This window comes from Aegilops tauschii, chromosome 4 (genome assembly GCF_002575655.3).
Source record: "Aegilops tauschii subsp. strangulata cultivar AL8/78 chromosome 4, Aet v6.0, whole genome shotgun sequence".
NCBI classification, from domain to species: Eukaryota; Viridiplantae; Streptophyta; class Magnoliopsida; order Poales; family Poaceae; genus Aegilops; species Aegilops tauschii.
In genome coordinates this window covers 387,913,945-387,985,723 of record NC_053038.3, presented here as the reverse complement: position 1 = coordinate 387,985,723, position 71,779 = coordinate 387,913,945, and the positions used below count along the sequence as shown (strand labels likewise).

At 48.7% G+C, this 71,779-nt stretch overlaps 2 protein-coding genes and 1 long non-coding RNA gene across 3 annotated transcripts; all 3 read right to left on the bottom strand.

Annotated features, from left to right (window-relative positions):
* Positions 1-51,185: 51,185 nt before the first annotated feature.
* LOC109740347 (uncharacterized) lies at positions 51,186-52,947 on the bottom strand. The gene is made up of 2 exons (XM_020299391.3): positions 52,920-52,947; positions 51,186-52,024 (listed from the first exon to the last, which is right to left on the bottom strand). The coding sequence occupies exons 1-2, from the start codon at positions 52,945-52,947 to the stop codon at positions 51,399-51,401; spliced, it is 654 nt and encodes a 217-aa protein (XP_020154980.1). The 3' UTR covers positions 51,186-51,398.
* LOC109740362 (anthocyanin regulatory R-S protein-like) lies at positions 52,811-62,233 on the bottom strand. The gene is made up of 9 exons (XM_020299413.3): positions 62,121-62,233; positions 60,545-60,619; positions 57,908-58,099; positions 56,566-56,662; positions 56,392-56,406; positions 56,249-56,305; positions 54,557-55,219; positions 54,097-54,477; positions 52,811-53,982 (listed from the first exon to the last, which is right to left on the bottom strand). Exons 1-9 carry the CDS (start codon positions 62,231-62,233, stop codon positions 53,917-53,919), a joined length of 1,659 nt encoding a protein of 552 aa, XP_020155002.1. The 3' UTR covers positions 52,811-53,916.
* An 87-nt stretch (positions 62,234-62,320) lies between these two features.
* Positions 62,321-64,968, bottom strand: LOC120962548 (uncharacterized). The gene is made up of 5 exons (XR_012182286.1): positions 64,390-64,968; positions 64,136-64,247; positions 63,612-63,876; positions 62,787-62,913; positions 62,321-62,696 (listed from the first exon to the last, which is right to left on the bottom strand). It is a non-coding gene; the product is annotated as an uncharacterized lncRNA (long non-coding RNA).
* Between the last annotated feature and the right edge of the window lie 6,811 nt (positions 64,969-71,779).

Genomic DNA, 71,779 nt, shown 5'->3' with positions numbered 1-71,779 from the left:
GGTGTTGGCTATCCTGGCGATGGTGCGGCTGTTCACGAGTGGCTCCTTCGGCAAGGTGCTGCGGCAGTACCAATGTGAATCAACTTGTATGGTGCAGCCCCATTCCGATGGGTTGGATTGTAGGTGTGCGGCGATACGGATGAAAATCCAGCCCGGCTTTGGTCGGTGACAGCGGCGACGACACCTGTGGATGTCGTTCACCTTCCTGAAGGCGTCGCTGTGGTGCGTCGACACCTCGCTCCCTCTCATTTGGTATGTTGTCTCCGGGCGAAAGCCTTGATTCGGTTGTGAATCGGCGCTGACGGCGTCATTGGCGTCATTCCTCCGTTGGGAGCATCGTTTGTTGGAGGAGGACTTGGAGGTTCCTTGTTGTGTTTCTTCGGTGCTCGCCGCTGCTCTTGATTGTTCTTCAAGGGCGCTATGTACGCCATCGCGGGTGTTTCCAAGACGATGGCTTTCACGGAGTTGCCGAGTCCCGCCACCCACCTGCCAACTCTCTTTACGCGCACATGGGTGGAGGGTGCGTTGGCAAGGAGAGTTCTTTCGAGTTATTTCTCTTTGGAAGTGCTCGATGTTGGTCGAGACGCGGCCTTGTTAGACTTCTTAGGGCAGGCTCTTTTACGTTGTGGTTGCTTTGTGATCGTTGAGTTGGAGTGGTTCTTGCTTCTCACCGGGATGTGGTGGGAGCTTCTTGTATTTTATTCTCTATCTTCTATAAAGGTAAGGCACACAATTTGTGTGCTCTCGGAAAAAAAACACTTACATGTGGGCTACACCCTCCTCATTTGACCAGTCAAATTGACTTGGTCAACTCGAACTATTATTAGTTCCAGGAAATTTTAGAAAATCTTTTAAACTTTAGAAAATCATATAAAATAAACTGTAACTCCGATGAAAATACTTTGTACATGAAAGTTGCTCAGAACGAGGAGAGGAATCCGAATACGCGGTCGGCTCGTCCGTCACACGTCCCTAGAATAGCGAACATGCAACCTTTCCCCTTCGTTTCATTTTTCCGAAAATGCCAAACTCCAGGAAAACTTTCCCGGATGTTTTCCTCCTTCGCCAGTATCGTGTAGCACCGCGTTAGAACACGTCTAGCTCTGCCTGTTGTCTTGTTATGCACTTATTTGCCCTGTATTTACTGTTTCTTCCCCCTCTTCTCCCCGGTAGACCCTCAGACCGCTGCCGATGCCGCTGTGATCGACTACGTCGACGACGACCCCTTCTTCCCTTTCAACGGAGCTTCCAGGCAAGCCCCCCCTTTGATCATCCCGATATCGCCCATTCCATTCTCTCATGCTTGCATTCGATTATGCTACTATTATTGTTTGCTCCTATTCTGATGCATAGCCTGTTTTTGTAACCTGCTGTTGTACCCTACCTGCTTCTCCTAAACTGCTTAGTATAGGTTGGTTAGTGATCCATCAGTGACCCCCACTTGTCCTTGTTGCCCCTGCTTCATCATCGACGACTCGATCGACGTGATCGACGACCAGAGCCTGACACCTCACATCACATCACGCCCCTTTTGTTGCTTGACTCTGCAGAGCTACTATCGAGTGCCGAGGGTGATCCCTCTAATGCACTCATGATGATAATTCTGTAGTGTAGCTGTTCGGTCGTGGTCATCGAGGGTGATTTCCTCTTTCACCATTCCCGATACGGCTCTGTCGTTCAACACCTCAAGTGTGAACCTCGAGGGTGGTCCCTCTTACGTTCACCTTGATGATTACATTGAGTGGAATCCACCGGGGGTGATTCCTCGGGTTTTCTTCCTTGATGTTTTGGACACACGGTTACCTTGACTTTACTTGAGACCATTGTTGAAGTCGGGTCGGCCCTGAGGGGTACCTGCGAGTTGATGTGAAAGCCGGGCGGGCCCGGAGAGCACCCGTGCGATGTGACAGTGGTGGCTGGCTGTTTAGCGGTATCACCCAAGAGGGGGTGGTAGCTCCGGACTTGTCCCACAGCCGTCACTACTTTAATTGTTAATGCACTAACAGGTTTGGGTATTTGTTCTGAGTTGGCCTTTGGCCTTTATGCACTAACCACCACGCGAGAATAGTTATGGGCCTCGACGTCGCAGTATCAGCCGAAGCTTTGTCAGATGTCCAGTTCAGCATAGCGGCACGGTCGGATCATGCTGGCCATCCGAGGCGGTGCTGGTATCCACCCTGCGCGCAACGACCCGGAGTGCAACAGGCGATGGGCCCAAGACCCCGGGGCGCTTAGGATGTAGAACAGCGGGGACCTCTCTGCTGAGCCTAGGTAGGGCTGTGACGTGTTGATCTTCCGAGGCCGGGCATGACCCAGGAAAGTGTGTCCGGCCAGAGTGATCGAGCGTGTTGGGTAACGTGGTGCACCCCTGCAGGGAAGATATATATTCGAATACCATGTCCACGGTAATGAACGTTCAGACTTATATCCTGATCTTATACAACTAGAAATGGATACTTGATATGTGATGGATATGTGGCTCCGAGATTGCTTTCTCGCAGGGAGTCGAGGAAGGATCTCTGGGCGTTATTGTTACAACATGCTTGTTAATTATAAACTGCTATTCTTTACTCTTCTACATGCTACAAGATGCTTGGAGCTGCTTGAAGATGCTAGTCTTCGATAGGCTAGGCCTTCCCCTCTATTCTGGCATTCTGCAGTTCAGTTCATAGATACAACCCTTCCATTTGATACCAATGCATACTTAGTATAGATCTGATGCTTGCGAGTACTTTGGATGAGTACTCGCGGTTGCTTTGCTTCCCCTTTTCCCCCTTCCTTCTTCTTTCCGGTTGATGCAACCAGATGGTGGATCCCTGGAGCCAGATGCCACCGCCGACGGATACTACTACATGGAGGCCGCCGACGACCAGGAGTAGTTAGGAGGTCCCAGGCAGGAGGCCTTGCCTCTTCGATCGTTGTTGCTTTTGTGTTTGCCTTCTTAAGGCAGTCTTGTTTAACTAATGTTTGTACTCAGATATTGTTGCTTCCGCTGACTCTTGTGTATCGAGCTTGTATTCGAGCCCTCGAGGCCCCTGGCTTGTAATATGAAGCTTGTATTATTTCTATTTGTGTCTAGAGTTGTGTTGTGATATCTTCCCGTGAGTCCCTGATCTTGATCGTACATATTTGCGTGTATGATTAGTGTACGGTCGAGTCGGGGGCGTCACAAGTTGGTATCAGAGCCGACTGCATGTAGGATCCCCCTTTCCAACTCCTTGTCCGAAGTTGGGTCTAGCCTTTGAAAAACTGATTTACTAACATGGCTGTGTGGCTTACGGGCCCACGTAGCCTTTGGGTGGTATTAGGATCTTTTACTCCTCAACCTTTACTTTGGGACTCCAATCTCTCTTCTATTCGGGTTAAATGATTTTGCAAAATCTAACATTAGGTTCTCGTGATCACATCCACCCGGAGGTTTGTATTACGCCTTTCTTGAATTAAGGGCCAAGATCTACTTCACAATGCTCACTGGTCGCAAGATCCTCTTATCGAGGGCACCCTGCGTCGTCACTTGCAAATCCCTCGCTCCAAGGGTTTTCCCTGACGTTGATGTAGCCTTCGCTATGTCCCGTTGATGTATCCCTCCATCGCGTGAATGCGTGCCGCCTAGTATGTCTATGATGTTTCTCTTGTCCAAACTCATACGAACAACGTGTAATTGGCTCCGTATATGTATCGATATGTCTCCAATGACTACTGCTTTGTACATACTGCGCCTTTACTCACTGTTCAGGTTACCTCATGAATGACTCCATACACTGGCTCCAACCTTTGTTGAACTACCCCCTGTTGCATTTAAGCAGGATGGTTAGACCCACTAGTTGTGGCCGTGGTGGCGATAATCCACCATCTCCCGAATACATGGTCGGAATGATACAACACTTGAGCTGAATTGCGAGTTCATGGAAGTAGTCAAGGCTCAGTTCCCGCGTCCCAATATGAATCAGCAACCCGCCCCAGTAACTCTGCAAGACTTTGCGCGTCTCAACCCTGTCATCTACCGCAACTCAAATCAGCCCCCTGATGCTGATGAGTGGCTCCGTGACATCACTTTCGAGTTAGAGTCTGCTGATGTAGCCCCTGCCAACTATGTCACCTTCGCAGCTTACGACCTGAAAAGTCCCGTTGCACTACCTGTTGGAACCGCCATCACTTGGCCGGAATTTCAAGCTACATTCTGCGGGCCAATGTCGAACCACTATGGTTAGTCACAACGTCCCCGTTGAACTTGAAGGGTTGGAATTCCATTTCCCCATTGTTTTGAAGTCTTCCAATATTGACCTCATTCTGGGAATGGAATGATTGAAAACTTATACCACTTCTATCAATTGCGCCATTAAGACCTTCCATCTACTACATCCCTCAAGTGAGATAGTAAGCTACCATGCTCATCTTGTTCGAAATGCCGAAGCACGGATTTATCCTTTGAATGCGTTAAACGCTTCTCCTTTGGTGAGAATTGAAAACACTCCAATCGGTTGTGAATTCCAGGATATCTTTCCGGAAGAACTACCCAGTCCATGACCTTGGACTTGCTGCAGTTAAGCTTGCACTGAAGTTGTGGCAACATTTCCTTCTTGGTAATCGTTGCTAGATGTTTGCCGGTCGTCAAAGTCTGAAGTAGTGGTTTACTCAGCTAGATCTGGATCTCCGTCAACAGCGATGTATGAAAACAATCACAGACTATGACTACGTATTTCTTATACCCTTGCAAGGCTAACGTCATGGCTGATGCCCTGTGTCGCAAGTCCTTTTATTACAACCACATGGTTTATAAAGCTCAACCCCTGCAAGATGGTCCAACTTACAGAGAGCATCCGATCCGCGTTCTCGTTCAAGTTTAACGTCACACCCGTCAGAGGGCTATGAAATTTCTGAAAGTCAGTGGTCAAATCATTTTGAAGATGAAGCCACTCGTGAACTCGAGGATCGTCTTTGAGATGAATACCCCGTTTTGTTTCCGTCTACCTCCTAAAATCTCGGGACGAGATTTCTTGTAGTGGAGGAGAATTGTGACGCCCGGATAATTAAGCTACATTAATCCCCCCCGTTAATGGTTGTTGCTAATCCTCGGTTGATCCAAATCGTGATCCAAGTTCAATTTCAAATTTGTCAAACATGCAAGTAAAAATGTTCCAGGTGTGGCAAATAATCCCTGGATATTTTTCATGTTGGAACCAACCTCTTTTGAATACCCAAAATGCCCCTGGAATTAATTTTTGGTCCAGCAGCAATTAAATTGGCCTTTTCAATTTTTAAAAATGGTTAGACAACTCCTTTTGACCCCATAATTTTTATTCCATCTCAATATATTGTGTTAGAGTTATGTGCCAAGTTTTGTTTATAACAAAACTCATTTGGTACAAAAAGGAAATGCAAAACGAAAAGAACAAGTGAAAAACAGAAAAGTTTTTTTTGAAAGAAAAGAAAAGGCCCATTGCCCCCCGGGCCTTAGCCACCTAGGCGGCCCAACCCAGCCTTTCCCCCTCACCGGTCGCTTTTCCTCTGCCTCCGACCCCGTCGCTATAGGGGCGAGCCCTCGCCGGACCACCTCGCCGGCGTCGACGGGTGGATAAGGCTCCACCACGCCGCTGAGGGGCTAAGTCTCCCCCTCAGCCTCGTCCTCATCAGCCCCCGATATTTCGCCACTCTCTCGCCTCCTCACCTGTCCTCTCTATCGAGGGGGAGAAATAGTCGAGCCCCCTGACGCCGCCCGCCGTCGCTCACCGCGGTGACCGCCTCCCCCGTGCTCCTCCGATTGGTTCAACACCTCCGCCGTCTTCTGCTACTACCTCTACGTCGACGCGCGCGAGCCGGGAGGCACCACAGCACCGGATCGACAGCGCGCCACGGCTTGCCGGGTCACACGGCGAGACCCTTGCCGGGCCACCCGGCAAGGCCCTCACCAAGGACGCCAGCAAGGCCACCGCCAGGCCTGCCGATGACCAAGCTTCCACCACCGTTCCATGCAGCTGCCAGCCCAACCAACTGGGCGGGCACCTGCGTGGCAACATGCAGCTCCCAGGCCAACTCATCGAGCGCCTGCGTGGCGGCATGCAGATCTTCGTGAAGGCTCCACCACCGCGCCACCTCAGCTGCCTGCCTGCCTACATGGCACCGCACGCATCACTGGCAGAGGCGCGTGTCGAAGCGAGGAGGAGCGGCGACGGACGGGACGGGTCTCGCCCCTGTCCCCGATAATGCAAGGGGACACCTAAGCTATGCATTAAATGCGTCTTGTCCTGTAATACGAGCGATAAGCCCAGGGCAGTGTACGCCTTTCCACCTCGTGTGTGTCACTGTGGCTGCCCCTTTCAACTATAAAAGGAGGCCCAAGGCATACTGGAGAAGGATTCGGCTCTTTGGAACCACGCGCCGACCACAGCTAGTTCGAGAGCTCAAGAACTCTCAGAAATACACCCACCAAAGCAGGACTAGGGTTTTACGCATCTTCGCGGCCCGAACCTGGGTAAACGATTCATGTGCTGTCTACTAGCCCTGGTATCCTCGCAACCCTGCGCCCCGGCAACCGTAGTAGGGATTCTTGTGATCCCATAGGTGTCGTTCCACACCAATATCTTTGGTGCGCTAGGTAGGGGGAGCAATTGTGAGAATCTGGTCTGGTAGTTAGCCTAGCAGTTCTTCGTCGCCATGGCCCCCAAGAAGAAGACGGCCACGGCGATCGGCTCGTTGGGAGCCGAACGGCCCGTGCCCGTGCGGACGAGCAGCGGACCGGACGCAGACAGGACCCGGGCCGTGGCCCGCGAGCACCAGCATCTCCCAGGCAGTCGGAGCCTGGCGAGCAGCGTCGTTCGCGCGCCAGACGACCGGCTACACATCATCGGATCCAAAGACGAAGCTGGGCCCCCCGTAGGCGGCGCGGGGCCCTCCGGGGGTGTCGTTGTGCCGACTCCGGGCGGCGCGGCGACCTCCAGGACGCCTACACCGGCGACCACCGCGCGTTCTTCCCATGGTGTGCGCGCCGAACAGCGTCACCGCGTTGGTGACCCTGGGCACCACCGTGGGAAGAGCCCTGTGCGTCATCGGCAAGATGAAGGGGTTCAGCACGCTCGCCGAAGTGCTGGCGAAAATGGCACGCAGCCGCTGGGTCGTGACGGAGCTCCTTCTAACGTAGTTAGAAGTTGAAGCGCACCGCGATTCACGTAGCTGTCGCCGCCGCCCACACCAGCGGAAGCTTTGGCGCGCGTGCAGCTGCTCCTCGATTTCCCTCCTGCTGCGGAGAAGCTCGACGAGTGGAGGGCCACCATCCGGAGCCTCGTCGCCGTCGCCAACAAAGACGATCCGCGACCAGCGGGGCCCTCGGGTCGGCGCCCCACCGAGCCACCACATGCTGACGCTGGGAGGACCGAGGAAGCTGCGGCCACGGTGCACTCTCCTCCTCCTCGCCAGCCGCCGCGGGCGTCGGCCCGTCATGACGACGCTTGTGATAACATCTCCATAGCGTCGTCCGACCCACGGACCCTCCGCGACCAGCGCCAGGTCCTTCGAGAACGAGCTCACGAAGACGCTCGAACCACCGTCGAGCATCGGCGCGAAACGCGCCGCCAGTCGGACAAGCGAGCGGGACCCGCTATGGACCACCCGGCACCGGGGGGCTCCGGCGGCCTACCTTACGAGGTGGGCTTCCCGGCCTTTACCCGTGAGCTACGGCAGTTCCAGTGGCCGTCCCACCGCACGTTCAAGCCCGACGTCGGCGAGAAGTACACTGGCAAAACCCATCCGTCCGAGTTCCTCAGCATCTACACCATCGTGATGCAGGCTGCTAGGGCTCGCGACGACAAGGTGCTTGCCAACTATTTCCCGCTGGCGCTCAAGCCCAATGTGATGTCTTGGTGGATGCACTTGCCGGTGGATTCCATTTCTTCTTGGTCGGATCTGTGCCATGAGTTTGTTGGCGCCTTCACAGGAGGCCACCAAGCTCATGGCCAGGCCAGTGATCTGCACATCATTCCCCAGAAGGAAGGGGAGACCCTGCGCAAGTACATCCAGAGATTCAGCCGGGTGCAGTACAACATCCCCGACGTTCATCCCGCCGCTGTGATTAGCGCGTTCCATCGGAACATGCGCAATCGCAAGATGCGTGAAGAGCTGGCGATGACCAAAGTTAAGGACGTGGCCGAGCTCTACGTCCTGGCTGATAGGTGCGCCCGGGCTGAAGAGGGAAGGAAGCACCCCGGCGAAGACGCCGACGCGGAAACCGACTCTACAGATGAAGACGCCGCTACCCCGACGAGGAAGGGCCGGCGTCGCAACAGGAAACGCAAAGGCAAGACCGTGCTTGCCGTTGAGGGATCTGACGACACCGGTGCCGGTAAGAAGGTCAAGGCAGACGCCCCCGGCAAGGTGATTGCCGGGTGCGCCGCCTGCCGAGCCTTGGATGCTACCGACAAGCCAGGAAGCTCCGGCAAGCAATACTGCAAGATCCACCGCACCAAGGGCCACGACCTCCAGAACTGCTGGCAAGTCGAGCTGCTTGCTGAGAAGCAAAAGGCTGAGTATGAGAGGCGGGACAAGGAGAAGGACCAGGATGGTGCGGAGGGGTCCGGCAAGAAGCGTGGCGGCCAAGGAGGCCACCCCGGCAAGGACAACCAGCAAGAGAGGCCCGCCCAGGGCCGCGACAAGAAACAAGAAGACGATGATCACGACGAGGACGACGAGTCTGGTGGGCAAGGGTTCCAGAAGGCTACGGAGGTCATGTGCATCGATGGCGGCGCCTCGCTGTATACCTCTCATCGCCAGCTCAAGCAGTGGGCGCGTGAGATTACAGCAGCAGAGCCGTCGTTCGACGCTCAGAAGCCGCTGAAGTGGTCCAGCACGCCCCTCATCTTTGACGCCAAGGACCACCCTAACCGCACTACCGCGGTCGGGTGTTTGCCATTGTTGGTCTCACCAACGATACGCAACCTCAGAGTGAACAAGATGTTGGTTGACGGCGGGGCCGGCCTGAACCTGATCTCGCCTGTCGTGATCAAAAAGTTGCAAATCCCTGATGGAGACCTCGAGGAAACGGGCACGTTTCAAGGGGTCAGTCCGGGGAAGAGTCAGCCGAAGGGAAAGGTCACACTGCCCGTGACATTTGGAGGAGAGTTGAACTACAGGACGGAGAGGATCGTCTTCGACGTAGCCGAGATCCCCTTGCCCTACAACGGGATCCTCGGCCGCCCGGCACTAGCCAAGTTCATGGCGGCGTCACACTACGCCTACAACATGCTAAAGATGCCCGGGCTGTTGACCATCATCTCCGTCCCCTCCGACAAGAAGGACGCGCTGATCTGCGCCGACCAGCTCTACCGGGAAGCAGTTGCAGCGGCTGCCGCCAAGGCACCTGCTCCTGCCGCTGATGCCCCGGGAGGGAAGAAGAAGCCCGGCAAGACCTCTCGCGCCCACTCCGGCAAGCGCACCTCCTTGGAGTGTTGTGCTACCATCGAGGACGTGCCAGAGAGCTCTACCGACAAGAGCAAGAGACCCAGGGCCGAGCCGCCACAGACCAAGAAGGTGCCCGTCAAGGAGGATGGCACGGGAGGGGCCTTCACCATAGGCTCCACCCTCGACAGCAAATAGGAAGGTGCGCTCATCACCTTCCTGTGGGTGAATGTCGACGTGTTTGCATGGCAAGCATCCGACATCCCCGGTGTTCCCAGGGAGGTGATTGAGCACCACCTAGCTGTGTGCCCCCACGCGCGGCCCGTCAAGTAGAAGGTCAGAAAGCAGGCTCTGGAGAGGCAGGAGTTCATCACAGAGGAGATCAGGAAGTTGGAAGTGGCGGGTTTGGTGAGAGGAGTGCTCCACCCGACATGGTTGGCCAATCCGGTAGTGGTGCGCAAGGCGAATGGGAAGTGGAGACTGTGTATTGATTACACAGATATCAACAAGGCTTGCCCTAAGGACCCCTTCCGTTGCCACGCATCGACCAGATTGTTGACTCCACGGCCGGGTGTGATCTGCTATCATTCCTCGATGCCTACTCAGGCAACCACCAGATCTTCATGACGAAGGAGGATGAAGAGAAGACAGCATTCATCACCCCATGTGGTACGTATTGCTTTTTATGGATGCCTTTCTGGTTGAAGAGTGCTGGCTCAACGTTCGCAAGAGCAGTCCAAATTGGTTTTGAACCTCAGCTCCATAGAAATATGGAGGCCTACATGCATGACATAGTGGTCAAAACCAAGGACGGGCCAACTCTTGTGCAAGATCTGGAAGAGACATTTGCTAACCTGCGCAAGATCAACCTCAAGCTGAACCCTGAGAAGTGTGTCTTCGGCGCTCCGTCTGGCAAGCTTCTCGGGTTCTTTGTGTCACAGCGCGGGATCGAGGCAAACACAGACAAGATCAAGGCTATTTAGCAGATCGAGGCGCCCAAACGGATCAAGGATGTGCGTTGGCTCACTGGCTGCGTTGCGCCATGAGCCAATTCATGTCCAAGTCCGCCGAGCGCGCCCTTCCCTTCTTCAAAATCTTGAAAAAGGCAGGCCCAATAGAGTGGACCCCAGAAGCCGAGGCAGCACTGTAGGATCTAAAGAAATACCTTTCCTCCACGCCAATACTGGTTGCGCCTAAACCACAAGAGCCGTTGCTGCTGTATCTAGCGACGACGAATCAAGTGGTCAGCGCCGCACTAGTGGCACAGAGGGAGGTCGACGAGGAGGCAGCAATGGCGGCAGAACCAGCGGATGGCAAGCCAAAGATTCCCCCGGCAGGGCCTGGTGCCGACAAGGCGCGGCCCCCGGCAGAGTCTGGTGCCACCAAGATAGTGCCCGCGCAGTCGAGTGAGGTGGTGCCGAAGAAGAAGATGATGCAGCACCCAGTTTACTTTGTTAGCTCCCTCTTGCAGGGGGCTAGGTCGAGGTATTCCGGCATGCAAAAATTGCTCTTCGGCCTCCTTATGGCCTCGAGGAAGCCGCGTCACTACTTCCAAGCCCACGAGATCACTGTCGTCACCCGCCTCCCGTTGCAACGGATACTGCACAACCTAGACGCAGCCGGAAGGATTGTGGAATGGGCCTTGGAGCTGTCAAGCTTCGGTTTAAAGTTTGAAAGTACCTCGACAATTCAGAGCAGAGTCTTGGCGGAGTTCATCGCAGAATGGACCTCGACGCCTGATGAAGAAATCCAGGAGACCACTCTCTCCGGCGAGGAAGCAGACCGCGACTGGATCATGTACTTTGATGGGGCTTTCTCGCTGCAAGGCTCCAGTGCCGGTGTGCTGCTCGTCGCACCCATCGGAGAACACCTCAAATACATGATCCAGATGCACTTCCCCAGGGAGATGTCCACCAACAACACTGCTGAGTACGAGGGATTGCATGTCGGTCTCAGGATCGCGGCAGACCTCGGGGTTAAGAAGCTCATCGTCAGGGGTGGCTCGCAGCTCGTTGTCAGGCAGGTCAACAAGGATTATCAAAGCCCATTGATGGAAGCTTACGTAGATGAGGTGAGGAAGCTGGAGGAACGCTTTGACGGTGTCCAGGCGGAGCACGTCCCCCGAGCGGAGAACAACATCGCTGATTACTTGTCAAAGCGTGCCGCATTCAAGCTACCTGTGGAACCAGGTACCTTTTTGCTCCGGTTAACTCAACCATCTGTCGAACCATCAGCGGGGCAGAACAATCGGAGGAAATCAGGTCCCGGCAAGTACTTTCCTACCGAGCCCCCTGGGGCTGCTGGCAAGGGTGCTGCCGCGGACGCTGAGCCTGCCCAAGAGCAACTGGCTCCGGCAGGGTGTCAAGCCCTGGCCGTAGAGACAGCCGCTCCCATGGCGGAAGAGATGCCTTTGGTCCTTGCCGTCGAGCCCCAGGCTCTGGCATGGGCGCAGCATACCGTCCAATTCCTCCAAACAGGGGAGCTTCCTAAGGAGCAGGAAGAAGCGGAGAAAGTAGCCCGTCGGCCCGCCCTGTACCAGTTCGTCGATGATGTCCTGTACCGGAGAAGGCCGAACGGTGTGAAACTCAAGTGCATCCCCCGGGAGGAAGGACTGGAGCTGTTGGCAGAGATACATGGAGGCATATGTGGCTCCCACATAGGGTCAAGGGCCCTTGCCGGGAAGGCGTTCCGGCAAGGTTTCTTCTGGCCCACCGCCCTCCAGGATGCGACGACACTAGTAACCAAGTGTGAAGCATGCCAGCTCCATTCAAAGAAGCTTCATCAACCAGCTCAAGCCCTTCAAACAATCCCTCTCTCCTGGCCATTCTCGGTCTGGGGGCTCGATATACTGGTCCCTTTCCCACGCGCTGTCGGGGGCTTTGAGTACTTGTACGTTGCAATCGACAAGTTCACAAAGTGGCCGGAGGTGGAAGCAGTGAGGAAGGTGACTGCTCAGTCAGCCGTCAAGTTCTTCAAAGGACTGGTCTGCCGTTTTGGTGTGCCAAACAGAGTCATCACCGACAACGGCACGCAGTTCACAAGCCACACCTTCATGCAGTACATCCAAGAACTCGGCAGCAAGGTCTGTTTTGCTTCCGTGGCACACCCACGGAGCAACGGCCAAGCGGAGAGGGAAAATGCTGAAGTGTTGCGAGGCCTGAGAACGAAGACCTTTGACAAGCTGCACAAGAGTGGAAGGCGCTGGATTGATGAGTTGCCGGCGGTTCTTTGGTCGATCAGGACGACGCCAAATCGAGCCACCGGCCAAACACCTTTTGCCCTGGTATACGGGGCAAAAGCAGTTCTCCCCACGGAACTCATATACGGGTCACCTCGAGTGCTCTCTTATGATGAGCTTGAGCAAGAGCTGTTGCGCCAAGATGACGCGACGCTCCTTGAGGAAGATCGTCTTTGGGCGGCTGTCAGAGCGGCACGCTACCAGCAAGCCTTGCGCCGCTACCATAGCCGCAAGGTTCATGCCCGAAGCTTTGAGGAAGGCGACCTTTTTCTTCGGCGCGTTCAGTCGGCCAAGAATTCCAACAAGTTGACGCCGAAGTGGGAAGGCCCTTATCGGGTAATACGAGTCACCAGGCCTGGCGCAGTCCGCCTGGAGACCGAGGATGCCGTCCCAATGAGCAACTCCTGGAACATTGAGCATCTTCGCAAGTTTTACCCGTAAGGCGTGGCTTGCCGGGCCTCCCGGCAAGCCACCTTTTGTACAAGCTTTGCCGGCAAGGCATGTGACCCTTTGTACAAAGCCAGGCGCAGACCCTGAGCATAAATAAATGAAGCGCTGGCGCCCTAAGTCATAGCATGCATGCTAGGTCGAGTCTCTTCCTCGGTTAGGGTTGATAGTGCTCAGCAGCGACTAACCCTAGCTTAGAGGTCGAGTGCGCGTCTATCTGTTCCTCTTCTGTCCTTTTTTGGTTCGCAGGGCACATGAGCACTTCTACTGAGCTACTTGGAAGAAAGGAAACGGACCGGCGTCCCGACCCCGGCAAACCAGAGTTGCCGGGGGCTACAAACTTGAGGATCCAACCGTGGCAAGATAAGACATGCCGGGGGCTGCAGATCCAGATAAGTCTTTTTATCCCCTGTCATGCATTTTGAAACAGGACTGGGGCATGTGAAGCCTCGTTTTTATCCCTAGGCTGTCGTGCTCCCTTTTTTCCTATACCTAAGGATTATTTCCTGGGTCCAGATTTGGTTGTAGCCGTGGCGGCAAGGAGGTAGAACGAGGAGCCTGAAGCCCACTTCATCCCTGCCTCCGCCAAGAGCGCGAGAACGGTCGAATGGAGTGGGGGGAACGGCAAGGCCTGTTGCCGGGCGAAAAACGTTTATCTTAAACAATAACGAGGATTCGCTCCTTGTCGCGAGATTTACCAACGAACGAAAAGCCCGGCAAGCATCCCTTTTTCATTAAAAACATCCCATACATGTACAGTTCGTACGAAATGAAAGACATGGACAAAGGGGATTACAAGCTTAAATTTAACAAGGCCCGCGGGCTTACAGATTAAAAAAAGAGATAAGGTGCCAGTGATCCTTTTCTTGTCCCTCTTCTTAGGAGGCAGGTCAAGGAAGCGAGAGGGAAAAAGGGGCGCCTAGGCGAGCTACGAGCAGAAGAAAGCACCAAGAGAACACCTCGGTGGCTGCCCACGGGCGGGCTGCTGGTGGCGGTGCCGGAAAGGAGCTGGAAGACGAGGCGGCAGGACCGGCAGTACGCGATGAAGGCGTCGGTGTCCGCGTACTCCGAGTTGACGGCCTTGCCGCCCGCCCTCTTCCTCTTCCGCAACCTCCCGACGCCAGCCGCCCAAGGAGACGGCCCCGAGAAGTTCAAGGAGCTGGCCCCGCCCCGGCAAAACCCTGCCAGAGGAGCGGCCAGGTGCAGATGCTGCTGCTGCACCCGCCCAGGCGCGGGGCGTTTGGCGCCTAGTCGGACTCGTCCCCGCTGTCCTCCTCGTCACTTTCGCTCGAGGAAGAGCTTCCACCGTCGGAATCTCCATTAGAGGAGCTCTCCACGCAGCATTTTAGGCGAGTTCCAAACTCTCCGAAGACCTTGACGGAGAGCAGGTCGTCCTCCATTAATTTGAAGTAGAGGACGAGCCCCGCCGTCAGGCTGTGGATGCGGGCGAACATCTTGCATCCACGGCGGAGGTACATAACCCGAGGAGCCGGGAAGTCGACGTCAACCCGCGTGCCCCCATGCCCACAGCCCCTCATGCGCAACCTGAGGGTTTGGGGCGGGTCACGCTCCATCACCCGAGCAAACAGGGCGGGGAGACGAAGACGACGACGCGGAGGCCGGCGCAGCCTGATGAAGAACTCGCAAGGTTGGTCTTTAACGTGGCCCTCCATCGGGAAGGGCATCGTTGGCAGGGACAAGGCCGGCGTGCCGCCCCATCCTCCTCTTCCCCGAGCGCTACGGCCTCTGCCCCGGCCTCGCCCCCTCCCACTTCTCCTCGCGGCCGATTCCACCACCGCGGGCTCAGGAGGAGGAGGGACGCGCTGTCGAGCGGCGACCCTCGCTGCCACCGTCGAGGGACCAGGATTCCCCTTCTCCATGGCGGGTGAGAGGAAGAAGTAGAAGCAGGAGGAGATAGAAGATGGAAGAATGCGGGATGCCATCCCCCATTCCCCCTCTTTATAAAGGAACGGGGTTGAGGCTCGGCCGCCCCGCTCGGCCAATCCAGACACCGGAGGCGCAGGGAATCAGGACCGACCCGCTGCCCCAACCAGCGACGGCCTGGTTTCCCGCCTCCACCGTTTGCCACCCCGAGCGCATGAAAGACGCGTGGCAGACATGCAGAACTGAGGGGACGGGTGAGGCGACCTCTCCCCACCCCGTGATCGTGGGGAGTGGACGCCTTGAAGACCGCACCCCGGCCCCGCTCAATAAATGAGCCGCGCCTCCACGCCTCCCTCTTTTTACGAGGAGGGCGCGAGCCGCCTCTTTACTGCGATGTGACGCATGCGTGCAGGAACTGCCCCACGCATGCCGCCCACATCACGCACGCCCCTCCACTCCGTGACGACCCGCACGCGCGAAAAGTCCTACCGCGGTAAAAACCGCCCCGCCTGCCCGCACACCGTTTTGGGCTTGGCCCAACAACGTGTCGCGCTTATGTGTGGCCCAGGCTCGGGGGCTCCTGCCGGTGTACAAAAAGAGGGGTGCGTTTTTGTACCCCTATACCTGTGCACGGGCAGTCGGAGCCGCGCCTACGGTCACGCCATGTAGAACAGGGGAGGTGAGCCAAGGTAGGACCAGAGCCCAAGATAACGAGAGCAACGCCAAGGCCAAGACCACAAAGAGCAGAGGGACGAAGCAGGTTCCCCCGGCAAAACCCTTGCCGGGGCGGCCTCAGCAGCCCCGGCAAGACCCTTGCCGGGGCAGCTCGCCCCACACCAACAGAGCGAGCCACCCTTGAGCCCACGGCCCCCAACGCCATCATCCACGTGGGGCCAGAGCTCGGGAAGGCACCTCTGTGGTGGCATGCAGATCTTTGTGAAGACATATTCAAGATCATATGAGGATTAGAAGACGACGACCCTCGGCAAGATCCTTGCCGAGGAAGGCCACCAGACCCCTGGCAAGGCCCTTGCCGGGGAAGACAGCGCGCCACGGCAAGACCCTTGCCGGGCCACACGGCGAGACCCTTGCCAGGCCACCCGGCAAGGCCCTCACCAAGGACGCCAACAGGGCCACCGCCAGGCCCGCCGACGACCAAGCTTCCACCACCGTTCACATGCAACTGCCAGCCCAACCAGCTGGGCGGGCACCTGCGTGGCAACATGCAGCTCCCAGGCCAACTCATCGAGCGGCTGCGTGGCGGCATGCAGATCTTCGTGAAGGCTCCACCACCGCGCCACCTCAGCTGCCTGCCTGCCTACATGGCACCGCACGCATCGCTGGCCGAGGCGCGTGTCGAAGGGAGGAGGAGCGGCGACGGACGGGACGGGCCTCGCCCCCGTCCCCGATAAAGCAAGGGGACACCTAAGCTATGCATTAAATGCGTCTTGTCCTGTAATACGAGCGATAAGCTCAGGGCACTGTACGCCTTTCCACCTCCTGTGTGTCACTGTGGCTGCCCCTTTCAACTATAAAAGGAGGCCCAAGGCATACTGGAGAAGGATTCGGCTCTTTGGAACCCCGCGCCGACCACAGCTAGTTCGAGAGCTCAAGAACTCTCAGAAATACACCCACCAAAGCAGGACTAGGGTTTTACGCATCTTCGCGGCCCGAACCTAGGTAAACAATCCCTGTGCTGTCTACTAGCCCTGCTCTCCTCGCAACCCTGCGCCCCGGCTACCGTAGTAGGGATTCTTGTGATCCCATAGATATCGTTCCACACCGACACTCGGTGTCGATGTCGTCATTCAAGACCTTCTCCTCCGCTCCAACCCATCAACAGGGCGATGCGCCGCACTGTGCTTGACTAGTTGGAGTCCTCCGCCACTGATTTGGTCGCCGGGGCGGCGATCTCAACCGGCGCTGCCGCGCTTTGTCGGCGACGTCCGCGAGCCCTGCCTCGCTCCCCACACCCCGCGCCACGCGCGTACGCCCGCAGCCGCTAGCCGCCTGTTGTCGCGGCTGCTGCCGCTTCCGGTCGTCTCCGGCCGTCGCTGGCCGCCGCCTCGCCGCTGCAGTCCACCCCCACCTGGTTGCGCTGCCGCCTAGCGTGGCCCTGCCTCGCCTCGCGCTCGACCGCGCCACGCCGCTGCCCGATGCTGCTTTGCTGAATCTACTGATGCTGCTGAATGCTACTGTAGTAGTAGCTAGCTTTGCTACTACTACACTGACTACCCCTATGTACTGCAGCAAAAAAATAGCAAAAAAAACTTTAATGTGGATAAAAATTATGTGGACATAATGTACACTTGACAAACATCATATTACTCCACTGGACCAAATTCATTTGATGCATGGATTAAATACTATGAAAATCACAAAATGCTATCTTCTATTAACAGAAAGCAGAATTAACCCCTAGCAATGTGTGTTGCGTGCTGTGTGCCGCTGTGTGTTGTGTGTGTGCGCCGCGTGTGAGTTGAGTGTGTGGCCGCCCCTGTTAGTGCTAGTTTAGGTTAGTAGTAGTTAATTAGTAGTCTATGTACAGATGGCATGTGGCCCCACTAGTTTTACTTAGTTTAGACTAATTAAATTGCACCTATTACACTTACATGTGGGCCACACCCTCCTCATTTGACCATTCAAATTGACTTGGTCAACTCGAATTATTATTAGTTCCAGGAAATTTTAGAAAATCTTTTAACTTTAGAAAATCATATAAAATAAACCGTAACTCCGATGAAAATACTTTGTACATGAAAGTTGCTCAGAACGACGAGAGAAATCCGAATACGCGGTTGGCTCATCCATCACACGTCCCTAGCATAGCGAACATGCAACCTTTCCCCTTCTTTTCATTTGTCCGAAAATGCCAAACTTCGGGAAAACTTCCCCGGATGTTTTCCTCCTTCGCCAGTATCGTGTAGCACCGCGTTAGAACACGTCTAGCTCTGCCTGTTGTCTTGTTATGCACTTATTTGCCCTGTATTTACTGTTTCTTCCCCCTCTTCTCCCCGGTAGACCCTCAGACCGCTGCCGATGCCGCTGTGATCGACTACGTCGATGACGACCCCTTCTTCCCTTTCAACGGAGCTTCCAGGCAAGCCCCCCCTTTGATCATCCCGATATCGCCCATTCCATTCTCTCATGCTTGCATTAGATTATGCTACTATTATTGTTTGCTCCTATTCTGATGCATAGCCTGTTTTTGTAACTTGCTGTTGTACCCTACCTGCTTCTCCTAAACTGCTTAGTATAGGTTTGTTAGTGATCCATCAGTGACCCCCACTTGTCCTTGTTGCCCCTGCTTCATCATCGATGACTCGATCGACGTGATCGACGACCAGAGCCCGACACCTCACATCACATCACGCCCCTTTTGTTGCTTGACTCTGCAGAGCTACTATCAAGTGCCGAGGGTGATCCCTCTAACGCACTCCTGATGATAATTCTGTAGTGTAGCTATTCGGTCATGGTCATCGAGGGTGATTTCTTCTTTCACCATTCCCGATACGGCTCTATCGTTCAACACCTCAAGTGTGAACCTCGAGGGTGGTCCCTTTTACGTTCACCTTGATGATTACATTGAGTGGAATTCACCGGGGGTGATTCCTCGGGCTTTCTTCCTTGATGTTTTGGACACACGGTTACCTTGACTTGACTTGAGACCATTGTTGAAGTCGGGTCGTGTAACACCCCGGATGTAATTTTCCATATTTGTAACTCCAACTCTTGCCATTTTCGGCTATGTGTTATGATATTCCCTTCGTGGTCGGGTTTTGTTTTTCGTTTTGCATTTTTTTCATGTCATGCATCTCATATCATGTCATCATGTGCATCTCATTTGCATACGTGTTCGTCTCATGCATCCGAGCATTTTCCCCGTTGTCCGTTTTGCAATCCGGCACTCCCACCTCCCCCGTCGCACCCGTCTTGTTTCTTTTCGTGAGCGGGTGTTGAACGTTCTCGGAATAGACCGAGGTTTGTCAAGTGGCCTTGGTATACCACCGGTAGACCACCTGTCAAGTTTCGTTCCATTTGGAGGTCGTTTGATACTCCAACGGTTAACCGGGTAACCGCAAAGTCCTTTTGTGTGTTGCAGCAAAACCCCCTTCTAACAGTCCTTTAAACCCTCTAAGTCACTTCCATGCTCTAGGTCGTTCGATCACGATCGTGTGGGTGAAAACCGTGCTCCATTTGGAGTCTCCTAGCTCCCTCTACCTATAAAAATACCTCCCCCTCCAAAATCTCGGGCAAAAACCACCCTAACCCTAGATCAAATCGCCCCTCCGCGCGCCGGGCGTGTCCGTACAGCGCCAGACGAAGCCGCCGCCGCCCCGCGCCAATCAGGCGCTGCCACGTCACCCGACCCGCCGCCCGTACGTCCGCGGCCCGGCGAGCCCACGCGCGGCCCCCGCGGCCTACATCGCCGCCGCCCGGGTCGCCCGCTCCCCCGCCGCCATCCGCCTCCTCCCGCGGATCCGACCGCCGCCGCCTCCGCCGTTCGCCGGCGAGCCCTGCCACCGACGCCGGCGTGCTTCCCGCGCCCGAGCGCCGCCTTCTCCTGCTCGGGTCGCCGCGCCCGCGCGCCCCTCCGCCGGAGCCCGCCCCGCCCCTCTCCTCCGGCCGGCCTCCTCCCCCGACGGCCCCGAGGCCACGCCGACCGCCGCCTCCTCCCTCACCCGCAAGCTCTGGCGAGCTCGAGCTCGAGCCCGAGCCGGATCCCGATCCGATCTGCTAGGGTTGACTTTCTCCTCTCCCCGATTTTCTCCAAGTCCCGTGTTTTTCATATTCTGTTGCATACTTCATCGCATCATAACTCTCTGCATATAGCTCCGTTTCGTGCGTGTAATATATCGAAATGTTCGTCTCTAGAGCTCTTCATTTTTTCCATTATGCCATGTTCATTTGAGTCCATCTTGATGCCCAAATCTCTGGTGCAAGAGTGTTATATGTTGTTAACTGCTGTTACTTATCAGATCTTGGTGATTTGTTATTTTCGTTGCTATTGATGTGTCCATCTTGTGGGCATGAGCTCTACATGTGTTTTGATGTATGCCATGCCATCTTTACAGAGGTGTATGCCATGTATTTTTTTTATCTATGTGGTGACTAGCACAAGCATGCAAACTAGGCTTCGTGATGTTTCTGATTTCAGGGACTTAGTAATTTTACCAAGTCTGTGACTGCTGTTATTTTGTTGCTATGTATCCATGTGGCTACAGAGAGATCCATGCTTATTTCGGAGATGTTCAGTAAGGATGTTTTGTAGATATAGTTATGCTCTATCCATTCATGCCCCTGTTTGCAATTATGGAGTGCCATAGCATGTCTTAATCTTACTCTACTTTTGCTATAAAATGTTTCTGGCAGAACGTTAACATGATATTCAATTTTGCCAAGCTTGTTGTAGTTGATCCTTTCATGCTATGTATTTGTTCTTGCCATGGATAGCTTCATAAAAATTCCATATTGCTTTAGGTATGCTTGTTTTGTCATTCATTGCCTTGTGATGAGTGAATCAAGCTCACCAAGATGCCCTCATAATGTCTGTTTTTGCCATGCTCTGTTAACGAAACCTGTTAACGAAACTTGCTATGTTTACATGGGTGCCATCATATCTTCTGATCATTTTTGGCTCATGGTCAGTAAGGAACTTTTGTTCTATGCATTTAGTTTATTCATGCCATGCGTTGTTTTGCTATGTTAAGTTCCTGTAGCATGTTGATTTCGTGCTCTGAACATTGCTACCTGATGCTGTTTCAGCCATGTCCAGTAATTTCACTAAGTCTGTGAACGTGTTATCTTTTGCACTTTTGCCATGCTTGTTTGAACCTGTTATGATGTGATCTAGCCTTAGCTCAGTGGTCATCTTTTGTCAAGCATCTCCTGTCGATTACTTCATATGCTTTGTTGTTATGTTGGAGTGCTGTAGCATAGTTACTTGATGCATTCTAAGTGCTATCTTGCTGTTAATCGCAGATTCATGTCATTCTTGTTTTGCTTGCCATTTGCAAACCGTGCATCCGTTTCCGGTGATCTTTATATCGATTTCGACCGAAATCATCTCATCTTTCCAGTGGCATACTTGGTTTGCCAAGTTACTGCCCTGTTCATCATTTTTCTTCCGGAGCACGCATATGCATCGAATATCATATCCCGCATATCATACACGTTTTGCATCATGTTGCTTGTACATTTCCCGTGATTGATTGTGGTTCCGTTGCTTGTGTTCTTGTTTTGGGTAGAGCCGGGAGACGAGTTCGTGAACGAGGAACCTGTTGAGTACGCTTACGAGGATCAAGCTTTCGACAACTTTGAGAACCTTGTAGGCAAGATGACCATACCTTCGAAATCACTTCTATCTTTGCTTTGCTAGTTATTCGTTCTATTGCCATGCTGCGCTACCATATTGCCATGTCAAGACTCTAGCCATCCTTTCCTAGCAAACCGTTGTTTGGCTAAGTTACCGCTTTTGCTCAGCCCTTCTTATAGCGTTGTTAGTTGCAGGTGAAGTTGAAGTTGGTTCCAGGTTGGAACATGGATATTTTGGAATATCACAATATCTCTTATTTAATTAATGCATCTATATATTTGGTAAATGGTGGAAGGCTCGGCCTTATGCCTGGTGTTTTGTTCCACTCTTGCCGCCCTAGTTTCCGTCATACCGGTATTATGTTCCTTGAGTTTGCGTTCCTTACGCGGTTGGGTGATTTATGGGACCCCCTTGACAGTTCGCTTTGAATAAAACTCCTCCAGCAAGGCCCAACCTTGGTTTTACCATTTGACCACCTACCACCTACACTTCCCTTGGGGTTTTGCGAGCCCGAGGGTCATCTTTATTTTAGACCCCCACGGGCCAGTGCTCCTTCGAGTGTTGGTTTGAACCGAGCTGCCTGCGGGGCCACCTTGGGGAAACTTGAGGACTGGTTTTACTCGTAGCTAGTCTCATCCGGTGTTGCCCTGAGAACGAGATATGTGCAGATCCTATCAGGATTTGTCGGCACATCGGGCGGCTTTGCTGGTCTTGTTTTACCATTGTCGAAATGTCTTGTAGACCGGGATTCCGAGACTGATCGGGTCTTTCCGGGAGAAGTTTATCCTTCGTTGACCGTGACAGCTTATAATGGGCTAAGTTGGGACACCCGTGCAGGGTATTATCTTTCGAAAGCCGTGCCCGCGGTTATGAGGCAGATGGGAATTTGTTAATGTCCGGTTGTAGAGAACTTGTCACTTGACCCAATTAAAATACATCAACCGTGTGTGTAGCCGTGATGGTCTCTTCTCGGCGGAGTCCGGGAAGTGAACACGGTTTGAGTTATGCATGAACGTAAGTAGTTTCAGGATCACTTCTTGATCATTTCTAGCTTCGCGACCGTTGCGTTGCTTCTTTTCTCGCTCTCTTTTGCGTATGTTAGCCACCATATATGCTTAGTGCCTGCAGCAGCTCCACCTCATTACACTATCCTTTCCTATAAGCTTAAATAGTCTTGATCTCGCGGGTGTGAGATTGCTGAGTCCTCGTGACTCACAGATTCTACCAAAACAGTTGCAGGTGCCGACGATGCCAGTGCAGATGACGCAACCGAGCTCAAGTGGGAGTTCGACGAGGAACGTGGTCGTTACTATGTGTCTTTTCCTGATGATCAGTAGTGGAGCCCAGTTGGGACGATCGGGGATCTAGCATTTGGGGTTATCTTCATTTGGATTTCACCGTAGTCGGTCTATGTGTGGATTTTGGATGATGTATGAATTAAATTTATGTATTGTGTGAAGTGGCGATTGTAAGCCAACTCTCGTTATCCCATTCTTGTTCATTACATGGGATTGTGTGAAGATAACCCTTCTTGCGACAACCACAATGCGGTTATGCCTCTAAGTCGTGCCTCGACATGTGGGAGATATAGCCGCATCGTGGGCGTTACAGGTCGGCCCTGAGGGGTACCCGCGAGTTGATGTGAAAGCCGGGCGGGCCCGGAGAGCACCCGTGCAATGTGACAGTGGCGGCTGGCTGTTTAGCGGTATCACCCAGGAGGGGGTGGTAGCTCCGGACTTGTCCCGACAGCCGTCACTACTTTAATTGTTAATGCACTAATAGGTTTGGGTATTTGTTCTGAGTTGGCCTTTGGCCTTTACGCACTAATGACCACGCGAGAATAGTTATGGGCCTCGACGTTGCAGTATCAGCCGAAGCTTTGTCAGATGTCCAGTTCAGCATGGCGGCACGGTCGGATCCTGCTGGCCATCCGAGGCGGTGCTGGTATCCACCCTGCGCGCAACGACCCGGAGTGCAACGGGCGATGGGCCCAAGACCCCGGGGCGCTTAGGATGTAGACCGGCGGGGACCTCTCTGCTGAGCCTAGGTAGGGTTGCGACGTGTTGATCTTCCGAGGCCGGGCATGACCCAGGAAAGTGTGTTCGGCCAGAGTGATCGAGCATGTTGGGTAACGTGGTGCACCCCTGCAGGGAAGATATATATTCGAATACCGTGTCCACGGTAATGGACATTCAGACATATATCCTGATCTTATACAACTAGAAATGGATACTTGATATGTGATGGATATGTGGCTCCGAGATTGCTTTCTCACAAGGAGTCGAGGAAGGATCTCTGGGCGTTATTGTTACAACATGCTTGTTAATTATAAACTGCTATTCTTTACTCTTCTACATGCTGGAAGATGCTTGGAGCTGATTGAAGATGCTAGTCTTCGATAGGCTAGGCCTTCCCCTCTATTCTGGCATTCTGCAGTTCAGTCCACAGATACAGCCCTTCCATTTGATACCAATTCATACTTAGTATAGATCTTATGCTTGCGAGTACTTTGGATGAGTACTCACGGTTGCTTTGCTTCCCCTTTTACCCCTTCCTTCTTCTTTCCGGATGATGCAACCAGATGGTGGATCCCTGGAGCCAGATGCCACCCCCGACGGATACTACTACATGGAGGCCGTCGACGACCAGGAGTAGTTAGGAGGTCCCAGGCAGGAGGCCTTGCCTCTTCGATCGTTGTTGCTTTTGTGTTTGCCTTCTTAAGGCAGTCTTGTTTAACTAATGTCTGTACTCAGATATTGTTGCTTCCGCTGACTCTTGTGTATCGAGCTTGTATTCGAGCCCTCGAGGCCCCTGGCTTGTAATATGAAGTTTGTATTATTTCTATTTGTGTCTAGAGTTGTGTTGTGATATCTTCCCGTGAGTCCCTGATCTTGATCGTACACATTTGCGTGTATGATTAGTGTACGGTCGAGTCGGGGGCGTCACAGTTCTTGAGCTTGCATGTCAAATTTATATGGTTCTAAGTAGTTCTAGTGCATGATATAGACTTTAGGCACTTGTAGGAGTAGTTGCTATCAATTTTGCTGAGTTTGGTTCACTTTTATTTGAAGTTACTAAAAAATTTAGAAATTTTTTCAGAGGAAGAAATATGCTTAGGAAAATGTACCAAGGTGGTCCTTCAAGGAAGCAAGGACCCAGGCTCACAATGCGCGATGCCGATGATGAGCCACCAAGGAACGCTCCAGTGCGGCCTTGTGTATGGCCTTCAGAAGACTTTATGAATCGAGCGGGAATCAAGGAAGAATTTAACGCATATTTGCGTAACACTGATCTTGTGAGCTTCGAGGAGGAAAAGTGTTGTCAGTACCACTATCTCACTAGTTCCTTTGTGAGGAGGTTTGAATTTTCATCTTCACGCAATTCTCAAACTTTCCTGTTTGATCTTTATGGAAAATCTTAAACTATGGACTTAGAGGATTTTACCAATGCTTGCAAACTTCCACAATGGGGTAGTACTAGTGAACCTCGCAAATCTGAATTTAGAGAATTTCTTGCTAGTATAACCGTGGGGGAATCTAGAGACATAACACAAGCTACAATAGGGAGCATTCATTTTCCTGCTATACATTATTTTGCTCTCTTCATAGGTAGGTGCATAAATGGTAAAGATGAAGCATGTCATATGTGTGTCCCTGACCTCAGTATTCTTAGAAGTGTTGTGTTAGGAGATAAATGTTATAATTTGGGAGCCATTGTTGCACGTAGGTTGCATCATAATAGATTTAATGGAGATTTCTTTGGTGGAATTTATGCAACCCGCTTAGCTGACTTTCTTGGTGTAACCATACGTGATGATGATATTGAATTGCCTCCTACTTATCTAGACTTTAATGCTATGGTTCACCATCAGTTTGTCGAGAGGAACGAACCACCTCTCCAGTACTGACTAATCTTTGACAGGCGTCACGCTGTCAATATTGTTCTCCCTGCTCCTGCTCTCTTTGACTTTCAGGCAAAGGGGAGACATTTTATAACCAGGGAGGAGGCAAATGAGTACGAAAGGAGGACGAGGGCAGCTCGCCTCCAAGCTACAGCCCATGATGCAATAGCCGCTGCATCTCAGTACGACCCCAACTACCACTTTGGATATCCGCCAGGCCATCCGTGGCAATAAACCAACATAGGCCAAAAGCCTAAGCTTGGGGGAGTTCGTATTTCCCACCGACATTACATTTATGTTCACACACTCATTGCTAGATGTCGGTGCTCATACTTTTTCACTGTAATATCCATGCTTGTTTATTTTCTTTTTCTTGCTTTCTTCTTGTGTGTTTGATAAACCTTAAGAAAAACCAAGAAAACTAGTAATAGCTTTTAGCTAGTTTACTTTCTTGCTGTAGTAATAATTAAAAAGCAAACCCAAAAAGATTTCATGTTCTTCTTTTTCTTGTTGGGAGCTTTCCCGTGTAAATAGTTTTATTTCTTTTTTGGGGGGGTCACTAGGAGAAGACCATGATTAAATTGTTGAAGTGGCTCTTATATGCATTATTGTTGATTTAACCAAGAGTCCATATTGCCTTGTCTTCTCCTGCTTATTGAATGCTCGCAGATTCCAGCTTAGTCCAATGCACGTGCACTCTTATTATTTTCACATCGTTCAGTCGTGCAAGTGAAAGGCAATTATGACGATATATGATGGACTGATTGAGATGAGAGAAGCTGGTATGAACTCGACCTCTCTTGTTTTTGTAAATATGATTAGTTCATCGTTCTCGATTCAGCCTATTATGGATAAACATGTTTGCAATGACAATTAGAGATTATAGTTGCTCGTGCCATGCTTGATTAGCTATGAGTTATAATGGTTTACCTTGCGTGCCAACATGCTATTAAAATGGTTGTGATGTGGTATAGTGGGGTGGTATCCTCCTTTGAATGATTTAAGTGACTCGACTTGGCACATGTTCACGCATGTAGTTGAAACAAATCAACATAGCCTTCACGATATTTATGTTCATGGTGGATTATATCCTACTCATGCTTGTACTCAATGTTTATTAATTTTAATGCATGTTCATGACTGTTGTCGCTCTCTAGCTGGTCGCTTCCCAGTCTTTTGCTAGCCTTCACTTGTACTAAGCGGGAATAATGCTTGTGCATCCAATTCCTTAAACCCCAAAGTTATGCCATATGAGTCCACTATACCTTCCTATATGCGGTATCTACCTGCCGTTCCAAGTAAATTTGTATGTGCCAAACTCTAAACTTTCAAATGAAATTCTGTTTTGTATGCTCGAATAGCTCATGTATCAACTAGGGTTGTCTGTATCTTCCATGTTAGGCGGGTTATTCTCAAGAGGAGTGGACTCCGCCCCTCACTCACAAGAAATGGCTGGTCACCGGGATGCCCAGTCCCATGCTTTATGCAAATTAAATCAAAATAATTGCAAACAAAACTCCCCCGGGGCTGTTGCTAGTTGGAGGTACTCGTTGTTTCGAGCAAGCCATGGATTGATGCTTGTTGGTGGAGGGGGAGTATAAACTTTACCATTCTATTTGGGAACCGCCTATAATGTGTGTAGCATGGAAGATATCGCCATCTCTTGGTTGTTATGTTGACATCCGAGATTTATTATTATTGCTCGCTAGTTGATTATGCCATTGATATGAGTAAACATGAGACCTAAGTGTTATTGTGAATGTGGTTAGTTATAATCTTTGCTGAAAACTTGAATGCTGGCTTTACATATTTACAACAACAAGAGCAAACAGAGTTTGTAAAAGTTTTTCTTTATCACTTTCAGTTTATCAACTGAATTGCTTGAGGACAAGCAAAGGTTTAAGCTTGGGGGAGTTGATACGTCTCTGTCGTATCTACTTATCCAAACACTTTTACCCTTGTTTTGGACTCTAACTTGCATGATTTGAATGGAACTAACCCGGACTGACGCAGTTTTCAGCAGACTTTCCATGGTGTTATTTATGTGTAGAAACAAAAGTTCTCGGAATGACCTGAAACTCCACGGAATTTATTTTTGGAAAATATTAAAAATACTGGAAGAAGAATCCACGTCAGGGGGGCCTCCACCTGTACACGAGGGTGGGGGCGCGCCTGCCCCCCTGGGCGTGCCCCTGCCTCGTGGGCCCCCTGACGCTCCACCGACCTCAACTCCAACTCCATATATTCGTGTTCGGGGAGAGAAAAATCAGAGAGAAGGATTCATCGCGTTTTATGATACGGAGCCGCCGCCAAGCCCTAAAACCTCTCGGGAGGGCTGATCTGGAGTCCGTTCGGGGCTCCGGAGAGGGGAATCCGTCGCCGTCGTCATCATCAACCATCCTCCATCACCAATTTCATGATTCTCACCGCCGTGCGTGAGTAATTCCATCGTAGGCTTGCTGGACGGTGATGGGTTGGATGAGATTTATCATGTAATCGAGTTAGTTTTGTTAGGGTTTGATCCCTAGTATCCACTATGTTCTGAGATTGATGTTGCTATGACTTTTCTATGCTTAATGCTTGTCACTAGGGCCCGAGTGCCATCATTTCAGATCTGAACCTATTATGTTTTCATGAATATATGTGAGTTCTTGATCCTATCTTGCAAGTCTATAGTCACCTACTATCTGTTATGATCCGGCAACCCCGAAGTGACAATAATCGGGACCACTCCCGGTGATGACCATAGTTTGAGGAGTTCATGTATTCACTATGTGTTAATGCTTTGGTCTGGTACTCTATTAAAAGGAGGCCTTAATATCCCTTAGTTTCCGCTAGGACCCCGCTGCCACGGGAGGGTAGGACAAAAGATGTCATGTGTCGGGAATATACCCCGTGGTATGACCCGGCCGAAAATATGACCCCGGCTGGGTCTTGATGTTTCATTGGTGACCAGGCAGACTATAAGCCGGCGGGAACAGTTAAGCATTGTAACCCGGCGGACACAGTCATGTAACCTGGCAGACACAGTCATGTAACCTGGCGGACACAGTCATGTAACCCGGCAGACACAGTCATATAAGCCGGACAGTTAAGCCGGCAGAGGTTAAGCCAGATGGTAAGTCAGATTGTGGGCTGGATTGTAAGAAGCCCAAGACGTTAAGAAGCCCATGGTAAGACGTCAAAATAAGGTTAAGTCTTAAGTCCGAGTTGGACTCTACATGTAACCCGCCCCTTCAGCTTATATAAGGAGGGGCGGGGCACCCCAAGAGGGACAGGAAAAACAATCTCTAGGGCTAGACACCGAGAGCCGGTTCCCGGCGACTCTCTCATGAGCATAATGAGACCTAGCCTCAAACAGCATGTAGGGTTGTTACCGGATGATGTTTCCCGGGGCCCGAAGCTGTCTAAATCCTTGTCTTGCGTATTGCGTCTCTCGATTCCGCTCAACCCCTCTCAAGCTACCGCATAGATGCGTTGGCCTCACGACTAAGTCCTCACACTAGGACATCTGCCGTGACAATTCCACGACAGTTGGCGCCCACCGTGAGGCGAACACACGGTGGTGTTGAGTTCTTGGAGGGATCTCTCTCAGTAATCGAGGAATTCACAATTCTTCGGATAAGAAAGACTTAGTCCCGAGGTCACTGGTTTAGATTTTACAATCCGTAAGGTTCAGGTCGGGAAAGAGGAATTAGGGTTACGGTGTGTTCTGCCGCCGCTGCCGAAGACTGTTGTTAATTGAAAGTCGCCCTGGATGGAGTCAGCTGCCGAGTCCATGTTGTCAATTGTGAGACGCCTCCACGTTAGATTAGAGGAAAAGATATGCTCATATCCGTAAAACTGCAGCTGTTTTCTTCAAAGTCCCGAGGAGATCAATAGCCGATTTGTTTGTTCAAGCAACCTAGACATCATGATGGGCTAGTTGAAAAGTGTTCTGTTTGCACCAGCCTCCAGATGCGAGTGGATGTGATAAAGAATATATATATGAAGAAGAAGGATCACGACGGCGGCTTACGATTTTTACCGCGACCCGCCGGCCTTGTTTTCCACCTCTGATGTGCACGACTGCGGCCTCGAACCCGGATTTGAGGCTTATAAGTTTTTCTGAGAATATGACAAGTGCCACGAGGGAGGCCTGGATACGGATTCGTTAAAGAAAGGTCACGGCCCCGGCTGCGCCTCGTGACTTCTACGGTGTAAAACGTCAAGCTGCCCCCGTATAATCCCGTCTTCTACAGCGGGCCGATTCAGGTCGGACTTACCTCAACCTCGCCGATGCGCCCGTCCGGGGCTAGCCCCGTGCCCTCCGTCGCTGGCCTCTTGCACGCGCCAGAGTCACCGTCGCCCGGGGCAGAGCCGCCGTCGCCCGCGCCATGAGCCGCTGCGCCGTGTGCCGCCGTCGCCGGTTCACAAGTCGCCCGCGGCAGAGCCGCTATCGCCCGGGGCAGAGCCAGCAACGACCCGGACACGGATGGTCCACGGGCTGGGATACTTCAGGCGGGATGCCTTGTTGACTTGACGCACCACCGTCGTCGCCGATTCGCGTTTCAAACTCGCCGACCTTCGCCGTCGCCATGGACCGCCGTCCGCCTCACCGGCTGCTTCTACGGCCTCCGTCGTCTGCTGCCCTGCTCTATTCTCCGTCGGCTGCCTTGCTCTTCTGCGGCCTTCAAAAACCGACTTGACGACTCGGCCTCGTTCGCCCCGCCAAGACGCTGGGTCACTTTGACATGCCACCGCGCCGGGTCTGCTGCTCCGAGCTGCCTTCACCTATGGGCCTAGATCGCCGCTACCCTGCGCAGCCTCGGCCGGAGAGCCGGGTTCACATGTCGACGGGTCCGGGTTATGGCTGCGGCTCGCCTCACCACGGAGGGCACCCGCCTTCGCCGCTCTTCCGAGGCCTCGTCTTCAAAGTCACCGCAAGCTGCCGCGGGCTCCCCCGACTTCAAACCGCCCCTGTAGCACACGCGTTCGCCGTCGCGCCAGTAGGGGCACGAGTTGCCTCCTCTACTGCGTTGTTTCTGCAACAAGTCGTGACGAATCGCTCTCACCTCGAGCGCCTGCGCCTCAAACCGCCACTGCCTCATGGACGCCTCCGCCATGGCTGTGAGCCTCCACCTCTGTGGCCTCACCTGTGCCCGCGCCACAAGCCGTCGGCCTCTGGCTTTGTATCGCCACCGAGTTGCCGCACCGATAACCCGGCGCCGTCGCCGAGCTACAACAGATTTTTACCCCGAGTCATTGCCATGACCCGGATTCGCCTCGGAGCTGTTGACCCGTCGGCCATGACCCGGATTCGCCTCGGAGCTGCTGACCCATCGGCCATGACCCGGATTCGCCTTCACCGATCTAACCCGGATTCGCCTTCGCCGATTCACCACCGTGATCCGCCCGGCTGTGGGCTCCTCACCAACGACTTGACCCGGCCTTCCCGCGCCGCTGCCGAGCCGCCCTGGTCGTGCTCTGTCCCCATTCTAGCCGAGTCGCCTCCGGGAAGTTTTGTTTTCACCGCAAGTCATCTCAAGTTGCTATCGCAAGCCGTCTCGTCGACCTCTGACTTTGACTCGCCACCGGGTTGCCGCGCCGTTCGAGACGACCCGCCTTGTTGAACCGTTGTGCCTCCATCGCCGCCGGCTCATGCCTCCAACTCATCGACTAGCTACCGTTTCTGTCTGCTCCCGGGTCGGGGTGCCGGCCGAGCGCTTCCGTCCCTGCGGTGAGGCCGCCTATATGAGTCGCGCCGTCTCCGTGGATTGCCGGTGCCGCCCTGAATTTGAGTCACCTCGAGTCGGCAGTGATGTAAACCGCCTTCGAGCCGCTACTGTGACCCTCGCCTCCGTGGCCGTCGCGCCGCATCGCTGGGATGCCGCTGATGCGGTCACGGCCGCTGCCTCATCGATCCACCTTCACGACCCGGCCTTGCTGCTTTAAACCGGCGCCGCCCCGCTGAGTCGCCGTAGCCTTCTTGCCCCCGGGCGGGTCTCTCCTGTCGTCGCTGGGCCGCGGGGGCCCCCGCGCGGCGTCCGTGTCAACGCAGCCGCATCACGCCTCACCTCCGGGCTGCTGCGCCTCGAGTTGCCGGCCGCCCTGCCTCCGAGTTGACCCGCCGCCGCGTCTTCGCCGCTGCTTCGGCCTCGTGCATGTCCTAAACCACCGGTCCCTGCCGTGACTCCCTTCACCGCAGCCTCTGCCTGAGCCGCTGCATCCGCCGCCTGCCTACAAGTGATCCCCATGAGGACAGTTTTATGGAAGATGATTCACATGGGAGAGTCGCCGCCGCGTTCTGACTTGGACGGCCAAGACGCCTGTGACAAGCATCTCGCTAAACCGCCGCCCCAGCCTCCGGTTCAAGCGCTTATGTGCCCCGTCGACCATGACTTCGGCGTCTATACTGCTACGAGCCGACCGTCTCCACGGCCATGCTGCCGACCGCTGTTGTTGCCTATGCCACGGTCTCGCCTCCGCTGAGCCGCCGTCATGGCCTTAATCCGTCGTGGTCGATCCGCCGTGGCTAACCCGGACCAGCCCGAACGTTTTCATCAAGTCGCCGTTGCGCCCTGCCGGGCCTCCCGCGCCCTGAGTTGTCTCCGCCTCGCCGTTGTGCCCTGCCGGGTCTCCAGCGTCCTGAGCCCCACGCTCCTCAAACCTCCGCCTCCGGTTAGCTGCTGCGCCGGGTCGCCCCTGCTTCTGCTGCTCTCCGAGCTGTCTGGTGCCCTGTGACGCGCCCCTGCAGTTTCTTTTCACTATGGAATTGACATAGCAAAAGCAGGCCCTTCTTGTTAGAAGCTGGAGAAGTCAAAGGAGCCAGTAAACAAAAAGACTTGGAGGATTTGTTCTGAACCGCCCAGTTCTTGTTCAGCTGCTGTCATGTTTTCAAACCATTGCCTTCACAGGCCGCCGCTGTTGCATACTACTCCTACTACACTGCACGCAGTTCTATCGAGATACAGCTGCTGGATTACATCTCAAAAGACCAAAAGTACAATACTACTGGCTTATCATTACGTCACGACAAAAGGAAAAAACAAAGAGAGGCAATGGGCTGCATGAGTTTTATCGAAAAGTTGGGTAGTCAATTGACTACCCAGCTTGTACGTGGCTTCGCCACTGCCGCCTTGGTATCCGGGTCTGCTCTTATGCAGGAACAAGTCTTATCAGACACCTGGTGGACGTTGCACACAGATTATAAGTCGTCCAGATAAATCAGGTGCTATCTTTTCTATCTATTCTTTGTACGTATTATTCCAAGGGATTACTCTGGTCTGTCATATGTTTTGAACAGGACATAGATTCGTTATGGAGGTGGTGCCATGTGGTGCTGATGGAGTTTGTGTTAGCATCGTCGTGCAACGGCGTCCGTGCCCGCTTCCTGTTCAACGGGTGTGCGCAAGCCGCCGCCCGTACAGTTTGATCTATATTAATTCGCCAGGACAGCGCCCATGGGTGACCCGCCGTCCGCACTGACTTACAACGCCATGGCCGGTTCATCTGTCTGCTCCCGCAGCCGGTTCGGCCGTGATTAATTTCAGTTTTACCGGGGTGATCATCAATTCCGCGGTGGATAATTTCTGGCCTAACACATCAGGTGAAATCCATCCAATATGTTTTTATATTATATATTGCTTTCCTTAAAAGAACAATTACTTTGGCTTGCAAGTTCTCCCATGTAGGACTCAAACAGGTCTATATCACGGTCAACTACGGAGAATCTTAAACCAACTCCTTGAGTCCTCTTAAGACTCGGGGGCTACAGTGACATGGCTCAGTAAATGCTGCCAGTTTAAAAGCCGTCCGGGGAAATTCCGGTTCAAGAAGAATGTATCTCTCGCAAAGCTTGAGGTCTCAGGAAAAGTTAAAGGGACCAAAGAGAGTCTGTTGCAAAGCACAGCTCCAACATATGTACCCTATTTCAAGGTCATTTGGGGGCTTCCTGTTCAAACATAGGTCGTATTCGAACCAAAGAGAACATAGCTGTCGGTACCCTCTTGATTGGCACACTGCCGAACTCACTAGGGGGCTTCTTGATCGTATTCGAATCATAGCTCAACCCCTCTTGGGAACCGACGTGGACCGTATTTGAATCAGCGTCGTTAAACAACTCTCAAGGTCATTTGGGGGCTTCCTGTTCAAACATAGGTCGTATTCGAACCAAAGAGAACATAGTTGTCGGTACCCTCTTGGTCGGCAACGCCAAAGCCATTGGGGGCTATATGATCGTATTCGAATCTTAGCTTAACCCCTTTGGGGCCGTTTTCTGATCGTATTCGAATCAGAAGCCTCAAAAATTTTGAAGTCTCTTTTTGCAAACAATTTTTTGCATTTTATTTGAAGCTCTTTTGAACACATCTAAAGTGTATATGAGTGGTTTCTATTTAAACCCGGCTTGATTTTCGATGAGAAGTTGCCGGTTTATGACAATCATCATCTATGTGGAAGCATTGGCTTCTAAGGATTGGGTTATCACACTTACTGCACAGGTATCTTAAACCGGCAGTATGATTCAATATCACAGGAACCGGTTTTCCAAACCGGATTATACTATTATTCAAATCTTTAATAGCCAACATGGCTGGATTTCTATTATGGTTATCAATAGCCAATATTTTGATGGAGGTCTTCAAAGTCGCTTTAGCGCAATGATTATTATTTTATTAATGGACATGATTTATTTTCACAATGGAGGGAATAGTCCCGAGTCGCTGCAGGCTTACGACCCGACACTTGGGGGTTGCATTATTCAAATTGAGATCACATCAAATATGCAAGTCCCATGTCACTGCCAGCATGCACCATGGCACTTGGGGGCTAATGTAAAGTCAATTTTTTGACCAACTTATTGAAGACCCGACTCATCCCATTGTAATGAGACGGCCCTTGGGGGCTATACGTTGCTGCTCAAGTTTACATGATCATATTTACAAAGTCCCTGCTCATTATATCATAATGACCCGGCACTTGGGGGCTACAAGTGATATGAATATAATGGAGTTCTACATCTTTAAGCCGGTTAAAGGTCACATGAGTATTTCAAGACCAATATTTTTAAGCATTTCGGAGCTGAGTCAAATGAATTATTCTTCACAGTCTCTCTCTGTGAGAAACCAACATCAGCAAATTGATTATGAAGTTGGCTTATTGACCCGGATTTTTTAAGAAGAAAATAACAAGGAGTTAAGGATGATCAGGTGCTGGCTTACAAGAGCTTTTTAACCCGGAGCATAATCTGTCAAAATTGTTCTTGTGTTTGTTTTACAGGATCAGTTTAACATGGATGAATCCAAATTAAACTGGGGGCTAATGTCGGGAATATACCCCGCGGTATGACCCGGCCGAAAATATGACCCGGCTGGGTCTTGATGTTTCATTGGTGACCAGGCAGACTATAAGCCGGCGGGAACAGTTAAGCATTGTAACCCGGCGGACACAGTCATGTAACCTGGCAGACACGGTCATGTAACCTGGCGGACACAGTCATGTAACCCGGCAGACACAGTCATATAAGCCGGACAGTTAAGCCGGCAGAGGTTAAGCCAGATGGTAAGTCAGATTGTGGGCTGGATTGTAAGAAGCCCAAGACGTTAAGAAGCCCATGGTAAGACGTCAAAATAAGGTTAAGTCTTAAGTCCGAGTTGGACTCTACATGTAACCCGCCCCTTCAGCTTATATAAGGAGGGGCGGGGCACCCCAAGAGGGACAGGAAAAACAATCTCTAGGGCTAGACACCGAGAGCCGGTTCCCGGCGACTCTCTCATGAGCATAATGAGACCTAGCCTCAAACAGCATGTAGGGTTGTTACCGGATGATGTTTCCCGGGGCCCGAAGCTGTCTAAATCCTTGTCTTGCGTATTGCGTCTCTCGATTCCGCTCAACCCCTCTCAAGCTACCGCATAGATGCGTTGGCCTCATGACTAAGTCCTCACACTAGGACATCTGCCGTGACAATTCCACGACATCATGCAAGTTCTTTTCCATAAGCACGTATGACTATATTCGGAATACATGCCTACGTTACATTGATGAATTGGAGCTAGTTCTGTGTCACCCTATGTTATGATTGTTACATGATGAACCACATCCGGCATAATTCTCCATCACCGGTCCATTGCCTACGAGCTTTCCACATATTGTTCTCCGCTTATTTACTTTTCCGTTGCTACTGTTACAATCACCACAAAATCCAAAAATATTACTTTTGCTATCGTTACTGTTACTTCCATATTACTTTGCTACTAAATACTTTGCTGCAGATACTAAGTTATCCAGGTGTGGTTGAATTGACAACTCAACTGCTAATACTTGAGAATATTCTTTGGCTCCCCTTGTGTCGAATCAATAAATTTGGGTTGAATACTCTACCCTCTAAAACTGTTGTGATCCCCTATACTTGTGGGTTATCAGTGGGTAAACAAATTACTATTGAGCAATTGATAGAAAAGTGCAAAGTTATCATAATATGTAATTTAATGATCATGAATGTACATCACGTTCGTGACAAGTAGACTGACTCCTGCCTGCATCTACTACTATTACTCCACACATCGACCGCTATCCAGCATGCATCTAGTGTATTAAGTTAACAAGAACGGAGTAACGCCTTAAGAAAAATGACATGATGTAGAGGGATAGATCCAATCAATATGAAATAAACCCCATCTTTTTATCCTTAATGGCAACAATACAAATATGTGCCTCGCTACCCCTTCTGTCACTTGGTGAGGACACCGCAGGATTGAACCCATCACAAAGCACCTCTCCCATTGGAAGAAAAATCAATCTAGTTGTCCAAACCAAATCAATAGATCGGAGAGAAATACATAGCTATCTTAATCATGGATAAAAGAGTTCGGGGAAGACTCAAATAACATTCATAGATAATCTGATCATCAATCCACAATTCATCGGATCGCAACAAACGCACCACAAAAGAAGATTCATCGAATAGATCTCTAAGAACATCGAGGAGAACATTGTATTTAAGATCAAAGAGAGAGAAGAAGCCATCTAGCTACTAGCTATGGACCTGTAGGTCTGTGGTAAACTACCCACAGATCATCGGTAGGGTAGCAAGGTTGATGTAGAGGCCCTCCCTGATCGAATCCCCCTCCGGCAGAGTATCAGAACAGGTCTCCAGATGGGATCTCACGAGGACAGAAACTTGCGGTGGCAGAAAAGTATTTTTGGTGTGCCCTCTAGTATACGAGGGATATTTGGGAATTTATAAAGCTGAGATTAGGGTTGGAGGAGCTCCAGGGGGGCCACAATCCCTAGAGGTGCGATCCTCCTAGGGCGCGGCCTCCCGGCTTGTGGCCACCCCGTGGCTCTTCTGGCCTCCTCCCGAAGCTTCATGGGTGTCTCTTGTCCAAGAAAAATCGTCAAAAAGTTCCGTTCCGGTTGGACTCCGTTTGGTATAGATTTACTGTAAAATACAAAAACAAGGAAAAACAGCAACTAGCACTGGGCACTAAGTTAATCTGTTAGTCCCAAAAAATGATATAAAATAGCATCATAATGCATACAAAACATCCAAGCAGGATAATATAATAGCATGGAACAATTAAAAATTATAGATACGTTGGAGACGTATCAACCATCCCCAAGCTTAATTCCTGCTCGTCCTCGAGTAGGTAAATGATAAAAACAGAATTTTTGATGTGGAATGCTACCTAACATGTTTGTCAATTTAATCTTTCTTTCTTTGGCATGAATATCCAGATCCATAAGATTCAAAACAAAAGTTTAATATTTACATTAAAACAATAATACTTCAAGCACACTAATAAAGCAATCATGTCTTCTCAAAATATCATGGCTAAAGAAAGTTATCCCTACAAAATCATATAATCTTGTCATGCTCTATCTTGCTTGCACAAAATATTTATCATGCACAACCCCCATGACAAGCCAAGAAATTGTTTCATACTTTTCACGTTCTCAAAAATTTTCAACTTTCATGGAATACATGAGCGTGAGCCATGGATATTACACTATAGGTGGAATAGAATATGATGGTGGAGGTTGTGTGAAGAAGACAAAAAAGGAGAAAATCTCACATTGACGAGGCTAATCAATTGGCTATGGAGATGCCCATCAATTGATGTCAATGCAAGGAGTAGGGATTGCCATGCAACGGATGCACTAGAGCTATAAGTGTATGAAAGCTCAAAAGAAAACTAAGTGGGTGTACATCCAACTTGCTTGCTCACGAAGACCTAGGGCATTTTGAGGAAGACCATCATTGGATTATACAAGCCAAGTTCTAATGAATAAATCCCACTAGTAATATATGAAGGTGCAAAATAAGAGACTCTCTATCATGAAGAACATGGTGCTACTTGGAAGCACAAGTGTGGAAAAGGATAGTAACATTGTCCCTTCACCCTTTTTCTCTCATTTTTTCCTTTTTTTTTAATTTTCCCTTTTTTCTTTTGGGCTCTTTGGCAATATATCTCGGAATGGCTATGGAATGGCTATGGAAATTCCATAATAGGTAGGTATGGTAGCTGTTTTGAGGAAGATATAAGGTGTCTTAATTATGTGTGAAAGAACATATCGTATCACAGGGTTTGGATGCACCGGCGAAGTTTGCACCATCTCTCAAGGTGAGAAGGGCAATGCACTGTACCGAAGAGGCTAGCAATGGTGGAAGGGTGAGAGTGCGTATAATCCATGGACCCAACATTAGTCATAAAGAACTCACATACTTATTGCAAAGGTTTATTAGCCCTCTAAACAAAGTACTAATACACGTGCTCCTAGGGGGATAGATTGGTAGGAAAAGACCATCGCTCGTCCCCGACCGCCACTCATAAGGAAGACAATCAAAAATAAATCATGCTCCAACTTCATCGCATAACTAGAGACCATGCGTGCATGCTTCGGAAATCGCAAACCTTAACACAAATATCCTTACTAATCCACAATTACTCACTATCATGACTCTAATATCACCATCTTTATATCTCAAAACAAATGCAAGGACTCAAACTTCTCATATATTCAATGATCTTCTTAAAAGTTTTTATTATATCCCTCTTGAATACCCATCATATTAGGACTAAATTCATAACCTAAGCAAATTTCCATACTATTTATAAGACTCCCAAATAATATAAGTGAATCATGAGAGTTCATCAATGTATTCAAAATAAAACCACCACCGTGCTCTAAAAAGATACAAGTGAAGCACTAGAGCAACTACCTAGCTCAAAAGATATAAGTGAAGCACATAGAGTATTCTAATAAATTCACGATTAATGTGTGTCCCTCTCAAATGGTGTGTACAGCAAGGATGATTGTGGCAAACTAAAAAGCAAAGACTCATATAATACAAGACGCTCCAAGCAAACACATATCATGTGGTGTATAAAAATATAGCCTCAAGCAATTTTACCGATGGATTGAAGACAAAACAGGGGATGCCATCCAGGGCATCCCCAAGCTTAGATGCTTGGTTGTCCGTGAATATTACCTTGGGGTGCCTTGGGCATCCCCAAGCGTAGGCTCTGGCCACTCCTTATTCCGTAGTACATCGAAACTTCACCCAACACTTGAAAACTTCACAACACAAAACTCAACAGAAAACTAGTGGGATCCGTTAGTGAAACAAAGCAAATAACCACTTTTAGATACTGTTTTAAACTCATTCCAATTTTATATTGGTGTTATATCTAACTTTTCCATGGTTCATACCCCCCGATACTACCCATAGGTTCATGAAAATAAGCAAACAACACAATGAAAACAGAATCTGTCAAAAACAGAACAGTGTAGTAATTTGGAGTTTAGCCAAACTTCGGTAACTCCAAAAATTCTGAAAACTTAGGACAACGTAGGAAATTTTTATATCAATCTTGTGTAAAAAATTCAGATCAAGAACACCTTTATGTGAATTTACTAAATTCCAGAACTGAGCGCAATAGTTTCTGTTTTTTCACAGAATCAAATCAACGATCACCCAAATAATCCCAAAGGTCTTACTTGGCACACACACTAATTAAACACTAAAAACAATCATAAAAGAAGTATAATTTCATAAACGCATAAAAACAGAAAATAAAAATATTGGGTTGTCTCTCAACTAGCGTTTTTCTTTAAAGCCTTTTAGCTAGGCATTGATAATTTTATTGATGCTCACATGAAAGATAGCAATTGAAACACGAAGAGAGCATCATGTAGCATGTGAAAAACAAGTTTAAGTCTAACATACATCCTATGCATAGGCATTTTATAAGCAAATAAATTATCAAGTCAGACAAAAACTAGCATATGCAAGGAAGAAGAAAGAAATAATAAGAATCTCAACATAACGGGAGGTAATTTAGTGACATGAAAATTTCTAAAACCATATTTTCCTCCCTCATAATAATTACATGTAGGATCATAATCAAATTCAACAATAAAGCTATCATATAAAATTTTCTCTTCATGGTCTACATGCATGGAAAGTTGACACTTTCCCAAAATAGTGGGATTATCATCAAATAAAGTCATTACCTCTCCAAGCACACTTTTAGAAAAAAAATCGTAAGATTGATCATTATCCAAAGTAGTGGGATCATTATTACTTCCAAACACACTTTCAATATTCTCGCAAACATATTCATCACGAGGCTTAAATAAATTTTCAAGATCATAAGAAGAATCACGTATACCAGAGGACACATCAAAAATACTTCTCCGCCGCCGCAAGTTTCTGTCCTCGTGAGATCCCATCTGGAGACCTCTTCCGGTACTCTGCCAGAGGGGGATTTGATCACGGAGGGCCTCTACATCAACTTTGCTGCCCTACCGATGATGTGTGAGTAGTTTACCACAGACCTACGGGTCCATAGCTAGTAGTTAGATGGCTTCTTCTCTCTCTCTCCGATCTTCAATAACAATGTTCTCCTCGATGTTCTTGGAGATCTATTCGATGTAATCTTCTTTTGCGGTGCGTTTGTTGAGATATGATGAATTGTGGGTTTATGATCAGATTATCTATGAATATTATTTGAGTCTTCTCTAAACTCTTTTATGCATGATTAAGATAGCTTTGTATTTCTGTCCGGTCTATTGATTTGGTTTGGCCAACTAAATTGGTTTTTCTTGCAATGGGAGAGGTGCTTTGTATTGAGTTCAATCTTGCGGTGTCCTCACCCAGTGATAGAAAGGGTAGCGAGGCATGTATTTGTATTGTTGCTGTTAGGGATAAAAAGACGGGGTTTATTTCATATTGATTGGATCTATCCCTCTACATCATGTGATCTTTCTTAAGGCGTTACTCCGTTCTTGTTAACTTAATACACTAGATGCATGCTGGATAGCGGTCGATGTGTGGAGTATACTAGTAGATGCAGGCAGGAGTCGGTCTACTTGTCGTGGACGTGATGCCTACATTCATGATCATTACCTTAGATATCATCATAACTTTGCACTTTTCTATTAATTTCTTAACAGTAATTTGTCTACCCACCGTATGCGTTCTTTCAAGAGAGAAGCCTCTAGTGAAATCTTTGGCCCCCGGGTCTATTTTAATCATATTATTTTTAGATCTATAAAACCAAAAACACAAGAATACCTTCCTGCAATTTTTTTACCTTTACTTTATTTTGCACTTTTATTTATCTTTTATACCTATCTCTATCAGATCTCATCCTTGCAAGTAACCATGAAGCGATTGACAACCCCTTTATCGCGTTGGGTGCAAGTATTTGTTTGTTTGTGCAAGTGCTATCATTGGAGACTTGTGTGTTCCTCCTACCTTGGTTCTTAACTGAGGGAAATACTTATCTCTACTGTGCTGCATCACCCTTTCGTCTTCAAGGAAAAAACCAAGGCAAGCTCAAGAAGTAGCACGAAGTATTTTTGGCGCCGTTGTCGGGGAAGTTCTACATCAAGCCTACCAAGTACCTATCATAAAATCTCATCTCTTGCATTTACATTATTTGCCATTTGCCTCTCATTTTCCTCTCCCTCTCTTCTAAAACGTTTTCAGAAAAACACAAAAATATTTGCATTTTTATTTGCCTTCTTTCCATTTGCATTTTCATTTGCCTTTATGTCTTACTTGGTTTGTTCGCTTGTTCGTTTGGTATAATTGTATGTTTATTGAAAATCGAAAAAAAATCTTATGGATCCTCATCCACTTGCTAATCTTTTTAAAAGATCCAACTATGATGAACCAATTTCTAGTGAGTTGAGTGCTCTAGATTATCTTTATGATGTTTTGCTTGGAATTCGTGAATCTGAAAATTGTGATGAAGTGCTAAAAGAGGAAATTTATGAAGTGATTCACGATAGCTCCTTGAATGAAAAGCATGATTGCACTGATGTTATGATAAATTCTATTAATGTCAATTGTGCTAATAATATGCGAAACCCCAAGCTTGGGGATGCTAATTTTGATATGTCCACTACTTATTGCAATGATCATGATTGGGGGGAACATTTGGGAATTTATAGAGCTGAGATTAGGGTTGGAGGAGCTCCAGGGGGCCCATAAGCCCTGGAGGCGTGCCCCTCTAGGGCGCGGCCTCCCGGCTTGTGGCCACCCTGTGGCTCTTCTAGCCTCCTCCCGAAGTTTCGTGGGTGTCTTCTTGTTCAAGAAAAATCGTCAAAAAGTTTCGTTTCGTTTGGTATTGATTATCTGTAGAAGACAAAAATAAGGAAGAAACAACATCTGGCTCTGGGCACTAGGTTAATAGGTTAGTCCCAAAAAATGATATAAAATAGCATAATAATGCATATAAAACATCCAAGATGGATAATATAATAGCATGGAACAATAAAAAAATTATAGATACGTTGGAGACGTATCAGCCATCGTTCCTCATTGTTATACATGCTACGCTAGATCATTGCACGTCCTAGTACACCGCCAGAGGCATTCATATACAGTCATATTCTTTCAGTTTATCGAGTTGTAAGTAAATAAAATTTTGATGATCATCATTATTAGAGAGTTGCCCCTACCAGTGAGGAAAATAATGGTGGAGACTAATGAGTCCTAGAAAAACTGGGGATGAGGTCCATGAGACTGTTCTAAATAAAGAAAAAGGAAAAAATAAGAGAGCAAGAGAGAGGGGGGCAACACTACTATCCTTTTTTTTGCACTTGTGCTTCAAAGTAGCATCATGATCTTCATATATAGAGTCTCCATGATTTTTCAGTTTCATATACTAGTGGGATTTTTACATTCTGGAACTTGGCTTGTATATTCCGATGACGAGCTTCCTCAAATCCTCGAGGTGTTCATGAGCAAGCAAGTTGGATGCACACCCACTTAGTTTCATGCAGAGAGATTTCATACACTTATATCTCTAGTGCGTCCGTTGCATGGCAATCTCTACTGCTCGTATTTACATCAGTTGTAAGGCCTCTCCATTACCAGACTATCAGCTGCGTCAATGTCAGACTTTCTCATATTTTTGTCTTCATTTATAAACCCCAATCATCATTCTCTTTGCCATGCAAAGTGCTAAGTCCATGGCTCATGCTCATTTTTTTAGCGAAGTTGAAAAAGCTGAAGCGAGAAAAGGTATGATCCAATTGCTTGGTTTGGCACTGGGGTGTTCATGATTTATACTTTATGTTAGTAAGATAGAGCGATGCCATGCTTACATGATTAAATGTTCAGGAATAGCGTTCTTTAGCTTTTTTTTGAAAGACAATTATTAGTTTCTAGCAATCTTGCACATTATCATTTTGATATCAAATCAATGAACTAGTGCTTTAAATCACTCGCTTCCCAATATTAAAACACAAATGATTACATTATAGAGAACATGTTCGGTAGCATTTCACATCAAAATTCTGTTTTTAATTATCATTTATCTACTCGAGAACGAGTAGGCATTAAGCTTGGGGATGATGATACGTCTCCAATGTATCTACAATTTTGTTGTTCTTTCATGCTAGTATATTATCACTCTTATATACTTTATATGCTATTTTATATTATTTTTATGGACTAACATATAACTTAGTACCAAGTGTCAGTTCCTGTTTTTTGCACTTTCTTTGTTTCGCGGAAAAACCAGACCAAACGAAGTCCAAACACAATGAGACTTTACGATGATTTTTTATGAACTACGAGAGACCCTAGAATTTTTGGCGAGAGACCAGAAGATGCATGAGGGAGCCACAAGCTCACCAGGCGCACCCCGTTTGACCTAATTCATGGCCTATAAATTCCCATATATTCAGAAATCTCCACAGCGAGGCCTGAACAATTCTTCAGCGACCGCAACCTCTGTTCTTCCGAGATCCCATTTGGTGGCCTCCGCCGGTACTCCGCCGAAGGGGAAAGCCATTGGGGAGGTTATGTTCATCAACCTTGCTGCCTCCACGATGATGTGTGAGTAGTTTCAACAGTATCTACGGGTCCATAGCAGTAGCTAGATCTCTCTCTCTCTCTCAATCTTCAATACATTGATCTCATCAGATCAATCCGATGTAAACTTTTGCGGTGCGTTTGTTGGGATCCGATGCATTGTGGGTTGATGATTAGATTATTCATTAATATTATGAGTCTTCTGATATTTTTATGATTGCGTAATTTTATAGCTACGCATGCTTTCCGATCTATAAGTCTTCTTTGGCCAATTGGATGAGTAGATCTTCAAAGGGAGTGGTGCATAGTAGTAGGCTCAATCTTGGGATGTCCTTACACTATGATCGGAGGAGTTGCAAGGCACGTATTTGTATTGTTGCTACTAAGGATAAAGCGACGGGGTTTGAACATATTGCTTGATCTTATTCTATCTACATTATGACATCTTGCTTAAAGAGTTACTATGTTCGTCATGAACTTAATACTTTGAGATGCATTGTTGGATAGCGGTCTCGGGTTGGAGTAATAGTAGTAGATGTCAGTAAGTGTATCGGTCTATTTTTCACGGATGTAATGTCTATATATTGATTATGCCCTGGATGATCATCATATCTATGCACAATTCTATCAATTGCCAAATAGTAATTTGTTTACCCATCGATGCTATTTAAGAGAGAGATGTCTCTAGTGAACCCTATGACCTGCGAGTCCATTCACTTCTATTATAAACAAAACTTATAATTCTTCGTTGTTTTATTTTAATTTTATTTATTATATCTACCACTACCAGATTTGGCTTGCAATGGGCAAGAACAAGGGGAGTGATGCCCCTTGCCTTGTTGGGGTGCAAGCATTTGTTTGCCTGTGTGCAGGTATTGCTAAATGTGTCTATTTTCCATCTCCTATTGGTTTGATAAACCTTGGTTCTTAACTGAGGAAAATACTATCTATTACTATACTACATCACCCTTCCTCTTAGGAGAAACCCAACACTATCACAAGTAGCAGTGATCCAGGAAAAAATGAAAACAAAAATTAGTATATTCATTCCCAACAGTTAGCTTGGTGTTAATTGCCGCAGTCCCATCAGTTAGTTATTTCAGTCCTGGTGGTTAGTGTGACCTGGGGAAAAAGAGTAATATAAAAATAAATTAGTATCATTGAACCTAGCAGTTAGCTTGCTCAGCATAGGGCTGTTTGCTGCTATGCGCGAGCAATTGCGTGTAGTGTAGCAGTTTGGGGGGAAAAGGTCGAAAATGACGTTAGTTTTTTAAAAATTGCTCTTAAACCGTATCGAATCTAAAAAAGTGTTATATATGACGAAGTTTGGGCTAATTGATAGATTACGAACGGTATATCATTCGCATCATCCCGACAAACGGTTTGATTTTTTTCTTCACATAAACACTAAAAACTCATTTGAAGAAGTTTCAGTTTTTTGAATTTACTGTAACAAGGAAGACGATTAACATGAAGAAGTTTCGCCTATTGAATAGCTATCCAACGGTATATCATTTGCATCATTCCGATAAACGTTTCAAAAATTGCGACAAAAATAGTGCAAAAAAAGATGCCAGAAAAGTCCACCCGACTGTTAAAAACTATAGGAAGCACATTTAGCTTATGTATTTTTGGGCAGTTAGGAAGGTCCTGAATAGCTTATTCATAAATGAGTTGTAGAATAGATTGTGTGTGTGTATTGCTATTTCGCTAACAATGATAGATGGCATCACAAGAATTGTGCGAGGAGGTATCTTTGGAGGACATGGTGCGCATCTACCAGTTTACGCGGGATAGGCATCGGGTAGAGCAGCTCAGGGCGGCGATGTTAGCTTGGGTCAGAAGTGTTCCGGCGACCCGGTGTGGGCTTCGAGCGACATAGAAGACAGCGGAGAGGCGGTTGAATCACCTCACGATGTGCATCTTGACGGAGGTGACCACGCATGAGAGGTTGATGATCTTGCTGGGTCTGAGTAAAACCACTAAACGACGCTGGGTGAGGTATTTAAATGCTCTCATCAAGAGGCCAGATCTCTGATTCCAGAGCAAGCGGCCCGCTTGTCCCCTTACGTTTCACGAACCCGTCATTCATGTAATATGTGTGGGTCCTGGTAACCTACTATCGGTACAAACATCGTCCGCTACTCATTTGATCCCTAAACAACTGGTCAAACTATTGATTATGTGATGAGACATGCTTGTTGCAATGCACTTATTATGTTTGCTTCATTAATACTTTTAATTACTGTGACATCATTGTAATGTGGTGCATGCATGTGGAAGACTGTTGAGACAACAATTTATATATGTAAGGGAAACACTTCCTATCATACATCTGATAGGAAGCAAACATCAGACCGATCCCTTACCATTAATTTCCACACCATCGCACGGTCCAGAGCTCGTTGAAAAAATCGGTTCAATGCACCTGATTACCCTGCACCTTCCTTCAATTACGTACCTCATGACTCCCTCGTCCCATCTCTATCCCAAAAATCTCGCCACTTGCTTCTTCCTCTCTCCTGTCTACCTCACCGATGAGACGCCGCGCCTTGGTTCTCTCCACCAGCACTGCCTGCTCCTAGTGCATCTGACCCTGCCCATGGCGGAGCTCACCCTCCATGCCCTGCTTCTGATGCACCGAACTGCCTAACTCGCAATCCTCCTCGCATCCATCTAATATCTCTGCTGATGTTGCCCAGGTTTGGATCCCTTGCCCCGCATGAACTGCACCATGATCCAATGCGGCTCCCGGTCCACCGCTTCAGTGCTAGACCCCGTCTCTTTCCTTACTACATTGTGCATGTTGCTTGCTATCCAAGGTGAGATGGAGCAGCGCCATGGCGCTGCGATGTCCAGGGCAGTGGCGATGTGCAGGATGCTTTCGAGTGGTAGGGCATGCAACCTCGAGCATATGCAATAATTGAGGTGGGGGCAATAACTTTTCCCAGGGGACTACCTCCCATCCAGGTCAACCTTGCTAGGCTGTATGTGGCCATGCCCCGTTCTTTCCCGTTCGCTGGATCTAGTCTTGTCGCCTTCCATGTCGCTTGCTGCTTTGGTATCCACCATCGTCATCCCAGTGGTTAATATGTGAAGCTTGTACGGAAGCATACTTTCCGATAGATGGAAGCAAATTCGTAGACAATAGGAAGCATGGCATATGAACATATGAACCACTCTACTGTTGACCGCTTAAAGAAGCAAATATACAGCCTCGCAAAAGAAGAGAAGCAACGAAACATATTTCGTAAATGGACGAATCATGGTAGCTTCATGAATAGTAACATTGTACCACTCACATTGAAACTTCTCCATGTTGCTGAGGAAGCAAGTTCTTAGTCGGACGAAACATAGTATTCATGCGATTGAAAACAAATTAATTGTTACATTAGGCAAAAGTTTACGTCGTATCAAAGAAATAATCCCGAAAAAATTAAATTATTACCGGAAACACATTTCTCTAGGTGCAAGAAAGTATAACAACACACGTTGGACAAGTTTTTGTCACATTTTTAGCTAGAAGCACATTTGCAATTTTGCGTTTTTTGTTGTTGTTTTGGAAATAAAACAAACTATTTGATTGAAGCAAAGTTCAGCTGCGCTTGAAGCAAATTCTTTAATCATTGGAAACAAAAAGTTCATTGCAACAAGGGAAAAACTGTAGTACATTACAAACAATATTTTGATGGATAGAAGCAAATCCGAGTACTGTGGAAGCAAATTTGTTAGCGTTGGAAACATTTTCGTGAAATAAAATTTCCTAAAAATAACAAAAGTAAAAGCGGAAAACTACAGAATAAATAGGGTAATATTTTAGGACCCGTCTAGTGGGCGCTCAAGCGCCAGGTAGAGCTTCGGAGCGGCCGGTGAAAAAGAAAAGTATGTGGTCCCTTGTATACAACAGGAAGTTGACAATCTAGTTTGCTTTTTAATTTTTGTTTCTTAAAAAAGCCATAACTTTTGAACTAAACATCAAAATTAAGATCCGCTTTCACCACTGAAAACCTCGCGATGTGCTCTTCGAAACTAGATCCCGCATGGATATGTTTTGACAAACTTTTTTTGTGCATTTTTGTCCCTGTTTTGTGCAACTGACTAGCCGTCGATGTGCAACTACCTAATAGGGTTGTGCAACTTTTCTTGTACATCGTAGATGTGTAGTTTTTCTCTATGGTACCTCCACCCCCAAACTGCCTCTTTCCAGTGAGATGTGCAACTTCGTTTGTTGCCCAGGTCATGCAATTTTCCTCAGTGGCACCACCTCATACTACTCTCTGACAGTGAAAATGTGCAATTTCATCTGCTGCCCCGGTGCCCTGGCCAACTGCCTGGTAGTCGTTGCGCGTGTGCAGCCCCCACAACCGCGTTTGAGGGACTATCCTATAAGAATGTCCCAACTCCACGGCCACGCATGTGCGACTATGCACACAAGAGTGTGCAACTCCGTGGTCGGACGTGGGCACCTCCCACAGCAATTCATGTGCGACTATGCAGACGAGATTGTGCAACTGTATGGCCATGCATGTGTGACTACGCAGACGAGAGTGTGCAACTCCGTGGCCGGGCATGAGCACCTCCCACAACAACTCATGTGCGACTATGCGGACGAGATTGTGCAACTTTGTGGCCATGCATGTGCGACTGTGCCAACGAGAGTGTGCAACTCCGCGGCCATGCATGAGACCTCCCACGACAATTCATGTGCGACTATGCGGACGAGATTGTGCAACTCTGTGTCCATGCATGTGCGACTGTGCCGACGAGAGTGTGCAACCTCGCGGCCATGCGTGAGCACCTCCCATGACAATTTATGTGCGACTATGCGCACGAGATTGTGCAACTCTGTGGCCATGCATGTGCGACTATACCGACGAGAGTGTGCAACTCCGCGGCCGGGCGTGAGCACCTCCCACGACAATTCATGTGCGACTATGCGGATGAGATCGTGCAACTCTGTGGCCATGCATATACGACTGTGCTAACAAAAGTGTGCAACTCCGCGGCCATGCGTGAGCACCTCCCACGGCAATTCATGTGCGACTATGCGGATAAGATTGTGCAACACTGTGTCCATGCGTGTGCGGGTATGCCGGCGAGAGTGTGTAACTCCGTGGCCGGGCGTGAGAACTTCCCACGATAATTCATGTGTGACTATGCGGACCAGATTGTGCAACTCTGTTGCCATGCATGTGCGACTACACCAAAGTGTGCAACTTCGCGGCGGGGCGTGAGAACCTCCCACGACAATTCATATGCGACTATGCGGACCAGTTTGTGCAACTATGTGGTCATGCATGTGCCAACTAGGACTACTATGTGTGCAACTACAACTACTGTGGATGCCAACAAAAAATAGTAAACAATAGATCAACTTACACACATATCCCAATTCTCTGAGCAACCTAACATGTTTTAGAGTGAATAGGCTTCGGTTGACTTGTTACGGTTGGTGAATTACACCCTATCTTTGCGGCCGTGCGTGCGCCATTGTGCCGACGAGACTGTGCAACTTCATGCTCATGCGTGCGACAGTCTTCCAGTGTGCGACAGTCTTTCAATGTGCAACAATAGTTGATCGAGCTTATAATGTCGCTCGTCTAGCTATACTTGAGTAAGCAATGCAAACGCAAGACATCGTCTAACCATCTTTGAATTGTTATGTTGTGCAACTTTTTAATAATCGTATCCAACTGTGAACTACTATGTGTGCAACTACAACTACTATGGATGCTAACTATGCCGACAAAAATGTGCAACTACCACAATCATGCATGAGCTATTATGTCGACAAAAGTGCGCAGTTCCTTCGCCATCTCTCGTTACAGCATGTCATGAGCAGAAGATATTCTAATCGGTAATTAATCAGGTTGAGACTTGAGAGCAAAGTTTATGTTCATCCAAAGAATTCATGCACGCAACACCGTACAGCAAAATGAATTCCAAAATGCACGAACTGGGGTTGCAAGACTTGTTCCTCATTGGACCGATCACCGTCAAGCGCTACTCTGATCTGGTCTAGAGCCAGGAGCCCAGGACCCAGTAGGGTGTCGAGGAGGAGGCCCTCATCGAATCACCAAGGAATGAATCGCAGGATGTCAGGAAGGGCTGGAGCTGCTGTCGGGCCGTCACTTCTGGACTTCTGGCCGGTGACAGATCGATGTATTCCGGGAAAACCTCATATGGCGCCCCGACGGCTTGCCGAAAACCTCACGGCCAAGGCTAGTGTAACGCAGGCAAGAAGGCGGGTACTGACGAGGAGAAGACGGTGGCGCCGCTGCTCAGGTTCCCAGCCGGCCTGCTCGCATGGATCCTCTGGTCCGCCGTCTCCTCCTTGACCTCCTGGGATTAGACACGGCGAGGACCGGCGGCTCGATTCGAAGGAGAAGGCGAGTTGCCGGACGGGAGAGCAACGGGATACGGCGGCACGGAGGCGGGGTGGGCTGCATCGGCCGGTGCGTGGTGTGGCGGCGGCGGCCGACGCGAGGGGATGGGAACGGAAGACGCAGGAGGATAGCGACAGGTCTGTGTGCTCTTTTGTCTCCTAGCCTGAGCGCTCGATCGCGCCCGCGCAGACGCTTCCAATCGAACGGCTCGTGTTCGGCCGCTCCGGAACGACAAATAGTGCGCGTGCACTTTCTAGCTTATAGGAATATTTTATCCTCCCGTGATTATTGGCTGGAGTTAATAGCAAACCGAAATTGGGGATCCCTTTTATATAGAAACTAAGTACGGCAACAGAGGTGCACGTTATGAGGGGTGGTCTAATCAACGAACCACACCGCTCTAATCCAATGGCTATGGGCTAGTCTGATAGGATGGTAGCTATCAGTAGTCTGATTGCTAGTGATTCCCTATATGTAATGCGGTGTGGATGATTATGTGCAAACTGCTGCAACAAAACATTTTGATTTGGATTGTTACTGGTGGCGGGCATAAGCAAGGAATTACCTGCTACCATATATATCTGTCGTGGGCGAATATGGGCATTTGCCATCGATACAATCGAAAATTATGGTAGACAAGCAATAACGCCTGCCAAGCACCCGCCACTGATGCCATGTTAGCAGTGGCTGGAGGTCCATGGTGAGAGCCCATGAAAGCCACGCCCGCCACTAATGAACATTTAGGACCCGTTCGGAAGCTCTCCATGAGCCAGCTTCATTGTTTCCTCTTGTGAAGCCAGCCCGAACGCGCCACCTTGTGGACGAAAATATTCAATAGAACATCTGCACCGGGGTCGCGCTATCCTGGCCGTTGGTATTCCTTGGGATTGCCAGGGTTGTCATGTGGTCAAAGCCTTTCAGCACGGTACTCACTCTTAATCCCATCTGTGTCTGTCGGCGTTCGTCTGGAGCTAGGGTACTGTACATGTTCCTGACAGCTGCGATCGAGCCTACCGACACTGGGAGAGGACAAATTCATGGAGATGTATGGCACTGTTTCTACCACAACTATTCACACTGAATACAACCGAGCCGGACAAATTTCTTGGAACCCATGGAGACTCGTTGTACCGCACGCGTCCACTTCTTGCCTCTTGCTCTTTCCATTGCTCCTATTTATAAAAATGAAAAACAGCATAGACGGCATGTCCATATTCTCGGTTGCTCATGTTAGGAACAGAAACAAGAGTCAATTGCAAGAAACCACCACATTTGCGGCTAGGTTTGCAGAAAACCACCAACTCGTTAATCTGTTGCAGAAAACACCGGAAAATTTGTTAAGTCGTTGCAAAAAGCACTGATTGGGTGATTTGGCCCGTTTGATCACTTTCTGACAAGTGGGGCCAGATTGTAAGGAGCTTAACTGGCAAAAAATTAGCACACACACCCCTAGATATTTACAGAAAAGGCAATCAGGCCCCCGGTGTGGACAATCGCGGCGCACTGGCCTTGCCGACGCGGTGTGGTCACGGGTCGCGGACGCGGGGGCTGGTGGCCGGCATGGCCACGCCGGGAGACGTCGGCGCCCGCGGCGAGTGGAGGCACCCGAACCCGAGCGGCGATGTGGGCACGAGGATCGGCGACGGCATCCCGCGGAGCCGGCGCATGTAGGCCGAGATGGGGGACTCCGCCGACATGCAGACCGAAGGGAGCGCCGGGAGAGGGGAGAGCGTCGGCTGGGCCGGCGACGGCAGGATGGCCGCCGGGCGGGGCGGGGCCAGCGGCGGCGGCCGGATGCGGTGGAGCCGCGACGGGATGGCGGACAGCGGAGGCGGAGGCGGAGGGGCCATGATGGGGCGCGGGGGCGGAGGGGCCATGACGGGCCGCGCCGGCGGCGGGGCCACCGCGGCCTGGGGCGGCAGGAGGTGGGAGGGGGCGGCTGGGCCGGCGACGGCAGGATGGCCGCCGGGCGGGGCGGGGCCAGCGGCGGTGGAGCCGCGACGGGATGGCGGACAGCGGAGGCGGAGGCGGAGGCGGAGGCGGAGGGGCCATGATGGGGCGTGGGGGCGGAGGGGCCATGACGGGCCGCGCCGGCGGCGGGGCCGCCGCGGCCTGGGGCGGCAGGAGGTGGGAGGGGGCCTGATTGCCTTTTCTGTAAATATCTAGGGGTGTGTGTGCTAATTTTTTGCCAGTTAAGCTCCTTACAATCTGGCCCCACTTGTCAGAAATTGATCAAACGGGCCAAATCACCAAATCAGTGCTTTTTGCAACGACTTAACAAATTTTCCGGTGTTTTCTGCAACGGATTAACGAGTTGGTGGTTTCCTGCAAATCTAGCCGCAAATGTGGTGGTTTCTTGCAATTGACTCCAAAAACAAAGAAAATGAGAGTGAGAGAGATAGAGATAGAGATAGAGAGTATCCATGAGAGTCCAGCTAGAGCTGGTTAGCTTGTTCTTCTCTATCTTCCTTCACTTGCATGAGCTCCATCTTGTATTCATGGTGGACAAGCGCCCAACTCATGAGAATGAGAGATCCAAATATGGAGAGATCATGCATTTCCCAGAAGATGTAAAGTCCATGGACGTGAAGGATATGGAGGTGAGAACCGGGGAGCTCAATCTTGTAGCCTCGTACTCTGATGGATATGAATGTGAGTCGGCCGTCTGTTTTGTCGTTTCCATTGTTTGCATTCGTGGGCATCTTGGGTTGCAGAACAAAACAAAATGGCACAGAGCCTAGGGCCTGTATCGATTCCAGCTATATGAACCTATGAAGCCCACTGCAACTCTTGCGCCCAATGCTGCTAATAATGTTGGTTAACCCGACCAGGCCATCACACATCTCGAGAACCAGGCCCTGAAGCGACGGTCATGATAGCAGGGCCCCGGCGCAGATGTTCTAAAAATCCGCTTCTGCTTGCTTCACAGAGCTTATCCTCTCGCAATGTAATCTTGTGGAGCAGCAGAAGCATAGCTCCTAAAAAAGGGAAGGTGGTGTTGCTGCAATTTACTGGAGATTACCACCGCCAAGTCAATCCTTGCGTACCGATTTGCCCGACACGCATCTCTTCCATCCCTCGTTGCCCAACTTCACTTCTCCCCTCATCCCCTTTCTCGCCCCGACTATAACCCTAGGAGGGCTCCACCACAACACCGCCGGCCCGCCGCCACCCATCCGACACGGCGCTGGTGCGCTGCCGCGTCCCCGCAGGTTTCCCGTCCCATACCCACTGCGGTCGCCGCCCCATCTCCTTGTTACCATGGCCCATCCTCAACGCACTCGGACACCCGACCCTGCCTCAACTTCCTCCGTTGCTCGCCGTCGGCACCCGGTCGACCTGCTCCGTCGAGCTTGCCGTCGTATCCACGCCAGAGAGCTCACTTCTCGTAGCTCCCTCCCTCACGCCGGCTTCCTTCCTGGCTATTTCAAGTTTGTATGGTGGCTAGAGCTACCCTCTGCTGTCGAACGAAACGCTACTCCCATCCCATCAGAAGCTGGCTGTGGCTGGCATCGCAGGAAGCTGGAAAGAATCCGAATGGGCTCTTAGTGCCGCCACCGCTAGCTAGGCATTTCTGTAGTAGTGAGTAGGGTCGGCAGCATAGTCGGCTTCAAATTACAGTTTTGCTAGAACTCATCTAGATGAGATATAGTTTGCTGTCATTCACCTTTTATAGCCATTGGATGTGATGCTATAAGATGCGTGTGTACTGACGTGGGTTGTTTTTGTTTTCGTTTTCAAGGTGAATGAGACCAAATTATATCTCATCTAAATGAGTTCTAGGCACTCCCTTCAAACTTCGTGCTTAATTGATAGGCGGAATATAGATCTGGATATTTTTTGGGGCGACGTCATGACGTGTTCAGTAATTATTTCGGAATTTTTTTTGGTGTACAGTAATTCACACTAGTCCGACCTGATTCCTGGGTGAAGAAGACTATAGAGCCCAACTCATGATTTTTTGTAGATTGCGTCGCTAAGTACTCCCTTCGTCCCAAATATAAGACGGTTTTAGCACTACACTAATGTCAAAAAACATCTTGCCTATATAGCTTTCTGAAGCGCTTCAGTGATTGCCCCAGGTGCCACGATAGCAGAACCGGCCGCAAGCTGCAACAATCCAGCAATGTCAGTGAATGAGACGGTAATCATGGATCCTTAAGTCACGCTATACATTTCCTGATATACTGCCATATCGATCGTAGAAATTTGTGCGATCTATACCTGCTGATTAGCTCGTATCTTGAGGTCAAGACGGCCACCCGATGTGGAAGCCTGCACGGAGACAACGTCCAGACAGAGGCTCTTGATGGCGTCAAACACTTGTGTCATCAGCAGCTCCTTCCACGGGCACTGCACCTCCAATAGCACCACCTTGTCCAGCATCGTCACGTTCGCGACATTGCTCGGGCTCTCCAACCCTGGCGCCTTCCTCTTGGATCCGGCCGAGACTATCTTCTTCCTAGCGCCGGCGACATGGCTTTTGCTCGGTCCTGTGGTTTCTTTTGGGTGAGACGGTGACCGGCTGGATTCTAGCTGATCTACCCTTTGCTTCAGTTCTCTAAGATAACCTATCGTTTCTGTGAGGATGGATGCTTTGTCCACCTGCAATCCAGCAGTAAAAAAACTATGAAAAACAACGTGTGCAATTTGCTAAAGGTAAATGGACTCTACATATTACTACCTTGTGAACGGACGGGACTAGTGACTTGAGAACCAGGAACATCTCGTTGAGTTTCTCCCGGCGTCTTCTCTCTGTCATGACATGGGTGTTGTTGTTAATTTCCTGAGCTCTCACCGTGGTGCGACCGCCATAATTGCTCGCCCATGCACCACCAGCCACAACTTTAGTCAGCAACTTCTGTGACTCCCCAACGACCTGGCCAGGCACGTATTTCAACTCGGATGATCCCTTCCACGCCGTGAAGCAGGATGGACGAGAGCCTTCAGACCTACTTAAAGTGACGATGACATCGTCGGTGCTCGGCATATCCATAGCCGACGCCAGTTCCGGGGAAAACGTAAACTCAAAGGGCTCGTCCATGATCCATCTGTCTTCGAGAGGATGCACGTCCAGTCCACCGAGAAGGATGTGGAACTCGTCCATCTGCTTTGTGAGGCGCTCCAGATTGACGTTGGACAGGCACTGGACCTCCCTTTGCTCAGAGGTGACCCCCTCAACTGTGTCGTTGTGGTCAAAGTCCTCGAACAAGATGATGTCGGTGGCCTCCCTGGTATCGTTTGCTGATGTGCTGGAGCTCGCATCCTTCGACTCCAAGGATGATGGCAAGTGCAGCTCCCAGAAAGACGTGCTGATCCGCTTCACCATGCCGGGGTCCTCCAAAACCTTGGAAATATAGGATACACTTTGTCAATCGTCAATAGCATTTGCTTTACGTGGACGGACGACGACGAAAGGAAAAACTTGGCCAAGTGTTAACGTGGTAGCTACTCGCAAAGGCATTTTTACCGCTAATGGTGGTACGTACTTAAGAATCTGTCCTCAAGATGCGTGCGGCCGCTACACATATATTATCATTTTTCCCACTATACAAAACATATACTACATGAGTACCTCAAATACAGCCTTTTCTTTTAATCGGGTATACCCTTTTCGTTACTGATAACAATAATACAACTCAGATAGAGTTATACGGGGGACGGGAAAGAGAAAAAAGCAAGTTCACGCACTGCCAAAAACCCATTGAACGCATCCGTCATCGATAGTCTCAACTCTCAAATACAACTAGTGGATCCCTCGCCAGTGGTGTAAATATCTGGTCCCCCTTGCCATGAGATCTCAATCCCAATCACTATCCACGTCGATGGCAGTCACCCTCCTATGGGGGCATACATCTAGAGAGAGATGGATAGAGACTGTGTGTAGGGACAGTCGAACAGAGGGAGATGATGTGTTAAGAGGAACCTAGAGTATCTGTGTGTGTGAGGCAGACACTACTGATTAAAAGCCTTATATATAGGTGGGGTCACTTTTGTTTGTAACCCGCTTCTCTTCTCTCTCTCCTCTCCTCTCTTCTTCAACTAGGCATAAAAGTGATGTGGCATCTCTTGTAGCCCGCCTACATCACTCTATTGTACTTGCTCTAAAGATAATCATAAATATAATATAAAATACATAGTAGTAGGAAAACGCAGTGGAAGACTAGTGTAAATTAATGTACTAAAAAGGAATGACGCACAAATGCAAAAGGGGCAGAATGGTAGACTGGGACAACACATACAAAAATAGCTAGCATGTATTGGCAAACAAAATAGCTACCCCTAATATTAAAAGGTTACCGTTGAACCCGTCGGCAAGTCGGAAGAACATGCTGAGAGTTACTGAGAACATAAATTGAAACTCATGTGCACCGACCTGATCCGACGTTCCGAGCTCCAGCACACCGCCCATTAAGGGAATGCAAACGATTGTCTGGAAATATGTGAACGGTTTGAGATCAGAGATGTGTATATGTGTGCGTCTATCTATCTATCTATAGTAGGAAGTAATGTGCTGACCTGAATAGAAGCAGTCTGATTTGACCATCGGATGGTATAGGAAGACATCATGCACGTTTTGGAGTATTATTATTAGTTAAAGACCAAACGATGTTTTCTTATGTAAGGGGGTTGAAAACCCGACCCGCATCATTGCTATACACACATAATATGAGATAAGTAGAAGAGATATACCTTTGCTAAGAGCGCGCGGGGGAAAACTCTGGTGTTTGCGTTCTGAGCGTTGTACAGCCAAACATGTTGATTGCTTGCAAAGCTTTTGCCTGGCAACCTGGTAGTAAGTACATTCACGCCGACAGAAAAAAAAAATCACTTCAGTATGTACATCTTACCACTGCAGTCTATGGTAGCTAGTATCAAGACAGTATTAAACGAGGGCTTCTTCGCCTCCCGCCGATGCTGCCGTCGATCTTCCTCTGGCTTTAGGGCCATGGAGGCATAATGGATCGTGGCTCTTGCCGGTGAGAGTGCTCCTACTTCATTTTAAGTGTTTTTTAAGTTTTATTTAGTGTTTGTGTGCTGCTTAGGAAGGTGAGGCAACATCTGCTATCTGAAGACAAAATAAGGTTCACCCTGCCAAGTCCCTATCCCGATGATGCATCTAACATTGTCGGAGGGCATGTCGGTGAATCTCGCGGGATTCAGTCAGTGTTTGAGTTTAGTGGATATACTTGGATTCGGCCTTAGTTTTGCTGTGTTATATGTCTACATGTTGAATCTTTTCCATCTATGCTTTTCTTTTCTTTTTTTCTTTTCTTTAATGGTCACGGTTGTTGTTCTACAGCGCTGGTCCTTTAAGGCCTTAGCATAAAGACTTCCCTACCGTCTACTACAATTAAGTTTGCCAAGCTCCAATGAGGGAGGGGCGATGAGTGTAGCGCGCCTTGGGCATGCACACCAATGTTTGCAATCGTCGCAAGGTGTTCTACAGAAATGTACTCCCTCCGTTCGGAATTATTTGTCTCGAAAATGGATGTATCTAGAACTAAAATACGTCTAGATACATCCATTTCTGTGACAAGTAATTCCGAACAGAGGGAGTATGTAATTTATGTTACTTCTAGTGTTTTTTTACTGTGATGATGATGAATAGATCGAAAGTTTTTCCTTCAAAAAAAGAACAGATAATACTAGTAAGAGACTAGCTGCAAGGGAGTGTAACAGATTAGCTTGAGGTTTAAGTGCAGGATTTGAAGCTTGGACTCTATGTATTTAATTTAGAAAAAAGAAAAGGCTGAAAATAATTGGACATATGTATGGACGTATTATATATGCTTGTTTATAATTTTCTTGAAGTGATCTTTTCCTGGCAACAACATGACAGTATATATTAACAAGATAACTACTAAAAAAGGTGCAAATTAATATGTAATTTGTAACAAAAAATAGTGCATGTTTGTGACTATTTTCATAACCACAAAATTTGTCTTTGTTATGTACCCGTATATAAAAATAAGGACGACATGAAACATGGCAGGCACATATATCGCATACATTATGGTTGATAACTACGTACCCTTGATTAGGGTGAAAGGTGTAAGTCATGCTTATGGTGTAATACCACTCGCCGTCCCCGAGATCCTCCGGTGACAGTGAGGCGGCAGGTCGCCTTGCCCGATTGTTGGAGTTGCCGGGCAAGAGCGATTCGTGGAGCTCCCTCAGTTGCTTGCTTCTGTGCATGACGCGCTCGTCCGCTGTAAGAGCAACTCTAGCAGGCCCCGTAAAACGTCCCGACCCGTAAAATAACCGTCAAATTGCGGATTGGGACCGAAAAATACGAGCAAACACCGCAAAACGCCCCGGTCCGCAAAAAATTTTGCGGGGCGCGATAAATCTTCTCCCCCAACCTCTATCTTCACGGGCTGGGAGGCCGACCCGAGCTCAACCCCCATCCGGCGCGAGATTTGGCGGGAGGGACATTTCCGCGTCCCCTTTCCCGCTTCCCGCACCCTCCGCCACCATTGCCCCCCCCCCCCCCCCCGAAGCTCCGGCCGCTCCTCCCCGGCCGTCCTTCGTCGCCATGGACGACCCGATGCTGGCCCCCGTCACCGTCGAGGTCGCGCACACCCCTTTCCCTCGGGCGGATCTCGTCGCCGGCCATGTAGGCCCCGCCGGCGTCGCCCAAGCACACGCCACGCCTGCCCGCAAGCGGCAGGGCAACGTGCTTGTGCAAGGCGGGAATCCGGCTGCCCCCGCCGCAATGGCCCGCGCTCCGGGCGGCAATGCCGCTGTGCGATCCCGGCCGGCGGCGGAGAAGGCCGGCAAGGTCGCGGGCGCATAGCAGAGGAAGGTTCCGACTTCAAGGAACAAATCTTCTTCAACCTCTCACTCCATCCCCCCGCAAGGAGGTGCTCCGGCGATGCCGTTCAACGGTGCCGCTCCCCCCGCGAGCGAGGTGTTTGACGAAATGGCCGAAAGGTATATCTCTTCGGACTTTGGTGATTCTCTTTCATTTTCGCCATTGTTTATCGATAGCTCGTGACTTCTTATCGTTCGTTACAGCGGTGGTTCAAACAATGCAACAACCGAGTTCGTGAACTTGTTGGACACGAACGCGGTTGACATTGATCAAGCCCCCTTCGAACCTTTCGACTACAATGAAATAGAGTGCGGCGTGGACGGCTATGGTTGTGCGGATGACTTGGCTGAGATCGAAGCGGAAGCGTTTGAGAATTCACAAGCAAAAGCTGGGAAAAGCCAAAGATCGTAGAACTACACCATCTTGGAAGATCAAGCTTTGATCAAAGCATGGAGTGCAGTGTCTCTTGATGCATGCACGGGTACTAATCAAACCGGCAAGAGATATTGGCAAAGGACCGAAGATCAATACTTCCGCATTATGAAAAACTACCCCAACAAGACTCCCCGCACATTTCGGTCGCTTCAAGGTCGTTGGGAGAACATCAAGTCTATGTGCAGCCGTTGGGCAGCTTGCTTGGAGCAAGTACGCAATGCACCTCCAAGTGGCACCGTGGAGTCCGACTATATGAGTTTGCTTTGCCTTTGTTCAAGTTGTGCATCATCATTATGTATCATGAAAAATGATTGCAACATCTTGTTCGCATTGTGTAGGACAAGATTGCTCAACATAGATACAAAGACATGGAAGCTTCGGAAGGCAGATTCTTCAAATTAGAGCATTGTTGGGAGTTGCTCCAAAAGTGCAACAAGTGGAAGTTGATCGACAAAGAGTCCCCACCAAAGAGAGGCTCACTTACAAACATGGATGAAGATGAAGATGATGATGGCCCAAGAAATTTGAACAAGCCCGATGGCGACAAGAAGACTAGAGAGAAGATAAAGAGAGAGCAAGAAGCATCGAGCTTGAGGGAGAAGATTGATGCCATGATGCAATCAAACGAGTTAATGTTGTTGAAGTCGTTGGAGATCAAGAAAGAGTTGGCCGAAAAGAAGGCAAAAGAGAAGCAAGAAAAATGGCAAATGCTCAAAGAAGAGGGGCTGCGCAGAGCTGCCATTGAGGAGAGAAAAGTACGCGCCTCTGAAAAGAAATCGCTGTCATTGTTGCTCGCCGAAGAGAACAAGATCATGTCAATGAACTGCAATGACATAGACGACGTCACCAAAGCATGGCATGATATGGCAAGGAGAGACATCTTGAAGAGGAGAATGGTCGCCTCGGCCGGTCCGTCTGCCAGTTCCGGTGATGTTTTCTCTGCTCCATACGGTGGCAGTGTGGATGATTTCGGTGCGGGAGTTGGAACAAGCGACGGAGGTGGCTACGGTGGCGCCGATGAACTTCAAGATGGACTCCATGGCGCCGAGTGAAGATCGACCCTCAAGATAATGCCGGACATGGGCGCATACCTTTGCATGCCCTCTTTTGCGTAATCAACTTCGCTTTTATTCGCGCGCAAACTGTTTATGTCATTTGAATTTGAACTTGTTTGTAAAGCCCTATGACAAATTTCAGATTTGCAGTTTTGCTGTTTGCGGGTCGTGCGCTGTTGCCCGAGCAAAACCCGCATAGCCGACCCATAAAAAAGCATATTCCGTGAATATACTTTTTTACGGGTCCGTTTGAGGGGTCTGCATCTGTGCTAGCCCTCGCCGGCCCGCAAAAGCGGTTTTGCGCGAACTGCAAACACGATTTGCGGGCCGACATTTTGCGGGGTTTGCTAGAGTTGCTCTAAGCTCCGTAGTGGTCGAGCCGGCAATCTTTCTTGTCTTTATCTCGCCGTTGTAGAACCCATCCTTCCACGCCAGAACTCTGCGAAACGAACCGACGGCGTCGACGCCGGACACTATATATATGAAAAGTACGAACTTTGTGGGTTTGCTACAAACCCAAATATGATATCTATTGATACATATAGAGATAGAGAGTGGTCATTTATTCATTACGAGGAGTGGCGTGGGCGCGGGCTGGCGGAAATGACCAAAAGAGTAAAATGCACTAATGGTCATTAAACTTATCGTATACGTTTATTTTGGTCACTGTATTTAAGAATACGGTCAATACAGTCATTATATGCGTGTTGAGATGATTATACGGTCACTGTTGGATCGTATAGCTTTGTATTTCATCTATTTGATTGGTCAAACAAGGCCTTGTCATTGCAAAAAAGAAAAACAAGGCCTTGTCAGTTTTTTTTCTCTAACTGTGTGGGCCCTACCTGTCAGTGGTGGAAGAAAGGAGTAGGAGGAAATAAAATTATGCGCCCGTGCGGAGTCGAAACCAGGCCCTCGCGCTTATTGCCCGAGCAGGACAACCAGCTCCACCTGTCTCCCGTCTTGTCTAACTTGAGAAAACAACCATTTATATTTTACTGGATTCACGTGACAGCCATTGCATTTTTTTTCTTTTACGTGCGAGCTATTTGGCATTTAAATCATAATCGTTTCGGCTTCAGTGGTCGGGCCTTTTAGGATTTAAAAAGCTGTTTTAGCAGTACTGTGTACTCGTACATATGATTCACGGCCAAAATTGCATTAGCACTTCCCTCGCAAGAAAACGAGATTGAATTAGCACTTCAATTTCTTTTGTTCAATATGCACGCGTGGACGGTGGCTCGACAGTGACGCGGCCGCAGCGGCAGCTCCAGTAGATTTGGTGGGCGTCATTGCTCTGTTTTTAGCACGAGACGACCAGGGATTTGGCGTGCGGTCATCTTGTACTAGCTAATTATGGCGGAGTGTACTTATCAAAATGGTTAATATATGTCTATATAAAATTTTATTAATAAATGTTTAAATGCATAAAAGTAATATACACGTGTTAAGTACTCCAAATTATGCTTATAAATGCTATCAACAGAAATATATACGTTAGCCAAACTACGCTTGCGATGGTGCAATTTGGTACGCTAAAACTGATATGGAAGAAATCACTATGAATTAGAATGCACTATCATCTAAACCAATAGAATGGTCTTATATGAACATACGCAAAAAAGAAATATCCCAACGCTGTCACGTGAATGACTAGAAGATATAAAAGGGCTTGTCCTCTAATTAGACGCAAGATTGGAGCCAAAGCGGCTGGTCAGCCTGCGCGCATATTAGCTCGAGGTATGGGGTTCGAATCCCCACAGCAGCATTTTTATTTTCCCTCAACTTCTTACTTCCACCCACTGACAGGTAGGGCCGCACGCCTTGTGGACTGTTTGACCAGTCAATGGATGGAATACGGAGCTCGTATATAGTGATCGTATTGACCGTATTTTTAAATACAGTGATTAAAATGAACGTTGACCACTAGTGCATTTTACTCTGACCAAAATATGGCATACGTCCAGTTGATGCTCCTCACAGCAGCAGCGAGCTGGTAGCCGAATTGCTTCCCCGACGGCTGTTCCTGACTGGGAGGAGCTGATAGCGCCATTGATCGATTACCACACTGCTGAGTAGCTATTTCCCGCATGCACAACTCACAAGGTGAGACGCTAGGTCGAGCAAACAAGCAGCAAAAGAAATCGAGAAAGGTATATAAAGTTATATGCATGGTTCGTACGCTGTGTACACGCCGAAAAGTTATATAAACTAGTAGAATGCCCGTGCGTTGTTATGGGCTTTTGAAATATTTTCCTTGAGTTATGTGAACATCATTGAACTTACTCATCGGAATACCAGTTGGAAATAAATGTTGCCATAAATATTTATCGTAATTCCAGCCGGTTTGCTTTATTTTGAGTGCGTCGTTGTTGTGGGATATCATCACTTGCACATCTTTTTGTTGTATAAAACATGGTGAATTTTTGTCCCCTTCCAATCATGTCGCCCCCAAAACCCTCTGAATGGGTTTCTTTTTGAACCCCGACATAATCCATCTCCATCTCTATCATATTCTACAAAATTAAATATATATAGAAATATACCTTTTGAGTATTATATCATGTGCAACATACATACAAAGAAGAACAATTATTTGCATGCACCTCTTTTGGTTGTGTAAAACTCGTTGAATTCTTAGCCCCCTCCATCATCGTTACATCAGGGTCTTTGTCAGTCGACATCTCCGAAGCACAATCAAATCCATCAGTTTTTATGACCTACAAAGGTATTCTAATATAAACAAAGATTAGAATAATTTTTTTATGATGGTGGTATGGAAATATATATTCATTGGACAAATGCTAGAAATGAGCAGTTTCTAGTAGATTGAGTGGCATCCCAATTTTAATAATTTTAGGCTCACCTCTAAATCACATGTTGATGGTTATTCTCACGAATATCTACTATTTAGGGTATGTGGTATATTGCCCATAAAAAACTATGTTACATTTCTCCACGAGCAAAGAACGGATTTCCCCTTTATATAATGATAGTCGGTCATCCGTAATTTCTTGGATATTTTTAAGTAATTTATTGAGAAAATATTTTATGCTATTCTGAATATATATAGTGTACAGGTATAAATAAAGCTTTATTTTTATGATATTCCCATTATACCCCTCCTATACGACTTGTTGTCCTCTCCCGCATGACCGCACTCTATCCACTCCCTCTCCGCACCACTCACTCTCTTGTTCCCCTCCCTCTCTAGATCAGGGCCGTCTCCAGAAATTCGAGGCCCCGGGACGAAAATCAAAATTGGGCCCAAAATTTTTAAAATTCGTATTACGGAAGTAATAATGTATCTAAAGCATACTCTCGGCTTATTATATAATTTCAAGTATGTTTTATTATGTATACAATATTTTGACTTATATCAAATACAAATGCTAAAATATAATAAAAGGGCACTAAAGTAATAAACTAACCTCATGTTCTACCAAAAAGCAGAATCCATCTAGTATTTCTTGAAATGAGATCTTCAATATCTTCATACTAATCTTCTCCAAGAAAATATTGGGAGTTTGATTTTCAGAATTTAACGGAAATTCTTTCACAACAAATCTGTCAAGAGCACCCTTTTGAGATTGAGCTTGCGCTACTATCTTTTGCCTTTTCCTTACGCTTTTTACAACCAGAATCTTGCTTTCTGTTTCTCGAAGACATAACGAGGATTGAGAAATAAACGACTTCCTGTTAAACATAAAAGTGCCTAATTAGTGTGAATCAAAAATATAAAGGCAACTACAACTGATAAAGAATTAACTTAATTTCGTCCTACGCCTATTCTAGCACCGTGGATAAATAAATTCGTTACCAAATATCTAACCCAAGAACAAACTATCTCGTCCTACTCGGCTACTCATAACCTAGGTCAGAGACATCAAACTTAATTAAGTACTATGTAGTGACGAAGAACAAGGATAAAATTAAATAGATGAAACGGGGATACCTGAGCACCGGGCAGTCGCCGATGGTGGAAGGCAGCATCTGGGCGACCGGCGGAAACCGCGGAAAGCAGCCGGACGGCGTCCTGGGCGATGGCGGAAGGCAGCAGACCGCCGCTGATCGATTGGCGGAAGCCAGAAGTGTTAGCGATCCATATACATGGATTGATGGATAAGCACTTAACCGCCTCGTGCCTCATGGGCTGAGGTACGTTTACTTAGCAGACTGGCCATTAGATTAATGATGTATTAGCGTTACCTAGCTATTTGGGGGGCCCAAATTTTTGGGGGCCTGCGATCGCCCACCTCGGCCTCCCTCGTCGACGGGCCTGCTCTAGATCCATAGACTTCACCGGCGTCGCTCACTCTCCTCTCTCCGCCCTCGCGCCCACAACCAACAGAATCGGCGACCTCATCTCCCACCCCTCCACCCTTTCATCCCTCCCCTCTTCTCACCAAAATTAGTGAAGGGGGGGATTGAGAGACCAGACGGTTGCCTGATCCGCCCACAAACCGGCGAACAACATCACGGGAAGGTCACCAACGTCGTCATGAAATGACAGGCTTCTTCCACCTCGACAGACTTGCTCACGCACTAAGATATGAGAGGGGGCCTTCTACTTCTCCCTCGCTCATCACCCCTTTGGCCAAACCATGGATCAACCTTCCTCTACTCTGACCCATGCCATGGCCGAGCTCACTTCCCTCCTCAAGGTCATCTCTTCACCCCTTTCCTCGTGTGGCATGTTGCACCGCTAACCCTCACCTTATCTCCCTCCCTTTCCTCCCATATCGAGACATGCATGTGTTTCTGCTCGGCCGCTTCACCTCACCGCCGCCTTCATCTCCTTATACAATGTCGTATCCGCCGCCTTCTGCCAGCTGTAGAAGAGCGTGTTCGATTCTTGAACCTACAAAATATAAAATGCTGAGGTCAATAAGTATGAATTTCTCTTGTCCCTAGTACTATATTTTTATACATGCTTATTGCATAACCAACCTGTGTGTCGTAGTGTATTGTGGACTTGCTGAGCTGCTCGACCTTGAGCTTGTCAGTTTGGCAGAGCACGTTCTTCGTCTTAACCTCCATCTGCAGCTCGGCATCGCGGATGGCGACAGCCTTGGCGGCCTCAACCTCGGCGACCTTGGCCTGCCAGTCCCAGCCTTCCCCTTCATGGCGAGGTCGGTCATTGAGGCGGCGTTGTCGGCCTTCCTAGTGTTCTCAAACACCCGCACCTCCGCCTTGACCTTGGCCTTCTCCTTGAGCGCCTCGCCCTGCTGCCGCACAGAGAGCACCTTGTTCTCGGCGTCCACCTTGGCGGCGTTCTGGCACGTGAGGCCGTCCCGCTCCACAAACATCCACCTTGGGCCTGCTCGCTGCCTCCTGTTGTGTCTTCTCGCCGATTTCAAGCAGTACTCATGCCCCGGCACGTACACCAGCTGCTTCACGGTGGCATTCTAGATGAAGAGGCCGAATTGGTCCAGCTCCTTCTGCACGCTGCTGAACACCTCCTGCTTGAACTTTTTGGTGCAGGTGAAGATCTCGTCCATGGTTAGCTGCGCCACCAGCATCCGGGTCTCACCCTCGATCAGCCCTTTAGCCCTTCACCATGTCGTGCCCGTGGCTCCTACCGTACGAGTACAATAGTGCGATCAACTTCACGTGGAGTAGGAGCTTCGCTTCGACGGTGGGCGGGGCTGGACGTTCCACTCGTGGCTCAATCGGTGTTTGACACGCTCGGTCCTGGCTTGTTAGAGAAAATGGATGATCTGGTCTGCTAAAATCGGCCTGGAAAATTGTCGGTCCGATCCGGTCTGGTCTTCAACCGGTCCGACCAAGAGGACTGAGAAAAAATGTCACGGCCGCCGCCATTCATTCTCAGCGTGCCGACCGGTAGCCCCCGGGTAAACTACCATGTCCCCAAGCTTCCCCTCTCCTTCTTTTCTCTCCTCCCCATGCACCATAGCCTCTCGCCGCCGCTGTCGTGCATGCACCACTGACGATCTCAAGTTCTCAACTTGGCGGTCGCAGCGTTCTAGCTGCGGGTTTCGCTGCCATGGCAGCGACCGTTTTAGCACAGCACGCATGCAGGCCATCAACTGGGGAAAACGGTCGATTGGGTGTGAACTTCGGATCGTGCGAGAATCGCTCAGCCGTGATTTCCGCGTGAGATTTAATAGCCTCCGCCTATAATCACGCACCATGATCCTACGCTGCCGTTTTCTTTGTTGAAGCATATGTTCAGGTCCACCTGCCGCCACGTGATTCTCTCTCTCCCATTGCTCTCTCCGTAACAACCTTTCCTTATCGTCTGCGTCTTTATCACGAGTAAAGGATTAGCAAGGTCAGCTCAGGAGTTAGTTGGGTTACTGGCCGCACCTGCCTGTGTATATCTTGTATAAATATATACCTCTATAACTGAATATGACTGCTTTCAGTCGTGTTGGTGTGTTCACTTTCTGCACTTTTGTTCAGTCGAACAGGAAATAGGAAGTACAAGAAAAACATGGCTTGATCAGAAAATCACGGCACCATTTGACAACAAACTGAACGTCATGTTTTTTTTCATGGTTAATCCGCTAATTATGGCAAGGCCCAAACACAAAAAACATGGGCTCATGAAAAAAACTGCTACAGAAGGTTCGTGGCTAACAGCCGCGCACTTGCCGCGGCACATCACCGACCTCATCGCTGGCGCTCCCGCATGTCCACCACCTCGCCACAGCACCCACACACGCAGCCCACCTCGCCGCTGCCCCAACACGTTGACGCCAGTGGTGGTTGGCCGGTCCAAACGGTGGCTCGATGAGGGACTGAACCAACCCGGACCGTGTCGCCTTGGTAGCGTCGCTGAGTTCCAGGGTGGTCACCCGGGGACCGATGGTGAAGACGGCGGGCAGGACGAAGGGCAGCTTCTTGGAGCTCTACCAATACCCATGCCTTCTTCACCAGCGTTAAGTCCTCGATGCCCCAGCCGGTGATGGCCAGGTACTACGACGCGTACGCGGCGATGAAGCTCGCCGTTGACTGTTTTGCCGGCTGTACCGTTAGGTTTTCTTTCCTTCTTACCTACATAGGACATAGGAGTATTGACCGATCAAAGGAAATAAATAGAACCTGTTAGTACATATAGCAAAAATGCCCGTGCGATGCAATGGGCCTATCAAACTTGTTTTACGTGATCTCGGTTTATGTAATCAATTAATTACGTGATCTCTGTTGTATGTTCTTTCTCTATTCCAAAATTCCACTCACGCGAGTAAGAAGTATTTCACTGTCTTATGCAAGTAGTTCAGTGCATACATATACTACTCGTTCGTAATTGCAACCTGAACAGAGTAAAAAAAATTGGTTCGGTGCATGGATGGATTGATGGGAACACACTGTCTAATGAAAAGGATAAGAATCACATTGGCATGCATAGGTGATTTGAAATTTTAAAAATATAGCATCTACATCTGTGCATCATGAAAAACAATTCCAGAGAAAAAAATTGATCCAGTCAAGTGTATCTTTGGATATTTCATTATCCACTTAGGCCATATTAGTATTACTTCCCACGTGGTGCACATCATCCTGATGCATGGGTGTGCCTCGGCCCTTACATTGCAAATGTTATTATTGCAGGAAGAGCACACATTCATAAGCTAATGGTTTCACAATGCGTTCTTGCTGATAGTAATTGAACCAAATGAAACGATGGACAAGCAGATTGATTAAGGAACTCTAGGTAATACTTCATGCCATAAGCATTGGCTCAAAAAGTTAATTTGTAAGTAACAAAAAAAGGCCTAGAAGAATAGTTTCTACCTAAATAAAGTTTACTGCTGCACATGAGCAGATCCACACGAAGCAGAGGGGACGTGGAGCAGGCCGGTAACCAGGGGAAGGAGCAGAGTGGGAGAAGATTTACACCGCCGTCTCCACTAGATATGGTGTCTCCGCCGCATCTGTGGAGGCGCCGCGGCTCCGCCTCGGATGGTGCTCGTGGCTATGGTGAAGAGGAGGGGCGACGCATGGGCGAAGAGGCAGGCGGTGCTCGTGGCCAAAAAAGTGGGTCGTTCGAGCTGCGGGAGGGAGGAGGGGATCGCCGGGAGGCGGCGAGATCGGTGGGCGGCAGCGGCGGCGTCCAAGTAGGGAAGTCGAGGCAGGGCACTGTGTTTTTTTAGGGGAATTGCTTGTGAAAATAACGTGCGACGACGACGTAGCGAGCGGATCCCCTTGAAAAAGACGTAGCGAGCGGATTCCCTTAAAACTGGTAGGAATGGATACGATTGATGACGTTGATAAATAGTGGTGAATGTTAGCCTAATTTACTATCATCATGCATGGAAACGAATCATCAAGAAAAAGAATACTTCCTATTACTACGCTCATAGGAAGCTTCCTAATCTGTGCTACCAAACAGTTTATGCCCAAATAAGGAAGGAAAGTTATGGACGTGATTCGGAAGGAAACAAACGTTATGAAGATTAATTAATTTAGATTTGATCTTTAGAGATTGATTGTGATTGATTCTTTTACATAAAGACATTACTAAATAATTTGCGTCAGCATGGAAAGTTCTGATCCGTTCAGCTTTTCGTTGTGTGAGAGGGTGACGCGAAAATAAACCTATGAAGTGGGGGAGGGGACGAAAAAAATCTATGAAAAAAAACAGCAAAGGTGGGACGAAAAAAAACCATGATAAGTGGGACGAAAATTGACCGGCGTAGACTACCAACTACTTCATTAGGAGTAGAGATTCCGACCAAACTAGAAGTCGAGATTCAGCTAGCCAAGAACGGGGGAAGTAAACTGGCTGGCTTCCAACTGAAGCAAAATTAAAGCTTACTTAAGGTATCCGTGTGCACACCACGAAGAGGTACGCGCGTAGCAACCGAACGTTTCCACATATATACAAGGCACCTTATGCAAATGCGCGGGCTGTTGCACCAACAACTACATAGTACCAGCGATGGAAGGTAGCATTTCCTCTTTTTTTCAGTCCGAAAAATGAAGGAAAAAATCTACTCGAACCGCTCTGAAGACATAGATACAACGACATGTCGCCGCTATCGTTTCTGAGAAGATCCAAATACGATCGACGTACGACACAAAAAACGCTTCAACGTTGGAAGCAGCAGCACGTGGAAACTTGCATGGATCTTTTTTGTGTGAATGAACTAGTCTGCCGCCACGTTGCATAAAACGTTGTGGAATGGTGCGTTGGTGCTGGACGGGGTTGGAGGAGAGGTACGTCGCCCTGATGTTGTCACAGGAAACAATGGTGACGCTAGACGAAGGTTGATGTAGCTCCTGTAGAAGCTGGCGAAGCCAGCAGGATTCAGCGACGCAATTTGCAACTGCCCCTATACTCAGTTTCGGCGCTCGATCAAGAGACAGTGTGTTGGCGCTCGGAGGACCAAGAGACCAAGTTGGGGCCAAGGAACACACAGAAACCGGAGGTGGACTTTAGTGTAGCGGGACAGCCGGCCCAATCTGCGTCGGAATAAGCCACGAGATCATGTCCAGGAGAAGTGGTAAGCTGCAGTCCATAATCTGATGTGGCCTTGAGATAGCGTAAGATCCTTTTGACAAACTAAAGGTGGGAGGCGCTAGGATCATGCATAAATAGGCAGGCCTGCTGTAACGCATAGGAGATAGGCGAGTGAGGGTGAGGTACTGGAGGGCTCCAGTAATGCTACGGTATAGAGTAGGATCGGGAACTGGTGGACTATCAGTAGCGGATAGTTTGGATTTGGTGTTGACACTAGTAAAAAATGGCCATTTGTCCCGGTTCGTAAGGCCCATCTGTCCCGGTTGAGGAACCGGGACTAAAGGGTCGTTACTAAAGCCCTAGGCCTTTAGTCCCGGTTCTTACACGAACCAGGACAGATGGGACTCCACGTGGGCGCTGCGGCGAGCCCAGGCAGGAGGGCTTTTGGTCCCGGTTGGTGGCAACAACCGAGACCAAAAGGCATCCACGCGTCAGCAGCTGGCAGGAGCTGATGTTTTTATTTATTTTTGAAAGGGGTGGAGTTTAGGGGGTTTTGGGGGGTTAATTTAGGTGTTTCATATATTGTGTTAGCTAGCTAATTAATAAAGAGAAGTGTCCTCTCTTATCTCCGTGCTTGGTCGACGCTACGTACTATACGTATAGAGAGGACTCAACACGCTAGCTAGTAAGCAAATGAAGGAAACAGAAGATCGCCATGAACATATGCATACAGAGAGAAGTGATATCGACCTCTCCTTCTCCGAGAGATTGGTCGAACAACAAGTTTTCGTATATCTATCCGACACTACTGGCTACATATATACAATATAATATCTCTTACAATATAATCCCCTAATTATATATGAACTCAGGGTCCACATGGTATTCTCTGTCTTTATCGATCACGTGGTCAAAAAAGAATCCCACCAATTCCTCTTGAATTGCTCGCATGCGATCTGGTGTTAGGAGTTCATCCCGCATCCGAAACATCTAAATTTGAAGAAGGGGGTCAATACATATATATGAATGAATGAAACTCAACACAAATGATGGTAATAAAATAAAATTGTGAATATTATTGCTTACGCACTTCATATTGTTTGTCAGAGTAGCCTAGCTCACAGGTCGTGTGGCGGATGGACTCGCAAACGTAGTATCCACAGTAATTATTCCCGGCTTCCTGCCACAACCACTTTACAAGAAATAGAGATCAATGAAACTGATAAGCAAGCATGCTAAATGGTATTGATGAAACTAGTGCTTGAATCACTAGGAGATGCGCAGAACTAGCTAGTAGTACTTACTTTCGGGTGTGTAAATCGCAGCTTCCTCGGCAGTCCGGGAGCTTTTGCGGTGAATTTTTTTCAAACCCTGCCAAACAAAGAAAACAATTACTTGATATCAGGAAATGAACAAAGTTGCCGATATGGTGCGATAATGATCGATTTAACTTACTTCTCGAGCATTTCAGTCATGTCCGCATACTCTTGGGGATTTTTTTGTCTCGGGTCTAAGACGGTTACTAGTCCCTGCTCAAGCTTAATCTCTAGGAGAATATAGTGGAACCTGCGCATGCATGCATAACTCATCAATTACATTACTATAACCTTGACTAATAAGGGAAACCGAATATGCACAAGACAATAACACTCACTTGAAGTTGTAAGGAAAGAGTATTATATCTTTGTTTTGATTTATTACCAACGATCGTAGCAACTTGGCCTTGGTATCTTTGGCTTGAAATTCAACCATAAATTGATCTATGAGATTTGTGTTAATGAACCCAATATTACCGATTTGTCTTTTCTTCAATTCGGCGATCTTCAATCTGCATAATATAGTGAGGATAATTATATATACATGCAATTAAAGAGCTGACGTATATATATATAGAGAGAGAGACTTAATGACAGAAGTAGTACTTACAGACAGTAGCAAGTGACCGTTAATTTATCGAGGGCCTTTTGATTAAAAAACTGGAAGAACTCCTCAAATAGAACATTCAACAGTTCAATTCCAACGAGGTCATGCTCCTCTTTAACTCTCAGCGTCAAAGTATTCATCCCCCAGACTCTCTGCAGGTTTTCATGTACCAATCATGGAATCTTCGCATCATCGTTGTTAGAGATCTTTCATCTTTGACGAGAGGCTTCCCGTAATGGTATTTGT

Coding starts and splice junctions, on each gene's coding strand:
- LOC109740362 (XM_020299413.3), bottom strand. CDS start 62,233: ATGGCGCTATCAGCTCCTCCCAGTCAGGAACAGCCGTCGGGGAAGCAA. Junction 56,663..57,907: donor ACCTTTCACCCTAATCAAGG/GTACGTAGTTAT, acceptor ACTTACTACCAG/GTTGCCAGGCAAAAGCTTTG. Junction 55,220..56,248: donor AGCTCGGAACGTCGGATCAG/GTCGGTGCACAT, acceptor TATATTTCCAAG/GTTTTGGAGGACCCCGGCAT.
- LOC109740347 (XM_020299391.3), bottom strand. CDS start 52,947: ATGGAAGAGATGCGTGTCGGGCAAATCG. Junction 52,025..52,919: donor GATGCGTGTCGGGCAAATCG/GTACGCAAGGAT, acceptor AGATATTTACAG/AAAAGGCAATCAGGCCCCCT.